Genomic DNA, 72,089 nt, shown 5'->3' with positions numbered 1-72,089 from the left:
AACAAAATTCACAACTTTTAGAATTTTGCTAACGTACATGATACGAAATTACATGTACTTTAAAACATAACATGACAATCATAAATAAACGCTAGAGCAACTAGAGATGGTTGTTTAAATTTGTTATAACGCATACTGGACCTTACATTTGGTCCAGACTGTATTATAGGGTATAAACGTGTAAACAAATATTATGCCTCCCTAGAAATATTTTCAGAACACCAATCCCTACTCATTGTAACTAGTCCGTGTGAGGGAAGTGATAAATTGCCTGACCAGAAAGCTGAAATGCAAAACATTACAATTACACGACAAAACTGCAGTAAACTGCAGCAAGCGCTTTGTTTAGTTTTTTTCCAAATGTTTTAAATGCATAAACATAGAAAGAAGCAGTGCGTCCATACAAGCGAAATTATTAAACTAGTAAGGCAGTATATATTTTTCAACATGCGTTTGTATAACCTTGCCGGTTATTCAATTCTTATTGCATAAGAATAAGGCGATATCAAAACCAATATTTTGTACAAATAGAAAATACAAATAAGAAAGGTTTGGTTGTAAAGTTATTTAAACATGCATAAGACGAAACAAAGAAAACTATTTCGACTTTACGGTTGGATTTTAAATTTACATCTGTTTAAATTGTTTAGTGCTATTTTACTTCTGTTCGGTCCTTTTCCCACAATCGTTCTTATATTTTTTGATTTCTTGATGCGAATTGACCTTGCATTATTCGGACGACAAAAATGAAAGCTTTCAGATTCTAGGATTTAATTATGTTTTAAGGCCATACTCACAGCACAGGCTTCTTTTTGTTGGGCAAATACTTTTACGTTAACGGTAACAAATCATAAACATTTAGAATATTGTTGACCCACATTTTTCAAAAATTAATTATAAACATTTAATGTATATCCTTAAATACAGGAATAATATCATGAATGTAAATGTTTAAATGACTTTATTGATATTAACGAAATAAATCTTAATATGTGTTGTATCAGTATGACGCTTAAATAGCATTAACACAGTGCCTATACCACGTGACTCTTTCGGATCTGTGTTGGGAGAATAAAGCGCGACCCAGTTATTATTTTTAAGGATCTCTTTTTAAATATTTCACCATTTTTAATGGGATAAAGTGGAGAGCCCGCTCATTCGTGAGAGTTTTCTATAGGTTTTATGATCTTTTAAAACAAATAAGTATTTTTTCAGTAAAGTGCAATCGCGCGTTTGAACGGCTAGACAAATGTCGGATCAGTGTGGGGACTTCATATTACAAAAGCGCGGTTGCACTTTACTGAAAAATACTTATGTTTTTTAAAAGATCATGATACCTTTAGAAAACTCTCACGAATGAGCTGGCTCTCCACTGTAATAGACCAAAATCCTGAACAGAAAGCTGCGATGTAAACATTACAAAATACGAGACAAAATTGGAGCAAAACTTTTATCAGCGCTTTATTTAAAATTCCCTCCCAATACTTAACATGAATAAAAATAGATAAAAGAAATGCATCCATTGAAGCGATATTATTAAAGTAGTAAAAAAATAAGTATTGTTTCAAGTCCATTTGAAATATGCGTAAACGTGTGCATGTGTGTTGTCTGTTACTAAACATCACATCATAAATCAAAATGTACATTCATTATATATCGATAATGTAACATCAATTGATTTTTGACAATATAGGCGCATGCGTTCATATACTTCGACAAAATACTGGTTTAGGGAAACCAAATTAAATACATCAATTCAATTTGCAGACTCTAAAACTTTGATCACGTTGCTGAAACACGTGCTTACTCTATAATATTGTCGGTAAAAAAATTGTGTAAGGATATTGTTTTCCTCAAGCAAGTCCGTATGAACAAACCAAGCCTAACATTGTACACTAGGTAAAACTGCAACTTAATTCTGAAAACTCTGCAAAATATATACAAAAAGTTATCCGTCTGAGTATGACTTATCAGATCTAATTATGAACTAGATACTTGGCGATGCTGTCTTCCCGACATCTGTGATTACAAATATGATTGTAATAGAAAGCATTTGTTGAAAAAATAATGCTTGCAAATTAATTTTAGTTTGCATTAGACGAAACATTAAAATAAACAAACAGCTTTGTAATCGGATTTTAATTTGACATATCTTCAAATGTTGAAATGCTTTATGTTTTTGTATTCGGTGTTGTTGCCACAAATAGTTGTTATATATATATGTTTATGTATAAATCAACCCTGAATTATTGAGATCTTTAACAATGACAGCTTTTATATTATTCTGCTTAATGCTGAGTTAAGGGCATATCCATAGTACAGGCTCCGTTTTGCACAAATACGTGTATGCTGTGCTGAAATCCATCATGGTACATAATTATACATTCACGAAAACAGTTAAAAGATAAATAAAGGATATAACAACATTTGGATTTTGTTAACATACATAATCAGAAATTACATGTACTTTAAAACATTATATTTCTTTCCTAAATAAACGCTGGAGCAATAAGAGTTTTACCCTTTTTAATTAACGCATATTGCGAAAACGATATAGGCATGCTGAACATAAAAATAACAGCAGTTGGATTTTTAATTTTGCATCTTTTTATATGGAAATGTGCAATTTAATGTGTACACGTTTTTGAAGCCAAAATTATTGTTTTATATTTATTTCTTTTTATAACATGAACATAAATTATCCCGTCGACAAACAAAAAAGTTTTCGGGTACTTCGACTTAATGCTGATTAAATGGCTAACCCATAGTAAGGCCTCCTTTACGTTGGACTGTACTTGTATGTTATGCTTAAACCCAGCATGGTACGTAAATATACATTCACAAAAACAGTAATACAATATATAAAAGTTATAAAATCTGTTGATTTGTGTTATCGTACATGATCAGAAATAACATGTACTTTAAAATATAACATTTGTATCCTTTATACAGGCTGGAGAAACTAGAGTTGTACTCTTATATAATGATGGCATATTTAAAAAACGTTAAATGCATGCTGAACATAAAACATGGTCCTGAAGGGATTACAGGGTAAACACGACCGCACAAAAGTTATAAAACCCCACGAAAATGTTTTGAAAGACGACACAAATAAAAGCTTTCATGTACTTCCACTTAATGCTGATTTAAGGCCATACCCATAGTTCAGGCTCCTTTTCGTTGGAGAAATACTTGTATGCTATGCTGAACACCATCATGGTACATAATTAAACATGCAAGAAAACGGTAATAAATATAATTAAAGATATCACAACTTTTGAATTTATGTTAACGTATATTATCAAAAATTGCATGTACATTAAATCATAACATGTCTATCCTAAATAAACGCTGAAGCAACTAGACTTTTACTCTTACATAATGAAAGCATGTTGAGAGAAACGCTATAGGCATGCTGAACAAAAAACATGGTCCTGAATGGATTACAGGGTGTACATGTGTAAACATAAAGTATGCAACCCCATAATATGTTTTAAAAGTTATTGATGGGAATGCTGTGCTGCTGGAGCAGCGGAAGTTTTACATTAGTATACTTCAGAAAACACTTTGTTTAAAAATCCCACTAATGCTGGATGTACACAGACATAGACAGAGTGAGTGTGTAAATTACATGCAATCATAATAATTAAACTCTTACGGTAAAATGTATATATTCCTACAAGTTTATTTACTTGCCTTCCATGTACATGTATGTATATTCAGGTGTAACTATTATGCATATCACATAAGAGTAGTTCGATAACAGAATCAGTATTTTGTTTAAATGAGAGTTACAATGCTATGATGAAATTATTTATGGAGAACATGTAAGTAGTGAATGAAGACAATTTACAATATGCGTTGAATATGTTGATGTTTGTTTTCTGTTGGGTGTTTAATAAAATCATAAAATCTACATTTATATAAATCGTTAATTGTCATGTCCAGCTATTATAATTTGACTCCATAAAGAGAATGCGTTCATATTCTTCAACATAATACTGTTTCAGAAGAAAACCAAATAAATGCGTCAGAAATTAGCAGAAGCTAAAATTGTGATCACATTGCTGCTACAAGCCCTTAATATACTAAAATGACAACACAAATGCTTGTTTTCATATGTTGTTTTTCTTCAGTAAGTCAGTATGAATTTATAAAACCAAACATAACATTGCACACTGTATAAAATGCAACTTAATGCTGGGAAAGTATATAAAAGTACATAATAATAAAACTAGATGTCTGAGAATGAATAATCAGATGTGATTATAAAAAAAACTTTGTTTAAGAAAAAGATTAATTTTATGCAAATTTATTTCAGTATTAATATGACGAAACATAAAAAATAATAAACTATTTCATCTTAGCAGTTGGATTTTTAATTTAAAATCTAGTTAAATGGTGATGTTCTATTTCAGGTTGAATGTTTTTATTTCTAAATGCATTGTAATAGACTAATTTATTTATATAAGTTGAACTTAAATCATCCGACGACAAAAATAAAAGCTTTCACGTACTTCGATTTAATGCTGTATTAAGGGCATCCCCATAGTACAGACTCCGTTTCGTTGGACAAACGATGTTGTATGCTATGTTGAAATCCATCATGATGCATAATTATACATTCACGAAAACTGAAATAAAATATGCAAAAGATGTAACAACTATTGGAATTGTGTTAACGTTTATGATCACTTAGATTACATGTACTTTAAAATATTACATCTCTATCCTTAATAAATGCTGGAGCAACTAGAGTTTTACTATAGGGATAATACACGTTTTCAAGAGCATGATCATCTGCGGGCGCTCAAAAAATCCGTTCCTGCCCGAGTGCGCAGCACGAGGGCAGGAACGGATTTTGAGAGCGCCCGCAGGCACGAGGGCAGGAACGGATTTTGAGAGCGCCGGCAGATGATCATGTCCGAGAAATGTGTATTTTCGCTATTATTGCATAAACAAATACACATACCAAAATAATTTTAAATAACATTGAAAACAATATTTTGTTCATTCGACATCGACAAAATAATTCGATTATTTAAATACAGTTCAAGGTTGTGTTTTAGATATGCCTCACTCGGTGATCATCCGAAATGACGAGGCTTTACTTTCGGATAGGCAGCTTTCGATTTAAAATGTGTTTAAACAGTGGATTAATGCAAAGTTGAAATGCAGCAGCGTAAAGTAAGAAATGAGGAATTATTTTGGAATTTACAGCAGGAACGTTGAAGGTACATAAACACTTACATTTTGAGCATAGTCTTTTGAAAGTGTTGAGTAAATAACCTTAACTTCAATGACGTTGCCAATACAATAAAGCTGATGTCAAGAGAGTGCAGATGGTATACAAGTAACTTGAAAAGTGGATTGAAATCGTCATTATCCCTGCATGCATGAGGAAACTGGTGCTTATTCAGTTCCCCAATTATGCTTGGAAAGTCGTCGAAGGCTGGAGAAGGGAAGTAACTGCGCGTGGACCAGATTATGGATATGTAAAACACATAACAGCGCTTGAACGGCACGTGAATCGCATTGTTAAAACACGATTTCTCCCGTTCAAGCCATCTATTTGCCAAGTTTCTGCACCCCGCCAGAGGGCATTATAGATAGAGTTTATGCAATAATATTATATAATGAATGCATATTTAGAAAACGGTATATGCATTCTGATCATAAAACATGGTCCTGAACAGATTACAGGGTATAAACGAATAGAAAAATTATGCAACCACAGAATATGTTCTAAAAAGCGCTTTGTTTAAAATTCCCCCTAATGCTGGAAATACTCACACATAGAAAGTATCCGTTTGTTCATGCAAGCAAAATAATAAACTATTATAATAAAATGTATATATTCCTACATGCATTTTTATTTGACTACCATATATGTGTTCAGGCGTATAGTGTATGCATATTACATAAGAACAGGGCGATAGATTTCGTACAAATGAGAGCAACAATTCTAAGATGTTACTATTTATTGAGAAATAAGTAGTGAATCAAGTCAATTTACACTTTGCGTGAATATGTTTTACGTTTGTTCTATTTTTATATTAAAAATTATCATAAAATTTACATTTATTATATGTCGTTACATTTTATATGACGATATTTAATCTGACACCATAACGAGAATGCGTTCATATACTTCGACATAATACTGTTTGCGTAGAAAACAAAATACATTCTTACGGCAAATAATCAGAAGCTAAAACGTGTTTCATATTGCTGCAAAAATTCCTTAATATAATGAAATGAAAACACAACACTTTGTATTCATACGTTGCTTTTTTATTCTTCCAGCAATTGCACACTGAGGAAAATGCAACTTTATGCTGGAAATGTATATAAAAATACAAAATAATTAAATATCTTTCTAAGAATGAATAAGCCGATCTAAAAATGAACAAGATTGCTGACAATGCTTTTTTCGGACATACGTGTTTACACATGTGAGAAAACATGTGTTTAAGAAACTGATTTATTTTTATGCAAAGTTATTTCAGTATTAATATGACTCAACATAAATATTAATAAACTACTTCAACTAAGCAGTTGGGATTAAATTTAACATCAGTTTAAATGGTGAAGTGCCTTTTTAAGGTGTGAACATTTTTGTTGCCAAGATCAATTTTATAGACTATTTACTTTATATAAATTGAACGTCAATTATCCGACGACAAACATGAAAGCTGTCAGGTACCTCGACTCAATACTGTGTTAAGGGTATACCTGACGTACAGGCTTCTTTATGCTGGACATTTACTTGTATTAAGTGCTCAAATCCACCAAGATACATATTTTAGAAAACGGTAACAAAACACAAAACTTCAGGGTACAAACAAAGTATGCCAAAACAAAATTGGGTACGAAAAAACATTTGGGTACGAACAATACAGGGTATATACATTACAACAAATATGCTTCCCTAGAAAGATTTTCAAAACAACAACCCGTCCACAGGGGCGGCTCCGGAATATCTGGTTTGGGGTGGGGGGGGGGCGGGATATTCAAAGTTTTGCCGGTGGTCCAGGGGGGCCGCTAGAACCTCTGGTGGGTGCAGGGCATAGTGATAGGGGTCCAGGGGAGCGAAGCCCCCCCCCCCCTAAGCTCCACGATTTTAGTGATTTTGAAGGCTTTGACAACCACTTCTCGAACATGTCACGCCTTATATACTTTCATCAAAGTACCTTCTTTTAATGCCAAAAAAGTGCATAGTTTATCGTTTTGGGGGTCCAGGGGGGCAAAGCTCCCCAGAAGCGCCACGATTATAGTGATGTTGAATGCTTTGACATGTTTAAATAGGTGATTAAGATCTAGTTAAGTGTTAAACATCAAATGAATTGACTTTACTTTGGCGATTTTAGGGGATCCGCCTATGGTCCTACATTGCATAGCATCACAAAATATCAGATAAAACTGCGGTCAGTGCTGTATTTAAAATTCCCTTCAAATGCTGGAAATGCATAGAAATAGAAAGATGCAAGCGAAATTATAAAACTTGTATGGCAAAATATATGTATATTGCAACATGCTTATTTATAGCCGTATATGAATATTCAGGCGTACAATTTTTGACAATTGCATACCAATTATGCGATATCAGAACAAATATTTCGTACAAATGAGAATATTGTATGTATCGAACCCGTATTATGTATAATAGTTAATACACAATATGTGTGAGTGCACTGTTATGTTTGTTTGTCTGTTTTTTCTTCTTCTTAAAGTATAATAATAAAGTATACATTTATTTCATATCGTTAAATCTTATATCGAGAGGTCTTATTTTTACGACAGTAAGAGAATGCGTTGTCATATACTTCGATACAATACTGGCGTAAGTGAAAACCAAATACATGCATCAAATAAATTAGCAGACGCGTTTTATTTGTGTTTTTGTTTTGTTCAAACGAAAAGAAAAATTGATACTTGTTATTTCGTTCATTGCATCGTGCCCCAGAAAACTATAACTCTGTTGCTTTGGTTTCTTCTAACCATTGAATAATCCAGCCGTTATTAAATTATTTATAAGCTCTCTTTTATTGCCTTTCAATTTGTATTACAAAAGATTATTCACACTTATGTGTGTTTTATATCGCTGGGCTAAGTGTGAGGTTCGGGATCTCTCAAATAGTTTAAATTCGCAATGCTATGTATTTAATGAACGTTCGAAGCAGATGACCACACTTTTATTCAATGTCGTTTTTTACGTTGTTTCGTTTTGTTTTTGTTTTAACCATTAGCTGGCCATCATTATAGAGACGCTAATCAAAATCCACCAGAGAACTAATTCAGTTATCAAAATTAGAAGTTATATAATATTTGTAATTACACTTACATTGATAAGAATATTAACCATCAAGGTAATTGGCTATTCGAAGCATCACGTGATAGTAAATGTGACGTAAATTAGGCGCAATAAATGCAAGCACTAAACTGTAAGCAAATAACTAAGCAGAAGTAAAAGGCGTACACTGATTCATTCGTGCAAAGCAATGCCGTAACGGTTTAGCACAACACCGACCATAGGTGAGTCGAAATAAATGTAAGATCTTGAATGTTCCACAAATGTCTGAAGTAACCAACAAAAAACACACAATACTTGGATGAATTTAATGCATCGCCGAGGTCGTGATCGAACAGAGCAATTGAATCTCAACAAATAAACGTATATATCTGAGTGCACCCTAATTCCTAACATTTACTTAGTGTATGTGTTCTATTTTTAGATCAGAGAAAAATCAGCACGCGGATAATACATAAATATTATAAATATTAAATATTATATTAAATTGTAAGAAAAGTATCATAAACGCATAATAAAATTATGCTGTTACGTTTACAGACGTGTATCGGCATAATATATTTTTATTTATTATTTATTATCTAAATAGTTATTTTTGCTAAATTTATCAACAGTCTTAGAGAAGTAGAGCGAAAATTAGTATGTTTTCGGTATTAAGTTCCCTTCTCCCAAGTGCATTGAAGAGGTAAAGTGAAATTTCTATATGGGTTTTTTGGCATTAGGTAGAAATAGAATTAAGTCGAAAATGAAAATTTAGAAATTTAACATATAATTGTGCAAAATTTAAAATATTTTTTCATAGTTTTACAATGTTTTTCTCTTAAATTATTTAATTATGAGATTTTTATTAAACATAAACTTAGTTTAAAGAAGTTAAAAAAAATCGCCAAAGTGCTGTGTTTTTGCGCACTTCGCCCTAAGGTGGCGATAGTATTTATATATATATATATATATATATATATATATATATATATACAATTGAGGTTAGAAGCAAAATAAGCATGCGAGATTTGCATTCCACGTACACAGAGATGTCATAACACGTGTTCCATGTCATTTTAGATAGCATTAAAAGCATAGAAATTAAAAAATGTCCCTACTTATTATTTAATCACTTGATTTAAAGGGATTCGAGTCGAAGCTGCAGGTTAAAGTGGCCCTTGCCCCGCTGATTCATGTATTTGTCACCATATTAGAGGTTTCGAATATTATTTGAGGCATTACTGATTATACATTATATCAGAAAGATTGCATCGAATGGTACACATATATTTAAGGGGCATATCGACGGCTAGTATAGCATTTTAATTTCCAAAATATATTTACACATTGAAAAGAACATATAAAATGATTTCTCACTACACAGACATAGATATTAAAAATCTTCTGTAAATTATGTATTTTAATAATAATAAAAAGTTTTCCCCGTGACCCTTTTCGCCGGCGCGAACATGTATATCTTCCCCTGCTTGCTTTATTTCTGATGGGATAATACCTTCATGCAGCTTTGATTTATAACCGTATTTGTTTAGTACGGGATCGAATGCAAACTCTCTGTATTTTAAGGGCTTGTCACCATGGTGCTCTATGCAGTGTTTTATTATCTCACTCAAAGTTTGTTTACGTTACTACTACATGCAAAGGTATTTTGGCCTATTCTTATGCGATTCCTATTCTTCACACGGGCACTCCTCTGGCGATGGGCAGGCAATTTGATCAATTTTTATCACTTTGATAACGCCGTTTTCAATAGTGAGTTGCTGATGTTGTTCATCTATGTTTTGTGGAGTAATATCAGTATATTTTTTTGTCCGACAACCTAATTTGCCGGTTGTTTCATCTAAGGTAAGTTCTCTATTTTTTTATTTTTCAACGTAATGGTTAGTTGTGTTATGGATTGGTATTTCTTTCAGGCATTTAAAGGACTCTGTACAATAATTACATCTGTAGTTTTCCATTATCTTCTGTTTTACCTTAAAAGAAAACAAAATGATGATTGTTTAACAATGTGCTGAAATGCTTTTGTTGTCAGCAATTAAATAAATCTCGAAATATTTTACAAGAGTGTTCATTTTACATAGATCTTTACATAAAGACATCTTGCAGTTTGGTCATTATCCATCGACTTTCTAATGTTAGTTTGGAATTATCCATACACTAGTTAGATCATTATCCAATTTGTATATTCTTGTCCCAAACAAATACGAATATATTGCGTTTTCGAGCAGTTACGCCAATCAAATTTTTTACATACATATATGAAATGTTAATACATAAGTCCAAGCATTAAAACATTAAAAACATTCGATTATAATTGTTTTTGGCCTAAAACTTTCGACAATTTCATTTACTTTTTCCAGATTTTCAAACATATTCCTTATTATTTCGACGTAATTGTTTTTAATTGTTATGGGCTCATTAGCGCATTGTATCTGACAAATAACATTTTATCAAAAAGAAACGTTTATTATGTCACAACTAACCTTAAATAAACATGGAGTCTTTATTTCTGTCGCCATTTTTTTCTTCAGTTTGAATTACCCTACTCAGTTTGGATTATCGACGTACAGGGGGTGATAAAAGATCGCGAAAATGCGCAATTTAAATTAAAACGCAAGTGCCTGAATTTGTGACATTATTGTTTATTCCAAAATCTTTAGCCACTGATTTTAATGATAGAAATTGGAACCATTTTTAAAGATTTAATTATAATGTTTGTTTTTTTTTGTACGAGTGAACGAGTTTGGGTCTCTACGCTTCTGCACATGCGTAAATCATTAAATTGGTTCTATAATACTTCAAATACTATAAAACGAAAGTGAAAATTTAAGCCCCAACTATTATACATTATAAATCACCAATTTGCTATCTCTTTGCATTCGACATTGACAATTGTTTACATGTACGCGCAATGCATTTGCTCTGTTCCGACACGATTCCTGTTATTGAATCCATTTTTGATATTTATGGCGCGATTATCGAACGACGTCTTTTTTAGTAGACAGGAAAACGATAATATAATGGTTTCAACTGACATTAAAGGGGCCGTCCATGCAACGTTTTGATAAATTGACAAAATTAAAAAAAGTTGTTTCAGATTCGCAAATATTCGTTTTAGTTATGATATTTTTGAGGAAATAGTAATACTGACCATTTACCATGCTCTTAAATATCTATTATATGCATCTTTTGATGATTTGAAAACCTGAAAATTATAAAGCGTCGTGCGACGCGAAACGATTGAATAATTTGGAAAGTTCTGTTGTTGTAGTTATATTTTGGGCAACTACGAGGATTGCTTATATAGGTAAAAAATACATCCGCCCTAGGCTTAAGCATAGATGGTCGAGTGTTCTAGGCGGGAGACTTTTTACTCCAGGACTCCAGTGGTCAGTGGTTCGAGCCCTGTTGAGGGTTACTTTTTTCCTTTTTTTAATTGTATTCTTGTTTTTTTTTTACTGGAGATTTTTAGGTCAAATGTTTAAATTCATCAATATAAAGCATTTAATGACATGCTTCAATACATGCCAAATATGTTGGACGGCCCCTTTAATTCTTAAAGCATTTTTTTCTATAAAAAACTTAATTCGAGTCTTTGTCTCCCGTGTGTTTATAATACAAAAATATATGATTGTACCCATAATGATGTGTTACGATATAATGTGTATGGAACATCGCCATATAGGTTGCTATGGCGGAAGTAGTTCGATCTGAAGTCATACTGTTACTCGTGACAAGTCTTCGCCTGGATGTTTAAGTTTAAAATGATTGTACATGGTAGATGGTGTTTAGAAGAGAAACGAGAAAGAGGCTTATTGATATTGGGTAAGTGAGTTATTTGTTGCTGTATTTATTTTTTAATTCTTTGTAAAGACAAATGTCTTATATAAAAGAGCCGGTTTACCTGCTGCACCCTTAAATAAAACGATCAGGGGATGTATTTTAAAGTTATTAGTATACACGCATAAATATAGTTCATCTATACATAAAATAAAACATCTAACATAGAACAATATGAAGGGTAGAGTCAAAGCTTTGAAACTGTCAAAGCAAAGAATTTGGGTGTTAAAAGCAGTTGAGTGGTTGACACTTAGCTCAGCAATATTCACGTAAAAGGGAACGTTCACAAATGGCCATATATAGATAGCATACAAACTTATTCACACAATTTTTGTTTTCGGATTTTCGCCAAGGAACAGTCAATTAATAATTATTTTGGTGACATTAACCGGTTGAAAGTGTTGTAATCAGTGGTGCGAAAGGACATGGAGAAAATTTGTAAAAAGGGCTTTAAACATGCGGTTTATTTATAAAGGGCAAATTATAGTGCGAACAGCCGGATATAAATGGAACATATAATTAACAACACACACGTAAGTAGCATGGTTGTCATATTGATGTATTTCAATAAGTTTACTTAATATATTTTTTATTTTGTTTTATCTTTAAATATCTCCCATTTCGCTTACATACTATGAAAGTTAAGTGTTCATAGTGACACACGCAATCGAGTGGTCATTGTCGGTCCGGGTACTACTTAACAGAACCCCGGGTAGTCTCAAGTACGGAAAATATACTAAAACGTACCCTCGAATAATAGCGCTAACTTGGTCGTTGTCGGCTCATTTATTTTGAAATTCATTATGTTCCTATTTATGTCAATTTGTTGTTAAATGGCCTCTATATTGCAACAGGTTAACCGGTTATCCAAACTAAAACTTTAAAAGGCAGGTTTCGTGCAAAGACTTTCCTAATTCGGTAGCGCGTTTTACAGAGGGGGTAATCACGTGATAGTCAAGATGGCGACGTCCACGCCGAGACATATATTTTTCGTCGTTTTAAATCCTTAATTACTCTTGTTTTATTGTTTAAGGACTCTCACTTTCCAGCCATATCAATTAAAAAGTGATTAGCGTTTATTTCGTATTTAAATTCGCATGGTATCTCGACTTTACTCCCCGCAAATATTCTTAGTGGAGCCCTAATTAGGTCATCCCGCTAAGAAATTTCGCAGCGATTTAAGTCGAGATATAGAGCGAATATTACTATGAAATAAACGTCAGTAACTTTCTTGCTAATATGTCTGGAAAGTGGGAAGAATGTTAATAATAATACAAGTTATTAAAGGGTATAAAACGGCGAAAAATACCCGCCTCGGCATGGACGTCGCCATCTTGATAATCACGTGATTACCCCCTATGTTTAACGACATCGGATTTAGGGCGGGAATAAATCTCGGATACAGTCTGAAATGGACCGGACGCCTTTACGCGCCCTTTTCGTACCCAGGGTACAGTGAAGTATACTTATGAGTACCAGGGGTACTTTTACGTAGTACCCGAGCCGACAATGACCTAACGAGCGATACACGTAATTTAGCTGATAATGCATATGAATCGGAAAATAAAAATATCCACTTACCAAAATACTAATGAGAAATATACTTTTCTTTGTGAGTACACTGAACTAAAATGTACGAACACTCGTTTTGGTGGCATACGCGTATTGTGTAAACTTTTAATAAATATCTGTAGTTTGTATAGACACGTATTCTCCATCGCGGATGGAAATACACATTTCATTACTCTTGACGATCTATTATGATGTCAGTTTTACATTCGATAGTTATCTTTAATTTTTGCCGACTTTTTTCTCTTGTCCACCAGCTTGAAATAATTACGTATGCGACATGTGTTTATATAGCAATTTAAAACCGTAAATATCCGACTAAATATCTCTAAGGCAAATACATAAATAAATCTAAGTTTGCTTTCCTTCTTTTTCAAACATCATACATTCTGAAAACTAAAGCTTAAAACATTGCTGTGAATTTCACACCAATGTTTTAGATGATGCGGCGTCTCATCAGGATCTGCGCTGTTTGCTTAAAGGAATTTCTGTAAGAAATATACTCATATATAAATATATTAGACATCTCTAATTTTGGAAATAAATTGATCCATTTTAGAGAGCTGGGAGAGTCCACTAGGCATAAATGGGTTAAATAAATTGTTACATGATCGTAAGATTTCGACAATACACTTTTTGTTGACCTGTTCCCTCATAATTTTACTTGATTTTCGATACTTAAAACACTACGGCACCTACAATGTGGAATATTTGATTCGCGCGTCATGTTCGGGCATTAATTGTTCCAGATTCTGTATACGTAGAAACGTTTTAGTTTTATTAATGCGCAAATGTGCTTAATTTCAAATGAATATGTTTGTGATGCACGATTATTCGCTTTAAATGATCTAAAAATAAACTCTGAACAAAGTGTACCTTTTCAGTGAAAGGAGTTTACATCTGTTCGTGATCTATGCACGATCCGTTTGGAAGCCTCAATACACCCTCTGTGTTTATAATAACGATATCTTCCAACAATTACAGCGCAGTGTGACTTAGTGTTTACGTAAGCAACATTCAATTGTTCGTGTGAAAAAAGTGCCAACTTTTAAGCCCAGTAAATTGTAAGTGTAGTGTGACCTATTATAAGCAAGATCAAATTATCCAGATACTTCCATGGATATATAAGACTATTGATATCATAAGTGCCAGGCAGGTAAATAAATATAATTATAGCGCTAATAGCTCCGTCAATATGAGTCGTGTTCTGAGAAAACTGGGCATAATGCATGTGGGTCAAGTGTCGACACAAGTGTCTAACGATTTTCTTTTAAAAACTCAACCATGTCAAAACATATAGAAGTCCTCCCGTTTCCAAATGGGTTGTGATTGCATGTTTCTGTAGATTTAAGGATGAATGAATCTTTGCTAGATAGCTCTACATTTCCGTTGTTAAAACGAATGCGTAATATGTTAAACGAAGGTTTGAAGCCTACTCACCTTGCGGTATTGTATATATTAACTTTCTGATTTAGCGCCATATTGAAAGGGGCATTTGTTATTCATTAATCCATATATTAAAGAGATGGCACTCGTTATAAATGGCCGTGTGATGGTGGTATTATAAGTGATAAATAACATTCTTTTAATGGAAATAACCGATGCAATTTTTTTAAATATAACACTGCTTTCTTATCCATCTGACACGAACCATTTGGGATATCGGTAAGTTAAACAAGCATTCCGACACCGAGTGGGTACCCACATCCACCATGTTAATACATATAACGCTAACATAACTAATATCAAATATTTCTAAAAGGACATTTATCAATCATTATAACCGAAATTGCAAAAAACACATAAATGTGGTCATTTTCTAAGGTGGCATAGCGGTGACATTCACTTCTCTTTTTTAAACGCAATTCTCTTTTTTTTTTATCTCGTGGCCTCGACTTAGTTACTCGAGGCCACGACTTCCTAACTCGTGGCCTCGAGTCAGTTTTTTCGTGGCCTCGAGTTACTTAGTCGAGGCCACGAGATAGAAAAAAAGAATGAGAGAAGTTTACCTCTCGAGGGAGCGAGTTAGTCAGCCAATCAAATTTTGCTTAACATGTGCAAATATTCTGTACGCATTCATAGCTGGCCAAAGCAGGCTTTTACTGTGATGATTACTTCCCTTTGTATATAGATCACCATGAATCGACGAGTTAGCGTAGTCGTTCCCTCGAGAGATAGCTATAATTCTCCCCGCTTTTGTTTAAAGCACACTTCTTTTATGTACTGTTTTTTTTTTAAATTGCACTCCTCTTTTATTTAGTTTTTCACTCTTCTTGTTTCTATCTCAAGGCCACGACATAGCTAACTCGTGGCCACGAGTTAGTAAATAATGGCCTCGAGTTAGAAAAAAGAGGAGTGCAATTTAAAACAGAGGAGTGAATGTCACCTACCTCAATGCCACCGTAATTTTCTCACTTAATTTTTCGTTTTTTAACGGGGCTTCTTTTGTGACACATTTGAAGCTGCAAATAGCAGAATTCGCGCGAGCATCTACACCCACTAGTTACCACGTTTTTTGGTTAAGTTAGTAATTAATAACACTTTTATAATTGCTTTGTATGCAAATAGTCAAACAATATTGTTTTCACTTCTTTCTGACACAAAATATTAATTCGGTAAGTTGCGCAAAGCGTGTACTGTAGTATCACTTGTTTTTACGTAAATGATAATACAATACATATATAACATTGCTCATATGACATTAATCAAGGTTTAGAATAAAAAGTCCTACCATTACATAATGTGTCTATCCGTATTAAGTACATGCCCCGAATTCTCGAATATGCCTTACTTTATTGCATTAGTATTAACTTTAGTTATTTTTTTTTCAAATTATTGAAGAAACATGTTAAAGTAAAAATATGTCAAGCTTTAAATCAAAACAAGATGTCAACTGAACTATAAAAAGACAACATTTAATTACACGATTATTGATGTTGATATCGTAACACAACTCAATCAAATATTTCCCTAAATCCAGCTTTTTGAAAACCTACATAAAGAATGTTTGATAAATCGGTTTAAGGTATTTGATTTTAGAGTTAACTAACGTTCGAAAACATATGTGTTCAAAAAGGAATAACTGCTTGTCTACGTTTCAGCCCTTTGGTTTAGTGGTTTTCTGCCAGTCTATTTTATCACATATGAATGCGTTTTAAATCATGATTGCATCAACACGTCGTCATCATGAGAGGTTGGTTATCATATATGACAGCTAAACATCCCCTAAAAGGATGGACCATCCCCAGCAAAGTTGTTTCATCCTCAGAAGAGTCGTACTATCACCGGAAAGGGTGAAACATAGGAGCATTATATCACCGAAAGTAGTGTATCATCACCGAAAGGGGCGTACCAGCACCATAAATGGCACAATATCGGCGGAAAAAGCGTAATAGTAATAGCTCAGAGAGGGATTTGACATAACCGGAAGAGCTTAAAACCCATGAAAGAAGCGTATCATCCTCCTGAAGGGGCGAATAATTATCGGACATTTCCGGGAGTAGCTAAACGCCACCTGAATCGGTGAAATATCATCAGAAAGGGCGTTACGTCCGCGAAAGGGCCATAACATAGTCGGAATCGGCGTAATATGTCCTTAGCAGATATGTAGGTATTAGGTAGGTAGGTAGGTAGGTACAAAGCGACAATAATATATTTAACATATAACATGGACTTAAAAAGTGGATGTACTTATACTGCCACATAATTCTAAATTTTAAGTGAAATTAAAACAATAGAACAAACACTTTTTCCATGACCGGATACACTGCTTTTTTCAAGTTGTATAATAGTCAGGTTCCTTTTATGAATATCGTTCCAGTTTGATACTCCATACATCGTGTAGTTGGTACCAAATGAACAACTTCAATTGAAATAAACCACCACTGCTATTGATGGTACCAGCTAATAAGTTCAAATCATATCCGCTACACCCACCAAACGCGGGTCCATAACTTGTATGTGAATATATACTGAATGTGGCATTTGAAACAGGTATTTTTCTGGAATGTATCTTTATCGGATTACTTCAGTTGGAAAAAAGAATGCCTTGTCATCTCGTGTAGCACCAATGACAGCCACCAAGCTTGCAGAAGTGTAGCCACCAAATACGGATCCCTGCTCATTGTACACCACGGTGGCTGTGGAGCCCTGGTAGTCACGTTTCTCGTTGAACTTCTGTGCTGTACAACCATTCTTGGTCGCACTGTATAGCAGGGTAAACATTTTGTCCCGGACCGATCCGTTGTTCTATTTGCGTCTTATCTGAATCTCTCAACTGACCTGTCATTCTGAGAGCAAAACAAAAACACAATGTAGCGGCGTTGGTGATTTTGTGTCAAAGCATATGCATATATACGCAACAATTTTCCATACAATTTAGTGTAACATTAATCATTATTTGTGTCTAACGTTATAAAACGTGGTTTAAATGAGCATAACTATGGCGGTTTGTTTTAAACTAGACCTAATATGTGTGAAAATATACATATACATATGGAAAACATATATCTTCGGAAAGGAATTCTAACTCCTATCTATTTCATTTTTTGCGATTGCAGTGGACTATATTTAGGAGATTTGTTTAAGTTCTGTTTGCAAATAAATATCAAAATCAAAACGTATTTCAAATATATTCTATGATTAAAAAATAAGTGAATGTTCTACATTCCATAGACTCTCAAACAATGTATGTTTATGCTTTACGGTGGTTTGATGCGCGTTGAAAGATGTATAGGAATGCGGTTATTGAACAAATTATGATCGAGTTTTAATGAAAACAAACGTGCACATATCACTAAAATTATGGGTTTTAGTCTTATATCGCGATACCTTTCATATAAGGTAGTAAATGTAAATACATGGCGCAACAGTTAATATCACTTCTATGTTTCTAAATGAAAAGCGAATATATTTTTCCGTCTATCTTTAGCAGTGTTCTATTTAACTTAATTTGCTTATTGAAATTGGTACAAAAGTCTTACTGTGTTGCCAAACTTATAAAACGCTGATAAAAACAAGTTTAAAATGAAGTTCATGAGATTTGCCACTAGATTTTTGGCGAAATAAGTTTTATTTTTACTAAATTGTTGTGAGGTATGTATGCATAACTCATTTTGTATGGAGAAAACACATGAACCAATTACTGACAAGACAATCGAAAAATTCCTACTGTATTTTATCTTCTGACATTAAGGGTTAAAATGTATCTTGCAACTTATAACAGTAACTTTTAAGTTTATTAATTACCACAACGAGCGTCACATCGTGCAGTAACATCACATACAATTATATTGTCTAATTATCGCTACTGTATCACATACAGTGGCGATTTAGGACAATAATATACTGAATTCACCAGCTGTTATAGCAATTTTACGGATTCGCCGTCAATTGTATACACATGTATACACACTATGTCTTTTTAAAATAGCATATCCTGAAATGTATATACAATAATTCGTGATGTGCTGGCATGAAAACAACAACAACACAATTCTCCAATATTAAAAAACACTGGAACGTTCACAGTTCAAGTTTGAATTCATAAATGAAAAAAGCGACCACCACGCGTTTTGTTGCATGCAATAGCATAGTGGTAACATATATCCTTTGTCTGCGGTGTGTTCGATATACTAGAAACGGTGTATTCGATATACTAGAAGCGGTGTGTTCGATATACTAAACATTTCAAGGGTAATAAATGTGCAGATTAACGCTTGTTATTCTAAATTATTTTGTTAAACAGAAACCTTCGTACCTTCCCGATTGCAGGGAGCATGCGAATACGGGAGCTTACCGGTTTTAAGTGAGGTTAGTTGGAACTTACTTCCAAGATGCCGTCGTTTTTTGTGTTTTTCGTGAAGGAGTAGCAGGTATTTTGCCCCGGATAGCCACTTTGTATTTATTTAAAATGAATACGCCCTTTCGGCTCTATGGTGTTTGTGCTTCACACTGTTTATGTTTCAAGATTGTAGACGTCGGGATGAATTTTTTTTGAAGGAAAAACGTCCACAAGTGTGTTGTCTACTTACATAACGTTTGAGAAATTGGATATACAAATCATGTTCTCTGATAAAACACAGTGTTGACCGACGTGTTCAGTGAAAAATCACAATTATTTCATTTCCCAGATGCCGTTTCCATCTGTGATAATTAATTTATTGCCAAAAAAATTGTTTAACCTCCCTTTTTGAACTTGGATAGTTTTTTTATGCCTTTATAAAGAAAAGTAAAATTTTAGCTTTTGCAAAACTTATACATGGTTCTGTTAAATACTCTTCAATTTCGTAACTATATAATATACAGTCATCCAAATGAACAAAACGATAAATAAACTTTTCAGTTATTCACAACGTAAATCAGCTTTATTACAACATTAGTGGATCCAATCGCCAGATAAAGTGCTAATTTGCATGAACATAAAATGCCTAATAGCTACTTATCTTCAAACTACAGTTTATCTGATGAATATTAAATTTTATTTCGTTCCAAAGAAACATTATATATGTATTTAAAACTTGCTTGCTTAAAATCCGACACACCTTTTAGCGTTAATATATGGATAAGTTTATCGTATGTTTTGGAGAGCCGACAATTGTGTCGATGTGTAAGAAAATAATTATCTGAACATAAAAAGTGGGACATTTGTGATCAAAGCACATACACATTTTACATTAAATACAAACAGTATATGCCATTTTAAAAACAATGATTTGATTAACTTTCATTTTCAAGTAACGTGTCTTCTGCACTTTTATTTTACTTTGTTATTGATCAAAGTTTACAATGTTCATAACGTTAAGACGGTCATACAGATTACATTATATTAAGATTTGAATGTATCGAATCGTATATTGCTATTTTTTTTGTATGATTTTTAAGCATTTGCGATTTAAAAGGTATTCACAAGTCAGTCAGAAAAAAAAGAAAAACGGTATATCCGTAGTGCAAAGAACATATAAACACATTGAACGTGTATTTGTTTTAAATATAAAGAAATATAAAGCAGTGAATCAAAATGCCCGACACAAATGCAGAGTTGCTAAACGTTTATTTGTATTTTCTGAAACTGTATATCATCTGATTCAATCATTTATATTGTGAAAAAGAATGGTTTTATTGTATCGTTACGTTATATTACATGAAGGTTCCTGTATTGTCTTTATTATAGGCTAGCCAACAATACGATAAGTTATTTAGTTTATCGCTTTAATATTTGAATAACCTGTAAGATCCTCCTAAAAACTCCATCTACAAATTTGTAATCAAAGATCAATTCTTGGCTTACTTTGTTAGTCGGTCAATTAAATAACCGATTTGGAGTGTTGATATGTTTTAATCTTCTATTGTCAGTCCTAGTTTGTGTTTTGGTTCAGGAAGTACACATATCGTTAAAAACAGGTAATGGGTAACATGCTCGTTGTATTAAAAAAACATAGTCATGCGTAGTTGCTCGCGATGTTAGGTATAAATCAGATTAGATTGTAGTTAATGCATGGAAGTAATGAAATCAATGATGTAAACCACTATATAGTTTGTTTTATATCTTGAAAACGACAGTCAAGAAGAAACGTTTCGGTAGTTCGATAGAAGCCCAGGAAAAGTATAAAACAAGATATATTGGATTAGCAAATTAAAGCTTCCGAGGGATTCACAAATCCCAGGTGAGAACATAATTTATAATATTTGTAATATGTTATTATTATTATTATTATTATGATTATTATTATTATTATTATCATCATTATTATCATTATTATTATTATTATTGTTATTTTTATTATAAATATAGGAAAAAGAGTAAATTCAAAATTAATAAAAAATAATGCAATTGATGATAACACTTATATTACATATGTTAACGTTTTTAACTAGCGTAAACATGTGTATTGTTGGTCGATGCGACCTATGTTTGGTATTGAAGTATATTTTGAAATGGATTTTGAAATGGATTTCTTTTATTTAAAAAGGCCAACAATAGCACTTGTATGGTATTCAATTGTTAAGGTATGGAAGACGAAAATCATTTTTATCCACATCCGTAAAAACCTACAACATATACATATTATCATACACTATACAATGAAGATAAGTATGAACACGTTTTCCTTATAAAATCAATAGCTTTTATTTTTAATTTGAAAAGCGGCAATACAGCAGCGCTCAGAAATATATATTTTGTATTAAGCATGATCTTTAAGTGAGTTCTATATTTATTTATTTTTGGCTGAAAGTTAAAAAAAGCCATAGAAAAATAAACATTTAATATGGATTGTAAATGTATTAACACGTTATTCTTCATCGATCAGGCCGACAAAAATAAAACAATGTCACACACCAGCGCAGTCACACAAATGCACGCGCGAATCACCTTAAACGACTGTGAGTATTTTTTTAATTCAATTGTTATTGTGATGTTTTAACGTCTTCCATTCTTTGTTCTGACGTAGTTTTATTTCTAGAGGTTTTCTACTTTCCGTAAAAGTGTAATTTGTTAACTGGGTTCCTCGCCGGAGAGCGAATATATTTCCAGGGGGGGGGGGGAGGGGTCTGTTCATTTTTTTGTAATAACTTATACAGATATAATATATTTGCAGAAATGAAAACTATGTTGAGACCAGATTTGTCTTGCGCTTGACAAGACACTTCGTTTTGAGCTATAATTCATGATAAAAATTAAAGTTAAGCAACCGATTTGACAAACTGTATGCTTAACGGAGACGTATTTTCTTTTAAAAAAAGTGCCTCGTGCGTTGTTGTAATGCAAGAAAAAATGTCGGCTGGTCCCATTCCCTGCTCAAATGAAATATATCAGGCACCAAATATTGAAAACGTGTCTGGATAATGATGTTCGCATCTTCGCATGTTTTTCATTGATATCTTTCATTTTTCTATAACTTGGTTATTGGGCTTATTTGTAACTGCACTTGGCTTTTATTGTTATTATTGTCAAAGTTAACTTCAACAATTTAAATGGAATATAATGTGCATTTTAATTCACTGCCGATGACATTATGCTTATAGAGAATACTAAATATATATACGCTTATTTAGTGACACTTAAACTACATAAACCAGAAGCATTGTCGTTTTGAGTTTTCGTTCCGAGAAAGTAAACTTATCTGTTTTAACAATTATCCGATATGATATTTATCCCGTCATTTACCATTTTTTATATTCGAAAGTAAACGCGTGCTCAGTTTACCAAAAAAGTTGAATACTCAGTACGGAGTTTTAAATTGATAATGCGAGCATGATGATGAGAAACAAGATCTATGTTAAGTTTCTGAGGTAAACATACAACTTAAAGATAAAGAATAAAACATTTGCCATTGAAAGTACATATTATGATTGATTCGATTTCTTCTCCACTAATTGGAGATTCTCAACTCGATAAACAATGGGTGCATGTAAATATATATTTTACAAAAATATTGCAATCTGGAATTTTAACGCAATACTAAAACAAAACACACAAAAATAAAAAATAGTACCAAACACAGATATGACAATAAACATCAGAAGAGAAGTTGTTACATACTGGCGAGTTGTATTGTTAATTTTTATAACTGTTACTTTATTATTCAGTCTTCATCGAACCACACGTGCATTTGTAATAACAAGGTAATATGGAGTTATGTTTCACAAGAAACCTTCCCATATTTATTTTATGAACCGAAATGATGCTCGTCAAAATTTAAGTTTTATAATGCAAAGCTTGATCCGACTGCTGCGAACTAACCGGAAAACCGAAGCTAAGTGTATTTTGTATTGTTTACAACAATCGAAGTTTGTTTATACACCATGTTCACGTTATTGTAGAAAGTTATAGGTGCTGTTTACGAGGAAAACTTTACAAACATCCCAGTAATATCTTGGACGAGTTCGAAAATGATGCCAGTTGGTTGAAAAACATGGCCGCCAGGGGGCGGGGCATTTTTCCTTATATGGCTATTGTAAAACCTTGTTAACACTGTAGAGGCCATATTTATTGTCCGATCTTACTGAAATTTTGTAAGAAGATTTTCCCCAATGATATCTTGGACAAGTTATAAAATGGTTCCGGTTGCTTTAAAAACAACGCCACCAGGGGGCGGGGAATTTTTCCTTATATGGCTATATATGGCTTAAGTAAAACCTTGTTAACACTCTACATGCCACAGTTATTGTCAAATCTTCATGAAACTTGTTCAGAAGATTTGTCCCAATGATATCTTGAATGAATTTGAAAATGGTTCCGGTTGGTTGAAAAACATAGCCGCCAAGGGGGCGGGGCATTTTTCCTTATATAGCTATAGCAAAACCTTGTTAACACTCTAGAGGCCACATTTATTGTCCAATCGTCGTGAAATTTGGTCAGAAAATTGGTCTCAATGATAATTTGGATGAGTTTGAAAATATTTACGTTTGCTGGAAAAACATGGCTGACAAGGACGTGGCATTTTTCTTTATATGGCTATATATGGCTATAGTAAAACCTTGTTAACACTCTAGATGACACATTTATTGTCCGATCTTCATGAAACTTAGTCAGAAGTTTTGTCCTTATGATATCTTGGATAAGGCCGAAAATGATGTCAGTTGGTTTAAAAACATGGCCGCCAGGGGGCGGGGCATTTTTCATAATATGGCCATAGTAAAACCTTGTTAACACTCTAGAGGCCACATTAATTGTTCGATCGTTATGAAACTTAGTCAGAAGATTCATCCTAGTTATATCTTGGACGAATTTGACAATGGTTAGTGTTGGTTTAAAAACATGTTCACCAGGGGGCGGGACATTATTCCTTATATGGCTATAGTAAAACATTGTTAACACTCTAGAGGCCACATTTATTGTCCGATCACCATGAAACATAGCCACAAGAATTGTCCCAATTATATCTTGGACGAGTTAAAAATTGTTCCAGTTGGTTGAAAAACATGGCCAACAGGGGGCGGGCCATTTTTCCTTATATGGCTATTGAAAAAAATTGTTAACACTCTTGGAGTCACAATGTTCGTCCAATCTATATGAAACTTGGTCAGAATATTTGTTTAAATGATATTTTGGATGTGTACAAGAATGAATCCGGTCTGTTGAAAAACATGGCCGCCAGGGTGTTCACTGTTCATGAAAGTTGGTTAGAACATTTGTTCTAATGACATCTTGGGCTGCACAGAACAGGTCAGTTCCTTTGAATCTCAGGTGAGCGACTTTGGGTCTTTCAGGCCCTCTTGTTTTGTATGTCTACAGTTGTTTATAGTGAAACATTTTTAGTTCAGTCTGAATGACACTTGCTGAGTACAAATGTTGTGATCATATCTAGATTTAGTTTACTCGATTAGTTTTAATAATATCATCTTCAAACATGGTGACAATCTTTATGAGCATAATATTTTTTGCTCATGGTGAACTTTTGTGATCACATTTTGTCAATTGTCTGTCTTCCGTTGTGGGTCATGAATATTTACCTTGTTAACAATGTTTAGGCCACATGTATTTTCCGATCTTCATGAAACTTTGTCAGAAGATTTGTCCCAATGCTATCTTGGACGAGTTCACAAAATAGTTCAAGTCTGTTAAAAAACATGGCCGCCAGCATTTCCGAGAAAGAAGAAGGGTGATCTGACCCTAGTAATTATAGAGGCATCGCCTTATTAAGTAACCTCGCAAAGTTGTTTGCATGTGTACTCAACCAGCAAATAACAACATGGTGTGAAATAGACAATGTTATATCTGACACGCAGTTTGGGTTTAGAAAAGGCAGGTCAACAATAGATGCAGTTTTCATACTCCATTCAATTATTCAAAAATATGTTAAAATGAATAAACGATTGTATTGTTGTTTGATGGAAACGTTGCTTTGATTCTATATATTTAAATGCATTGTGGGTAAAGTTATACAAGTCCAATTTGGACGGCAACATGTTGCGCATAATACGCACTATGTACCAGTCGGTCAAAGCATGTGTTAGACATTGTTACACATACTCGGAGTATTTTAATATAACAATTGGACTAAGACAGGGGGAGATAACATCACCGATCCTTTTTTTCTCTTTTCGTGGACGATCTTGAAATGTTTTTACAAAATAGACATAATGTTAGAATAAGTATAGAAAACATATGTTAAATTCTACTTCTGTTTGCAGACGATATGGTTGTCATATGTGAAACGCCGTAAGACCAACAACAGTCTATCGACCGTTTATATGAATATTGTAATACCTGGGGTTTGCAAGTTAACATTTCAAAAACCAAAATTATTGTTTCCCGCAAACAAGGAGCTACCAAACGTAATGAGCGGTGGCCAGAGCTCGAACCACTGACCCCTGGAGTCCTCGAGTTAAAACAGTTAAAAGTCTCCCATATGACAACTCGGTCATCCATGCTCATACAATGAGCGTTGTATTTTATACTTTATATAAGCAATCCTCGTAGTTTCACAAAATATAACGGAAACAATATGACGCGTTCAAAGAACTGAGCAATATAGTTAACCCTTGCGATAACCAAGGGTCATGCTTGGAAACTATCTATGTATTTATATATATATTCGATATTCGAGCGGTTAACCGATTAACCGACTGTCGTATTAACACATAAATGAATTAAATCTTCCGAAAAACGTATACGTTTATAAACAATTACATGTTTATGCAAATATACTATGTCTTGTTGATTGTATTGTAACCTAAACTATGTTATCAATTAAATACTGTTTCTTTACAAATTGTGTTGGTCCTTTAAATTGAGAATATACATTTGGAATCCAATACATTGTCATTTCTGAAAGTCATTTTCGACATTGTTTACATGCTTGTCGGTGAACTGTGATGTTTCTCTGTTGTAATATTACCTTCATGTCATTTACACTTAATTATTGTTCTACACCTTGACCAATGAAAGCTAGTGCAGAATTCGAAGTATGTTGTGTTTTATTAACACTCATTATCCTTTAAGAATTACGTGCATTAACAGTTTGCTGATCAATTACAATCGTCTATTAGCGTAAATATATTAATCTCTACTTATTTACATTGACTGTCTTTTGTTTTTGTGCTATGTTTGTATCGTTTGTTTGTATCATGTACATCTTCTGAAAATGGAGGCAATAAATATATATATATATATATATATATAAATATATATATATATATATATATATATATATATATATATATATATATATATATATATATATATATATATATATAACAACATTTTTCAAGTAATGTACACTACGTCTAGTGCGATTTCTGCCGCGGACGTTTTTAGAAAATCGATCTCACGGTGGACCACCGCGATCGCGGTGGTTCGCGTTGATTACAGGTTAATGTATAGTTGTATAATCATGTTACATGTACATGTAATTTGATACCAGACTATTTAAGTGATTTTCTGTTTCTATTAGTACATATATTGAATCCAATATACATTCGAGACTTCGGCAGTAAGTATTCAATTCAGTGATATTTTAATGAAAACAAATCAGCTGTTATGTTGGCGAGAGACTATGTATATACCCGTTTTATTCAGTAACAAGTTCATTATGTCACAAACTTTTAAGAAAAACGTTATCGAAGGAATATTGTGATAAACATTGATTCATTTAATATCACAATATTAAGATTTTCGTTCACGTTTTTTCAAAATATTTATCGAAATCGGCTATCATGTTAGCGAGTTACCAATTGTTTACATGTTTTTATTACGATACATATTTAAAAATATTATGATTGTGATCAATCATTTTTCGGTTGAAGTATAACAATATTATACTTTATATGATTCAAAATTAAACATGTACACTGTTAACGTTGTGAATACGTATTGCAATATCACTGAAATGAATACTTACTGCCAATGTCTCGTATTTACATATGTATTCTAAGCAAAACATGTCACAATAGAAACAGGAAAGCACAAAAAATAGTATGATATGAAATAACATGCAATATCTTTTATTCAAATTGATGGCGAGCTATATAGGTACACGAAAGGTCAAGCATTTTTGAATTGCTAAATAAACAAATCTGTAAATAAAAACAACACATGACATTTCAAGCAGAAACAATTGAAACAAAACATGAAGCATGAAACGCAATCTATTTTCATTCTCGATGTAAGCCAAGTCAAATGTATGAAGAGGGTAAATATAACATAAAAGAGTAGAACACATGAGTATTTTAATATGAGTAGTATAAAAGTAGGGCTTTCGCGGCCATCTTGGACGCCATATTGGACATTCCAACGTTCTGATTGGTTGTAATGGAGTGAGATCGGCCTTCTGATTGGTTGATAGGTTTGGCGGCCATCTTGACGGTTTACAACCGTCGCTTTTTGGTGGTTTGATATATGATGAGTAAGAATGTTGGCGGTTTGACGCCATCTTGACGATTTCACTTCCGTCGGTTTTTAGCGGTTTCGTATGAGTGAGAATGTTGGCGGTTTGGCGGCCATCTTGACGGTTTCCGTCGCTTTGAAATATAATACGTGAGCATTTTAGCGGGCGGTTCGAATAATTGCCGCTATATTGACGATTTCACTTGTGTCGGTTTGAAAAAATGATAAGTGAGCATTTTAGCTGTTTCACTACCATCGGTTTAACATTTCATGAGCGAGCATTTTGGCGGTTTGAATGATTGCCGCTATATTGACGATTTCACTTTTGTTGGTTTGAAATATGATAAGTCTAATTTTACAGACCATATTTTGTAAATCAGTATGTGGCAATAAGGCTTATGTATGGTAAGCCTGTTGTAGCAGACGATAAATTCCATTCTCCTAGCAGAGTTGTCGTTGATGCCTCAACATAACGTGATGAACCGCTGTGTATTGGTACACTTTGCAAAGAGTTTATAAATATGACTTAGTGTTTAACAGCCAGTAAAATGAGATATGCCAGTCTGGTGTTTATCATTGAAATCTGTACATATTGACTGCTTTCAGTGAAAACGGGGCTTAATGCATATCAAATAAGATTAGCCTATGTATATTGATTAGCCTGTGCAATGCGTAGAAGCTTATCAAAGACATTTTACAACAGCGAACACGTTCAGTGCTTATACATCAATTTAACGAAGCATTTTCGAGTGGTTATTCTTTTCGAGCCAGTCCGCTAGTATAAATAAGCACGCGTCTTTTACTCAATAAACTTCACGAGTTGTTTTATTAAACTAGTAATGAATATAATGGCGATTGTGAATAGCAGTTTAAACATGAAAGCATTTTCCCTTTTTACTTCAAACTAAATATTAACCTCCCCCCCTTCTCTGAGATAGCATTTAAAATGTACCTGACTAGTGGTTTACATACTTAAGCGTTACAATCATGGGGTGTAATTTGTAGTTAATTTAACCAAGAGACTTTTAAATCTGTTAGTCAGCGTTTGAAGTATCATTACACTAATCCCCTTTTCACTGAGCGCATTTTTGTCATTTCAAGTACAAAAGAGAAGTGAAGCGGAGTTCATTACAGTATATTATCTAAACAACGATCCATTGAAGCGGACGAGACGAGTTGTCTAACACACATTGCGTGGAGATTATCAAAATAGCATTTGACTGGGGTGTCTGGGCTCCTACAAAATTATTCAATTATAAACAAAGGTCAATATAACCTTTAATTTAGATAGTTGCGGGTTTTTTATGATAAAAGCCCGGAAGACCGATTAGATTTGTCATACATTAAGTTATTATTTTTGTTTTTAATTTCAGGGTAGCAAATGCAATTAGAAGTAGTTAGAAGGATTTATTTTCTAATAACATCACCACAAGACCAGTTGTAAGGATAACTTCACAGGAAATACTTAAATTGCCAAAGTCATTACTTGGCTTAATCTTAATGTCACTAGTAATCAGTTAATACGCGAATCCAACATAACTCCGACAGTAAAGGAATTCACCACACACATAGTCCAAGTCCATTTACTGATACAACTAATGAAAAAAGCGTTTTCCCTCCAAAACTTTATTTATTAAAACAACAAAACATGTAAAACAATTTAGATACATATATAAATATTTAACATTAGTAAAACTTTGAAAAAACATGAATGTAAGAAGTATAGTAAAACAATGCAAAACATAATAATAAAGCATTGCAAATATTAAAACAACACAAACAAAATAACTATTTCTAAATTAAACACACTACTGAAACAATAAAAAAATAAACATTTGTAAATCATAACTGGAAAAAACATCTATAAGCACAGGCTAGTCACTTTCCGCGTTTATGATATTTTTCGTTTAAAGAAAGCCTCTTCTCAGCAAAAGTCCCTGATAATACTGTGTTGATTGCACAAGTTAATCTGGGACAACACTTTACGCAATGCATTAAACCCCCCTTTCACAGAGAACGCCTCATTTTAATTAAATTTACGATTTTTACTAGTAATACATAAAGTTACTCAACACCATATATGTTAATGTATTTATTATAAATTTAATTTGGTTATAGGAATGTTTTATTCATAAAAGTTGACGAATCATACCGATATGCGATCATATAATTGATCATTTATACAATTTTATGAATAGCATAAAATAAGTCATACATATATGCATACCATACGTTTATGCATACTATATAATTGAATTAACACATATAATTTTTCTTACTATCGATGCACACTAATGCCAGTGTACAACGTAGTACCATACCAGGTGTTTTCTATTAGCTAGCAATACACGAAGATCATTCGCTTGTTCTACTTAACGGTTGGTTTATAAATAATGTCTACACAACTTGTTTCGGTAATTTGTTAAAGGTTCCGAATGGGCAACAAATTCGAACTTGGAAATGTTCTTTTGAGACTAGTTTAGTTTCAATATAATGCAGTATCAAAAGGTTATCCTATTTTGTATTACTTAATCCATGTCAGTCACACATTTGCCGTTTTCATAGCAAGGAATTTATATATCGCCAGATAAACCAATGGTTTACATTACACAAAAATAAATAATTAAGATATAACAATTGCTGTAATATCTAATACTCCATTTTATCAAGTTTTTCTATTTATACCTTGAATGCATTAAACCCCGTTTTCACAGAGCGCGGCATGCTTCGCGCTTAATAAAGATCTAAATTGCGCGGAAACAAGATCTACATCTTCAGACAATTGTTTGTTAATTTATTTAACTCAACGCAAATAATAGCATTAAGGGTAATAATCGCTGATTCCCAATTATTTTAGTTCATTGTACTCAAAAGTTTACTATTATTGTAAATGGTCTTACTATTATTTCAAGTGAATTGGGGAAGTGGGTAGTGAATACACCTATTTGTAAAACTGTTTTGAATTAGGTGTGTAAAACATGATTATAAAGTGTATTGATAGAACCAATGGTGTACTTTGTAAAATAACAAAACATGTAAAGTGTCAATCAATTTCAAGCGCTCCTATTAATTCGTCCAAATCTATCAACTATATCTAAATAACCTAAACTTTAAATCCCTGCTTGTAGAAATCATGTGTTGAGTGGTTGAAAAATATCGCGTGTGGTTTAAAACAATGGCGTGGGGGAGGGGTTTCAACTATGTACAATACACCCCCTCTATGAGTAGTTGAGGAAAAGGCTTGTATGAACATCGATATAAATACAACGGTAATTCTCATTTCAATCCCATAAACATGTTTGCTGAAAAACGCAACGCATACGGAGAATTAGTGAAGGCCTCAACGGCCTTAAGCGAAAATAAAGCTTTATCTGTAACTCCCTTTAGGGGGGTTACGTATGTGCAAATTGCTGATAATAAAAAGAGTAAATTTGTTTCTCTGAGCATTCGCGAAGTGGAAGCATTAATGGGATTAGTACCCCACATACAGGCATATAATACCATGTGGCATGGGGTAAGTTATATATATATATATATATATATATATATATATATATATATATATTGGTTCTTTCTTGTATTTGTTTAAAGAAAATAAAATAAATTCATATGACAAGTTTAATATTCAACATGAACATTGCGTTTATTCTAATTTACGGACTCATCATCAACACCAGCACAAGCACCACCAGTGCAATTACCACCATCATCACCAGCGCCACCAGCGCTATTACCACCATCAACGCAAGCGCCAACACCTGTCGAAGCTAGTGCGTCTGCAGAAGCATCGCATTTCGAATTGATTTCGGATGTAAGTGTTTTGCTTTTATCAAATCGAAGGTTTTCTTTTTATCAAATCGAAGGTTTTCTTTATATAAACTTGATATGTATTAACAAATTAATGTGATGCTGTCTGTGCTTACATTTTGTAATACGTAATGGTAAAACATCATTATCCTCATATGCAAAAACATTGACAGATATTGATGGGTTCTGTTTTTCAAATTTAGTAATTTGATCAATGGATATTGGATAATGCATATTTGACATATTTAATTCATTCTCAAATGGCTGATAAGTACTCACCAAAGGACAATTCAAGGGATGTATGGAAGCGAGACAGCATCACATTAATTTGTTGTTGATGCAATCAGAAACTAATACCCACTATGTTCTCATTAAGGACATAAATAGATTTTTAACATATTTTTGAAAAGGAAAAGCCTTATTGTATTTTTGTCAATATTGTCTTCATGGGTTTAAAAATGAAACTTTATTAAAAGATCATATAGAGTATTGTAAGGTTCATGATGCCCAAAAAATTGAATTACCAACAGGAGCTAACAGTTTTCTTGAGTTTAAAGACTATGAAAAAACTTTGCGCATTCCTTATGTCATTTATGCAGATTTTGTAACCCTTAATAAACCTTTAGATGTAGACAATGAATTAAGTTGTACTTTAAAAAAACAGCTGTTGGAACCCTGCTCTTTTGGGTATAAAGTGGTATGCACAGACCCTAATTACACTAAGGATACAGTTGTGTATCGAGGTTTTCATGCTTCTAAAAAACTTTTAGAATGTTTATTGCATGAAGCTGAAGAGATAAATAAGCATTTTAAAAACATTAAACCACTGAACTTGACAGATTATGAAGAAAGAATGTTTCAAATGTCTAAACAATGTTGTTTATACAAAAAAGTATTCATAGATGAAGAGAAAAAGGCACGACATCATAATCATACCACTGGAGCATTTATAGGTGCCACACATATGAACTGTAACTTGCAATGTAAACAGGTTAACTTTGTCCCCGTTATCTTCCATAATTTGAAAAACTTTGATGGTCATTTGTTATGTCAAAGCGTTGGATCATTTAAAAATTACAAATTAAAATGCATTCCACAAACCATGGAAAAGTATATCAGTTTCAGTGTGGGAAAACTAAGATTTATTGATTCTTTTGGATTTTTAAACACATCTTTAGAAGGTCTTGTAGATAATCTATCTCAAGAAAGTGTACAGCCATTTAAACATTTCCATAGTGAAATACATGAACATGCAAATCTATTGTTAAGAAAAGGTGTTTATCCCTATGAGTACATGACCTCATGGGAAAAATTTGATGAATCTCAACTTCCATCAATTGACAAATTTTATTCATCACTAACAAGTGATAACATTTCTCAGGATGATTATAACCATGTCAAACAAGTGTTCAAAGTCCACAATTTAAACAATTTGGGCGAATACCATGATCTTCACCTAAAAACAGATGTTTTGCTCTTAGCTGATGTTTTTGAGAATTTTCGTGACACATCTCAAAATTGTTATGAACTTGACCCATGTCATTTTTATACAAGTCCTGGACTTAGTTGGCAAGCTATGTTGAAAATTACCGGTGTGACATTAGAACTGATGACAGACATAAATCAGGTTCTGTTTATTGAAAAGGGCATTCGTGGAGGTATTAGTCAAATTTCAAATAGATATAAAAAAGCAAACAATTCCTATTTAGATGATTATGACCCTTCTGAACCAACATCTTATCTTGCTTATTTCGATGTGAACAACTTGTATGGTTACAGCATGTCACAAAAGTTACCTGTCGGATTCTTTAATTTTTTATCTCAAGAAGAAATTGATTGTTTTAATGTACAAACAATACCAGAGGATGGATCCAAGGGATATATTTTGGAAGTTGACATTGAATACCCTAAAGAATTACATGATAGTCATAATGACTTTTGTCTTGCTCCAGAACGAAAGTTTACACCCAATGAGAAATTGTCACCTTATGCACAAAAAATATTAACAAAATTAAATCCAAAATCAAAACATCAAAGTTTAAATGTAAATGATCAACTACCACCCAGAGTAAAAGTTCAAAAATTACTTACCACTCTAGAAGACAAGAAAGACTACGTACTCCATTATCGAAACCTGCAACTCTATCTCCAGCTGGGAATGAAAAATTCATAGAATATTAAAATTCCAACAAGATGATTTCATGGCTAAATATGTACAACTCAACACACAGCTGAGACAGCAAGCCAAATCAAGCTTCGAACAGAACTTCTACAAACTCATAAATAATTCAGTATTTGGTAGGAATATTTTAGTTCTTAACTTATAACAATACAATGGTTTGAGTTTAAAAGAAAAAATGTTTTGATTACCTTTTTGTTTTCAGTCAGTAGATATTTTCTTCGATTTTTTCAAAGAATACTATCAGAATAGCAAACAGTTTGGATCCTGATGAGACGCCACGTTCTGTTCTGTTTTAGATTTATCAAAATATACTATGTATGACTTCTATTATAACCATTTGAAACAACTTTATTGTTCAAAAGTGCAGTTACAAATGACTGATATCGATTCGTTTTTGTTTTATTGTGAAACAAATTATTTGTTTAATGACATGTATGCATACTCCCATTTGTTTGATACTTCTGATTTCCCTAAAGATCATTATCTTTTCAGTAATGTAAATAAAAAGGTAATGGGTAAAATGAAAAGTGAAACAATTAACAAAAGTATATCGGAATATTGTGGTTTGCGTTCAAAAATGTATGCATATATTTGTGATAACAAAGAAGACAAAAGAGCGAAAGGAATTTCAAAACATGTTGTTAAAAAAGAATTAAGATTACAACATTATAAAAATGTGTTATTTGAAGAGTCCTCGCTATTATCAAAAATGCATTCATTAAGAAGTCACAATCATGAAATTTTTCTTGAGAAAATCACTCAAACAGGTTTATCCTGTTTTGATGATAAACGATATCTACTAGATAATGGAATCGCTAGTTATGCATATGGTCACTACAAAATGCTACAAACATAATACATGTATTATTTATTTATTAATATTGACATGAAAATTGACATGAAAATTGTTCCTTCTGTCTATTTTCATTGTAGAATCTGTAAATAAACATAGACTTTAAATAATATCAGTTATTGCTATGGCTTTATATAATATCAGTTATTGCCATGACTTTGTTGTAATTTGGTGAATATAATCATCTGCTGTATTTTACTATATCAGCAATAAACTATGTTTCTAAATTTGTTAAAGTAGTTTTTATTATAGCAGAAAAATGTATAAATGTATGTAAACACTTACCGCATATGCATAAAGCATCTCTGCAAATTCAACCTAAATTAGTTATAAAAAACAACACGTTGTATATATATATATATATTATACATATCAAGTTTATATAAAGAAAACCTTCGATTTGATATAAAGAAAACCTTCGATTTGATAAAAGCAAAACACTTACATCCGAAATCAATTAGAAATGCGATGCTTCTGCAGACGCACTAGCTTCGACAGGTGTTGGCGCTTGCGTTGATGGTGGTAATAGCGCTGGTGGTAATAGCGCTGGTGGCGCTGGTGATGATGGTGGTAATTGCACTGCTGGTGCTGGTGTTGATGATGAGTCCTAAAATTAGAATAAACGCAATGTTCATGTTAAATATTTAACTTGTAATATGAATTAATTTTATTTTATTTAAACAAATACAAGAAAGAACCAATATATATATATATATATATAAATATATATATATATATATATATATATATATATAAATATATAGAGAGAGAGAGAGAGAGAGAGAGAGAGAGAGAGAGAGAGAGAGAGAGAGAGAGAGAGAATAATAGGTTAATGTTGATTATAGATCAGGTTTATCATGCGAGGCTTAGAAAACAAAAAGCACGAGCCTTGGCGAGTGCTTTTTCGTTTTCGTGCCGAGCATGATAAACCTGATCTATAATCAACACTGACCTATTATTCTATTTATCCCACTTTTTATTCAGTAAACTTTTTTTACTTAAACAAAATATGTTTTCATGAGTGTTTGTCGTACTTTGATAATGACTGTAGTGTAACCAAGGTCAGTGTATTACTCCGCGTTCCAAAAATAACCGCTGATCAAATAATCATTTTTTTAAATCAGAATATCGTTCTGTAACAAAGTGTCAAGCGTTATAAATTACAATTTTAATCATATTGAATTGCAAATCTTTAAGTTTTAAGATATCAATATGACATTTAGTTGTTATATACAAGGAACAACATTTGTTTACAACGTAGCCTAACACCACACACAATTCACTTTCGATATCAAACTATCGAGTCGATCACGAGGTGCACAATATTTGCTTCTTTGTTTTAATATGTGGTTATTTCGTGACGAAATAACAAAGATTACTTGGATTTAAGCTAATTATATACATTAACATTTTGAATGTTGAAAGTGGCACCAAAGAATTGTGAGGCAAAGTTGTTCGAACTAGAGAAAGACATTTGCTGGTGAAGTGACTGGGTGGGGCGAACATCAAGATCAACTTGTTCGAAGGTTGACAGTGGTTGTCTAGGCTGCATTTCGGCCATAGTTTCGGTGCATGAAGGTGAACAAGAGGAATCTAATGGATTGTTAAATTTACTGGACTGAGCAAGAATGAACACTTTTGCTGCTGTTCAACAGATATGTTGGAATAATTGGTTATGGACTGGACATTTTTGTGCCCTGTTATGGCCATGATTTCAGTGGGTGGAATGTTTGCATTACGAAGTTTTTGGACCAGGAATTTGCGAATTGAGTGGTTCGTTATTCTCTTGTGCTTGAGAAAGCCGGCGTCTTTTGCCATGGCCTTCAGCATCTGACCTAACTTGTTGACACCCAATTGTTGACGCAAGAATCACCGGGATGCAGTGTCATTTGTGCGTATTGCCAGGTAGAAAAGATGCTTTGAAGAAAAATCCTAGTACAGCTTGAAAATTTACACAGGATTTCTTGGTCCAGACGATTGTTTTCTACGGTCAAAGGGGAACAACTCGAACTGACTTCTTCAAAGGGGAGCAACAACAACAGAACCTATTTGCATAGTGTTAAATTTACCTAATACTAGGTTTTAATGACAATAAATGACAAAAAAAAAAACACGTTTTTTGCTACTTTCCTTTGTTTTAAGGTCATTAAGATTGACAAACATTTAAGATTTTTTTATTATTGATGCACTTGGCAAATAGGTGGCGAGGTGCGTGGGAAAAAGTAGTCCCGGTTCGGCAGTTGATGACGTCATTTCGTGCCATTGATTATAGCCTTGCCGTTGATTATAGATGAAATTTAATAAACGGGGCTTTAATCAACCGATTTCGCTGTAAAAGTGGGATAAATATAACTTACCCCATGCCACATGGTATTATATGCCTGTATGTGGGGTACTAATCCCATTAATGCTTCCACTTCGCGATTGCTCAGAGAACAAATTTACTCTTTTTATTATCAGCAATGTGCACATACGTAACCCCCCTAAAGGGAGTTACAGATAAAGCTTTATTTTCGCTTAAGGCCGTTGAGGCCTTCACTACTTCTCCGTATGCGTTGCGTTTTTCAGCAAACATGTTTATGGGATTGAAATGAGAATTACCGTTGTATTTATATCGATGTTCATACAAGCCTTTTCCTCAACTACTCATAGAGGGGTTGTATTGTACATAGTTGAAACTCCTCCCCCACGCCATTGTTTTAAACCACACGCGATATTTTTCAACCACTCAACACATGATTTCTACAAGCAGGGATTTAAAGTTTAGGTTATTTAGATATAGTTGATAGATTTGGACGTATTAATAGGAGCGCTTGAAATTGATTGACACTTTACATGTTTTGTTATTTTACAAAGTACACCATTGATTCTATCAATACACTTTATAATCATGTTTTACACACCTAATTCAAAACAGTTTTACAAATAGGTGTATTCACTACCCACACCCCAATTCACTTGAAATAATAGTAAGACCATTTACAATAATAGTAAACTTTTGAGTACAATGAACTAAAATAATTGGGAATCAGCGATTATTACCCTTAATGCTATTATTTGCGTTGAGTTAAATAAATTAACAAACAATCGTCTGAAGATGTAGATCTTGTTTCCGCGCAATTTAGATCTTTATTAAGCGCGAAGCATGCCGCGCTCTGTGAAAACGGGGTTTAATGCATTCAAGGTATAAATAGACACACTTGATAAAATGGAGTATTAGATATTACAGCAATTGTTATATCTTTATTATTTATTTTTGTGTAATGTAAACCATTGGTTTATCTGACGATATATAAATTCCTTGCTATGAAAACGGCAAATGTGTGACTGACATGGATTAAGTAATACAAAATAGGATAACCTTTTGATACTGCATTATATTGAAAATAAACTAGTCCCAAAAGAACATTTCCAAGTTCGAATTTGTTGCCCATTCGGAACCTTCAACAAATTACCGACCCAAGTTGTGTAGACATTATTTATAAACCAACCGTTAAGTAGAACAAGCGAATGATCTTCGTGTATTGCTAGCTAATAGAAAACACCTGGTATGGTACTACGTTGTACACTGGCATTAGTGTGCATCGATAGTTAGAGAAATTATATGTGTTAATTCAATTATATAGTATGCATAAACGTATGGCATGCATATATGTATGACTTATTTTATGCTATTCATAAAATTGTATAAATGATCAATTATATGATCGCATATCGGTATGATTCGTCAAATTTTATGAATAAAACATTCCTATAATCAAATTAAATTTATAATAAATACATTAAGATATATGGTGTTGAGTAACTTTATGTATTACTTGTAAAAATCGTAAATTTAATTAAAATGAGGCGTTCTCTGTGAAAGGGGGGTTTAATGCATTGCGTAAAGTGTTGTCCCAGATTAACTTGTGCAATCAACACAGTATTATCAGGGACTTTTGCTGAGAAGAGGCTTTCTTTAAACGAAAAATATCATAAACGCGGAAAGTGACTAGCCTGTGCTTATATATGTTTTTTCCAGTTGTGATTTACAAATGTTTATTTTTTCATTGTTTCAGTAGTAATTTAGAAATAGTTATTTTGTTTGTGATGTTTTAATATTTGCAATGCTTTATTATTATGTTTTGCATTGTTTTACTATACTTCTTACATTCATGTTTTTTCAAAGTTTTACTAATGTTAAATATTTATATATGTATCTTAATTGTTTTACATGTTTTGTTGTTTTAATAAATAAAGTTTTGGAGGGAAAACGCTTTTTTCATTAGTTGTATCAGTAAATGGACTTGGACTATGTGTGTGGTGAATTCCTTTACTGTTGGAGTTATGTTGGATTCGCGTATTAACTAATTACTAGTGACATTAAGATTAAGCCAAGTAATGACTTTGGCAATTTAAGTATTTCCTGTGAAGTTATCCTTACAACTGGTCTTGTGGTGATGTTATCAGAAAATAAATCCTTCTTACTACTTCTAATTAAATTTGCTACCCTGAAATTAAAAACAAAAAAAATAACTTAATGTATGACAAATCTAATCGGTCTTCCGGGCTTTTATCATAAAAAACCCGCAACTATCTAAATTAAAGGTTACATTGACCTTTGTTTATAATTGAATAATTCTGTCGGAGCCCAGACACCCCTGTCAAATGCTATTTTGATAATCTCCACGCAATGTGTGTTAGACAACTCGTATCGTCCGCTTCAATGGATCGTTGTTTAGATAATATACTGTAATGAACTCCGCTTCACTTCTCTTTTGTACTTGAAATGACAAAAATGCGCTCAGTGAAAAGGGGATTAGTGTAATGATACTTCAAACGCTGACTAACATATTGAAAAGTCTCTTGGATAAATTAACTACAAATTACACCCCATGATTGTAACGCTTAAGTATGTAAACCACTTGTCAGGTACATTTTAAATGCTATCTCAGAGCGGGGGGGGGGGGGGGGTTAATATTTATTTTGAAGTAAAAAAGGAAAATGCTTTCATGTTTAAACTGCTATTCACAATCGCCATTATATTCATTACTAGTTTAATAAAACAACTCGTGAAGTTTATTGAGTAAAAGACGCGTGCTTATTTATACTAGCGGACTGGCTCGAAAAGAATAACCACTCGAAAATGCTTCGTTAAGTTGATGTATAAGCACTGAACGTGTTCGCTGTTGTAAAATGTCTTTGATAAGCTTCTACGCATTGCACAGGCTAATCAATATACACAGGCTAATCTTATTTGATATGCATTAAGCCCCGGTTTCACTGAAAGCAGTCAATATGTACAGATTTCAATGATAAACACCAGACTGGCCAATCTCATTTTACTGGCTGTTAAACACTAAGTCATGTTTATAAACCCTTTGCAAAGTGTACCAATACACAGCGGTTCATCACGTTATGTTGAGGCATCAACGACAACTTTGCTAGGAGAATGGAATTTATCGTCTGCTACAACAGGCTTACCATACATAAGCCTTCTTGCCACATACTGATTTACAAAATATGGTCTGTAAAATTAGACTTATCATATTTCAAACCAACAAAAGTGAAATCGTCAATATAGCGGTAATCATTCAGACCGCCAAAATGCTCGCTCATGATTGTTAAACCGATGGTAGTGAAACAGCTAAAATGCTCACTTATCATATTTCAAACCGACACAAGTGAAATCGTCAATATAGCGGCAATTATTCGAACCGCCCGCTAAAATGCTCACGTATTATATTTCAAAGCGACGGAAACCGTCAAGATGGCCGCTGTAATTGTCTAAATTAATGTTAAGACTTAAGAATGTACTTGTGAGAATTCGTTCGACGTACATTTTTCTTTTCACCCAGTAGGTCGTAATTTAACTTTTCTTTTATTCGTGATATATAGCAATCTGGTTGAACGCCCATTTAAAACATTCTCTATTTGACACATCAATATTTTATAGCGACCTGTCTATATCCTTAGCGGCGCTTCACCAGTAATGTATAAGCTGATCTAAAGGAAGTGAGGAATTTAAGTGATAAATTAACAGAGTGTTTTGAGTGTTCGGCCATGCGTAGCGTGTACAGCATTCCAAAGACCTAAACATGTATTTTATAGGTCTTTGAGCATTTCGATAACCGCACTATGTTTGCAATTAAGTGAAGTAATAAATACCGGTAACGAGTTAAACCACGATGAGCCTTGCAAAAGTAAGTACATTTGAATGATTTTCTCATAAATTGACAGAGTTAATATTTGATGTATGGATATGACTATGTTGTCTTTTTTGTATGCATATGTTAGGTTTAGTACAGAGACAAAATATTTGTTATTAGAATCATAAAATTATATTTTAAATGCTATGTATAGCCATAAAGAGTAATACGTTTTTGTATATAACATAAAGCAGTATTTTATTTTCAGAGCTTGAAAAATTGTATTATGGATCATAAATTGTGCCAAACTTCGCAATATACAAGGACTGGTCGAACACAAAAGATTTTTTAAATTTCATAACATTTGGATGTACCCGATATTTACGGGGAATGTATTTAGCTCTTTTTGCACGGGCATATTAGACATAAATACATGACTTTATATTTTGTGATTTATTTGAGTGTAACGTTTGACGTTTGGGGGTTTAAATTGACCGTTCCAATGTGACGGCCGAGTTTTATTCACTGATTGTATATCTTTGTGCTATGTCTACTTCATTTTTTGTGTCTCACATTTAAGCCCAAGTCTCACTATTGCTGGTAGAGCCCCGGTCCATCCCGGTTTGCTAACGCCGGTCGATCGGCGAGAACCGGGATGATTCGTAGAAACTTTTTAAGGCGGTGACACTATTTCCCGGTGCCGCCCCGTTTGAAGCTGGTCAACAGCCCGGCAGAGTCCCGGTCAACCCCGGACTGGCTACTGTTTATCCCGGTGAAGCCCCGGCAGAGCCCGGTTGTCGCCGGTAATGCCCCGGTTGAGCACAGGTGAGAGCCGGCAGCGTCCCGGCATCGTCAAGGCAGAGCCCCGGTATACCGTAACTCCGCCGGCACTCACCGGGGCTTTACCAGCATCAGACCCCTGCAGAGCTACGGCAACACCTCGGTTTAACCCCGTTCGTCGCCGGAAATGCCCCGGCGGAGCCCCGGTGAATGCCGTTGGCGTCCCGGCAAAGTGCCGGTTTACTTATGTACCGTAGCTATACCGGGACTCTGCCGGCATTCACCGGGGCTCCACCGGTGCCGTCCCGGTTGTTCCCGGTGCCGTCCCGGTTGTCCCCGGTGCCACGCCGGTCGTTACCGGTCCTTTCCGGTGAGTTCCGGTTCCTCCCGGAGGTATTAACCGTTTTAATACTTCCCCGGTGGAGCCCCGGTTGTCCCTGGTCGTCCCCGGTTCATCCCGGTGGAACCCCGGTTCATCCCGGTTCATCCCGGTAGAGCCCCGGATCATCCCGGTAGATGCCGGATCACGCACCGGGGTTCCGCCGGCATCATAGTGAGACAGGGCCTTTAGGTAGTTAATTCTTTATCATAATAAAGGACAGCACGTTACATTGCGATTTCTCATATAATGTTGTAGATGAATTTTCGATTTCTATTTTAAGAGCCTTGGGAATTCAAGTTGAGTGGTGAATATTGAATTACTCAGCAAAATCTTTATCCGAATTTTTAGTTTCCTGCTAGTAAATACATGAAAGGCAATATTTCTTCTTTGTTCACAAAGATATTATAACTATACTGTCCGCTTGCATACAAGAAACTGATCTGATCAATGTTGATATCATAAATGTATGGTGACAAATATGAACATTGTTTTGAATGCAAAGGTGATAAAACAAAAAACTTTTTAACAGCATACCAATAAATGTGTCGAAGCTTTGTTATTATTGTTATTCTTATTAAGCAATAGTGCAATATTCTTTGTGATTTTTGGTGTGTTATATATTTTGTTTTTGAATTTATTAAAAACATTTGTCAAATGTATAATAACCGGTAAACCTACTGCATTCCTTAGTAATTAAAACGATGTGGGGATTGGTTTCAAAGTTATAAATATACATTTGAATAATGTCAATCTTTAAAAGGACAATGCAAACAATACAACACTAAACACGAAATAATGCTCCAAGTTAGTTTGGGCAGATTGGGACGTTTAATGAAATGAATTAAAACGGTTTAGTGGCCTGTCAAACCAAAGACTTATCAATATGCATGTACAGTGCTCCAGCTAGGATTTGAAAAGGGCAGGGGGGCTTTTTTGTCAAAAGGGCACTTTCGACGCGCAGTATTTTGTCAAAAGGGCACTTTTGACGCGCAGTATTTTGTAAAAAGGGCACGTTCGAGCGCGCGGGTGTTTCTGGAATGCTTCCTATTGCATGTTAATTTATATGTTATAAATAATTGTATTATTCCCATTATTATTAAACCATTCAAATATAATGTCTACAATGAGGATTTAACTAATTACAATGTAATAAGAGATTTATGAATTATCATATGTTAAAAAAAAAAAAAAAAAAACAATTTTTTTTTTTTTTTTTTGGGGGGGGGGCAGGGCGGAGGTTCGGGGGGGGGGGGGGGGGCAGGGCGGAGGTTCGGGAGGGCAGGGCGCGGCGCCCTTCGATTTAGGCCTAGCTGGAGCACTGCATGTATATTGATAAGTCTTTGGTCAAACCTAATTTTTGCCACGTTTAGAAAACTGATGTTAAATGAGAAACGTTACACGTTTTATTGCAAGACAATAACCACCCCTTGTTAATATTGTTTTTGTAAACTCGCAATGTAAAGTGTCAAAAAGAAACTCTTCAATGTCCATATAATGGTCTTCTTGTCTATATTATCGATGACTTACGATCCGAATAACTTAGTGATTGTTACCCTGTTAACAGGACTCATATTTCCCAAGCTGATGATGGCCAGCTAAAACACATACGTGTCATAAATTATGTTTGTACAAAATAATGTACTAATTGATAACATTAAAAGGACTTTCTCAAACATTGCCGAAATGAACATTTTCCCTGTTTTTCCCACATGTTATATTTAAAGAATACTGTAAGGGGAAGATATTACACGTATTTCATAGACTCGTACAAAAATACTATTTCGTTTATGGGCAATAGTCATTTGAAAATGAGGAGATTATAAAACAAATGTTACAAGCCACACGATTTAATAATTTGTTCGTTATATTTTGTGAAAGTCGCATATGAAAAGTATACTATCAAACCATCGTTACGTCATTGTCCGGTAGTCGAGTAGTTTAGACAATAGCCTTTTAATGCCAAGATCACTTAGCCCTGCTTCGCAACCCTTCATTTTTGATATTGTATTGAATTGTATTGTATTGTATTGGCGCTCTTAAACTGCGCTGTTTGCATTTCAAAAAAGGCAAAATCTGTGATCAAGTTCCTCTACGGTAGAAATTTGACAGAATTTGTGTATTCAACATTTATCACAAACATTGACCATGATGGAGTTACGTGTTCAGTTCCAACCGTCTGACCAATGAGTAAGGATACCTTAACCCATTTATGCCTAGAGTCTAGAAAAAAGGCCCTGGCCAACAGCGAATACCCATCTGAGACGCCGCATGATGCGGCGTCTCATCAGGATATGCGCAGTTTGCTTAAATGAATTTCTGTAAGAAATATACTCAATATAGAAATAAATATACTAGACATCCCTAATTTTGGAAATAAATTGATCCGTTTTAGAAAGATGGGAGAGTCCACTAGGCATAAATGGGTTAAATAAATTGTTACATGATCGTAAGCTTTTGACAGTACACTTTTTTGTTGACCTGTTCCCTAATAATGTTATTTGATTTTCGATACTTTAAACACTACGGTACCTACAATGTGGAATATTTGATTTCCGCGTCACATTCGGGCATTATTTTTTCCAGATTCTGTATTCGAGGATACGTTTTAGTTTTATTAACGCACAAATCGGGTATGTGCTTAATTCTTAATTATTATTTTTGTGATGCTCGATTATTCGCTTTAAAATATCTAAAAATAAACTTTGAACAAAGTGTAGCGTTACAGTAGACTCAATAAACCCTCTGTGTTTATGATAATGATTTCTTCCAACAATTACAGCGCATTGTGACTTTGTGTTTAGTTCAGTAACATTCCATTTTTCGTGTGAAAAAGGTGACACAGATAATACCAACTTTTAGACCCAGTAAATTGTAAGTTTAGTGTGACCTATTATTAGCAAGATCACATTATCCAGATCATCATAATGCATCATAAACGTCTGTTGATATCAGAAGTGCCGGGCAGGTAAATAACTATAATTTCAGTTCTAATAGCTCCGTCAATATAAAATAGCTATTGGTGCATTCGATGTTTTGTCAAAAACGTGAATAGTGGTCTCAATTTATATAACGAAGTCTAATTTGAACTGAACTACATGCTTGTATATTGCTTTGAATCATTGTCCTCTTTTATTCTTTCATCGGTTAATAACCGCAAATTTTCAGATAATATTAAATCCGATGTCTCATGAAATTCTATGCATGTGGTTTATGTTATTACTTGAAATGTACCCTGTTGTGGTGCGCAATACGTTGGGCAGACGGGTAGATCACTTAAAACACGTTTTAGGGAACTTTTTTTTTTAAATTAAAAATAACAATAAATTTTATAACTTCATTTACCAGCACTTTAATAAAACAGGTCATAGCGTAACAAATATTTCAATTCAACCTGTGGAGCAACTTTTTTTTAATGATAGTACTTCAAGTCAGTGCCAATTAAAAGCAAGGTGCATGTCAGAATTTGAATGGATTAAACGTTTGCAATCAGCTTACCCACTTGGATTAAATGATAATATTCTAAATGTTTGAACAATTTCTAAAAATAAATCGATTAATTCATTTTCTCTGTTTAGTAAACGTCTAAGAAATAAACGTTCACATGGCATTAGGAAAAATGGTAACTTAAGGCGTAAATTTAAACGTCTGCTTTCTTTAAATGATTGCTACACAGTATTACAAAATGGGGGTAAACATAAATTACTAAGTGCACTTTACTCTCTTTCTGTTTCTTCGTTGGCGCATATTGATAAGGAATGAAAACTTATTTTACTTCAATCTGACCCTCTATATGAATGTGCTTGTATTATTGAATCTTTCACTGACTACTATCTTAAACCTTTTATTGAAAATGTACTTAACAAAACTAGAAATCGTATCAAAATTGAGTTTTGTAACAAAGGTCTTGATTTAATTGACCTTCCTAAAATATTCAATGATAAAAATGTACGTCGGTTGATTCCCCCTTATTTCCGCAATACTGAATCACCAAATATAGTAAACCTGTAAGAAGTATCGTTTTTAATTATAATTCTATTTCCACAGATATAAATGTAATAAGAAATTGTCCTACATTATGTGACTGTACTTGTTCTAAATATATATATGGTCCAGTTGGACATGTTATTACTGGGAGGCGGAAAACTACAACGGGCGAGGCATGGTATGGTATTGCGCAAGGGGGGGTAAGAGGGTTATGTTAAGGGTTAGGGTTAGTGTTATGGGTCGGGTTAGGGTTTTGGTTAGCCTAAACCCAACCCTAACCCTAACCCGACCCCTAACCCTAACCCTTACCCTAACCCTTTTTTGGGGTTATCACGCCTGACCATGCCTCGCCCGTTGTAGTTTTCCGCCTCCCGTTATTACTGGGGACCTTAATTTCATTCAAAATAAAAACCTTAGAAATTTGCTACGCAGAGGCCCTAAGTACAGACTGCATATTCCTGTTGATTTTGATGACTGCATTAAGAATATCGTAACATCCTTACATGATTATTGCACTAAATGGTGATGGAAGGAAAATGCTGAAATTACTGCACTCAATGATTGGAAAACAAAAATATTTAGTATGGCCATGAATAAAATATGTTTTTATGATACACATCCTTTGGCCCTACCACATTCACCTAAATTTAATAATCACAATCTCTGTAAATTGCTTGAAGACTTAAAATCTAAATTCGTCTTAGTTCCTGCTGATAAGGCTGCTTATAATGTTATCATAATATGACGAGTGTTTTATGTTCAAACTATTTCACAAGAACTTTCACAAACTACATCATATTGTGAGTACAATAAGCAACCTTATGAAATTATTACCGACCATATTGCCCAATGCATAAAGTGAAATGTAATAGTCAATATTACTGACAAGAAATTGCCATCACTTTACTGGATACCTAAATTACATAAGACGCCATATAAAAGTCGTTTTATCGCTAATTCCGTGTCTTGTACCACCAAACAATTATCAGTGTATCTTACATCTGCATTGAGTGCTATTAGATATCATATAGCTAAATTTTGTAATAAAGTTTATGAAAATAGTAATATTAACCTATTTTGGTCAATAAAAAACACCTTAGAAGTTATTGATAAAATTGAAAATAAAAAATATAAGGTGTCACAGGTAAGTACTTATGATTTTTCGACACTATATACAACGCTTCCTAACGCTTTAATAAAATCCAAACTTGTTTCTTTGATTGAAAAAACTTTTGCTAGAGAGAAATGTTTGTATCTAGCTTTAAACACTAAAACAGCTTTTTTTACTAATCAGGTATTAGATAATTACATCATTTGGACTGGTCCTGACTTTTGTGCAGCACTTACTTTTCTTTTGGATAACTTGTTTGTTGAATTTAATGGTAAAATATTTAAACAATTTATTGGCGTTCCTATGGGTACTAATTGTGCGCCACTTATAGCTGACCTTTTTTATATTGTTATGAAAGCGAATTTACGTTAGAATTATCTAAAACTAAGCAAGTAGATTTGATTAATTGTTTTAACCTTACTAGTAGGTACATTGATGACATACTTAATTTAGATAATCCATTATTTGAACAATATATTCACAAAATCTACCCAAAAGAACTAGTATTAAATAGATCGTGTATATCCAATACAGACGCTACGTATTTAGACTTACATTTAACTATTGATAATAATTTGATCAAAACTAGTTTATACGACAAACGGGACGATTTTAACTTTGAAATTGTAAATTTTCCGTTTCTAGATGGCAACATCCCTAAAGGACCTTCCTATGGTATTTACATTTCGCAGTTGGTACGTTATGCCAGAGCATGTCCGCAAATTAAAATATGTTAAACCAAATGTTCATATTAAACTTTTCAATTTAATTAACTTGTTTTTATCAAAAGGATACGATGCTTATGTACTTAAAAACACGTGTTTGATGGTTTTCGATTCACTATATCTTTCTTCCCTTAAAATTTGGAATCATTAGTGATATTATAGGCATTTTTCACTGTTGAATAAAATTGTGTCATTGTGCCGTATGAACAAATCTGCATGAATACTACATTATAGGCATTTTTCACTGTTGAATAAAATTGTGTCATTGTGTCGTATGAACAAATCTGCATGTAAACTACATTTGGACTCAAATCGTACATCAAATCATTTCTGTCTTCAGTTGTCAAAACACCTATATACTGTTTGATTCCAATAATGTCGCTTTAATGGAATTACCATTTTTATTCATTTGCTTCTTAATATTAAATCACCTAAACTTGTTTTATTAGTAGCACAGCCCCATTAATATTTTTATTTAGTACTGCCCTTGGAATTTGTTCACGTCATTATGTCACTATGGATTTTTGTGACGTCATACGACCGACTTTCCCAGTTGTAATCTACATGCATAGGTCATTGGGTTTATAACGTTCCATTTTATTTATATTTTCTCTCTGATAGGCGTTTCTTGTTTGATTTAATTATTTTTAATTTGTTTAGCAGTCACATAAACAACCAAGCTATGTAATATGGAATTTTTACACCCATTATTGCTGCTTCTTCCTGTATTTGCGCGATGATTATCTGAGATATTAACTATATGATTCTATATTCTCAAATCTTTTCTATAAAGAAGGAATGTAGTTGACAATTGTTAATAGTTTTATTTGATCGTTCGTTAAAAAGTTGTTATTCTGTTACTCTTGTATCTTCAATGCAATTGAGTAATTAAATAGTAATTAAATTGAATGCGTTTTAATTCCCTTTTATTATTGTTTAGTTTGAGTTACAATGCTATGACGTTACATTTTATTTACACTTAAATGTATTATGAACATTGCTGGGCCAAGTGTGAGGTTGAGCGCTCTATAACCAGGTTTAAAACCCAAATGCTTTGCATTGACCGTTCCAAGGCGGTGACCCCAGCTTTATTCATATTTTGTGTTTATGTTGGTTTGTATTGTGCTGTATTGTGCTGTTTTGTACTGTTTGGGCAATCGGTCACTTGCCTTAAATAAAGGACCAACTAATTGTTTTTAATGAAAATTCAATACTGCTCCAGCAGCTGGAGTTTCACTTCTTTATATTGCGGGGTTTTGTTTCTACCAACTATGCAAGGCGTTAAATACAAAGTTGTTTGTTTTCACTAAGCGGACTGACCCTTATTTGGCATTTGCTCGTCATACAGGCAACAACTAACGATTTGCTTTTAAAAACTCTACCATGTCAAAACATATAGAAGTCCTCCCGTTTCCAAATGGTTTGTGATTGCATGTTTCTGTAGATTTTAGGATGAATTAATCTTTGCTGGATAGCTCTACATTTTCCGTTCTTTAAACGAATGCGTGAAATGTTGAACAAACATATAAAGCCTACTCACCCTGCGGCATTGTATATAAAACTTTCTGATTTAGCGCCATATTGAAAGTAGGATTGGTTATTCATTAATCCATATATAAAGAGATGGAACTCGTGATAAATGGCCGTGTGATGGTGGTATTATAAGTAATAAATAACTTCCTTTTAATCAAAATAACCGATGTCATTATTTGACAAATAGTAAAACACTGCTTTCACATCCATATGACACGAAATGGGATATCGGTAAGTTAAACAAGCATTCCGACGCCGAGTGGGTACCCCAATCCACTATGTTTTTAAATATAAGGCTTACATTAATATTATCAAATATTGCTTAGAGGACATTAATCAATCATTATAATCGAAATTGAAAAGACCACATAACTGTGGTCATTTTCTACGGTGGTATAGAGGTGATATTCACTCCTCATTTTTTAAATTGCACTCCTCTTTTTTTCTATCTCGTGGCCTCGACTTAGTTACTCGAGGCCACGACTTATTAACTCGTGACCACGAGTTACCTATGTCGTGGCCTCGAGTTACTAAGTCGAGGCAACGAGATAGAAAAAAGAGAAGTATAATACTAAATAAAAGAGGAGTGCAATTAAAACTAGAGTGGTGCAGTAAATAAAGGCGGGCTGCAACAAAGAGGAGAGTATTTTAGCTATCACGAAGGAACGAGTTAGTCAGCCAATCAATGTTTGCGTAACATGTGCAAATATTCTGTACGCTGATATATATAGCTGGCCAAAGCGGGCTTTTACTGTGATGACGACTTCCATTTGTATAGAGATCACCATAGATCGACCAAATGGAAAACTTTGATTGGCTTACTAACTCGTGGCCGCTTTTGTTTAAAGAACGCTTCCTTTATTTATTGCACCGCTCTTTTGTTAATAGCACTTCTCTTTTATTTAGTTTTGCACTCTTCTTTTTTTTCTATCTCCAGGCCACGACATATCTAACTCGTGGCCTCGAGTAAGAAAAAGTGGAGTGCAATTTAAAAAAGAGGAGTTAATGTCACCTCTATCTCACCGTAATTTTCTGACTTATATTTTCGTTTTTCGTTAGGATACATTTGAAGTTGCAAATAGCAGACGCTCGCGCGAGCATCTACACCCACTAATTACCACGTATGTTGATTCAGATAGTAATTAATAGCACTTGTATAAATGGTTTGTATGGAAATAGTCAAACACTATTGTTTTCACTTCTTTCTGACATTAAATATTATTTCGGTAAGTTGCGCAGAGCATGCACTGTGGTATCACGTGTTTTTACGTCAATGATAATACAATATATATTTAACATTGCTGATATGACATTAATCAAGGTATAGAATAAAAAGTCCTAAAAAAAATTTGGGTAATTTTCTTACATAAATTAACGTATTTATATGAAATAAAACGATGATTTCGCTTATCCTACATTTAGAGACTACCTCTCGCAATTTTCAATATCACGTTTGTCTTTGAAAATAGAATCAATTAAACGCCTCTACTTGTGATTCTTAATCGACTGTCCGAGGTTGATAAATCTTTGGTAATAATACACATTAAAGCTTCCACTCGCACTTGGGGTAACGAATATCTAATATTTTCTTATTTAATACAACTCTATAAAGTTTTCTACATACATGTAATGGGACACTTTGTATTTCATATCCGGTAAAATGTAACCGAGAATTCTAAGTCGGGAACTATCCATATAATAATGGTCTACCATAATTTTATACTCTGTATTTAACATCGTCATACGGTTTGCTATGACGGGAGTGAATTAATCTGAAGGTATGATCGAATATTATCTCTATGAGGCGGTTTCAGTTAAAATTATTTCAGACTGTTTTTAAATTAGACAGATGCGTTAAAGAGAAAAATTGATAACAGGTGCGTGATTTAATTTTGATGTTATCTGTTTTGTCCGTAATGTATGGTACGGATATATATATTGATATAAAGTAATTCCGATTTAGTTGTATTTGTTAACATTGCAAATATAATTTCAAAGTGGACAAAAAGACACACTTACACAGCGTTATGAACGCTAGGCGATTTCATAATTTGGAGAGCTAATGCTGTTCTGGTGGAAAAGGGTGAACACAACATCCTTTATGTAAAGTATGACATGTCTATTGATGTATAAAATTCCGGATAGTCGAGTGGTAAAGTCTATAGCCTTTTAATATAAAGGTCACCGGGCTTATTAACCTTGGGTATAATTTTAAACGTTGAATAAAAAGCGTGTTAAAATACTATTGTAAAGGGACTTGTTACTTAGAATGACACTAGGATACCAAAAGGCGTAATTGTGTTCATGTTATGTTCTTAAGGCACGCGTTTGATTTGTGATTGTTTCGGTTTGTGATTGTTTCGGTTTGTGATTGTTTCGGTTTGTGATTGTTTCTTAATGAATATTTGTGTTGCGCATAATCATATCTTCGAAGCTCTTACTGCTGCTGCAATTATCAAACAAGATAAGTACTGATGCAAAGCATCAAAGAGCGTCGGGAATTTCAGTGCAATGAAGTTACATGGAACGATGTTTTTCTACTGTTAATATTAATATATTGGCCGATTATTTTAAACAAAATAGAAAAAGATACTGGTATAACCATTATCTATGATTTTGTGTTATAACCCCCCAATAACCATTATGATGTTGTGTTATAACTCCCAAATAACCATTATCTATGATTTTGTGTTGTAAACCCCAAATATTTCATAGTTCATTTTATTAACATTGGTTTCCTTTTTTACTGGCATCCGTGTGCAGTTTTTATTAATGGAACAGAACTGTGTAGGTTTAAAAAAATCTGCTTCATCTCGTAAGCGTAATTTCATATTTTTCTCAACTTCAAGGGGATATGATTCTGAACTTATTCTTACGTTGCTTATTTACGATAGGGGTTGAGTACTCATTGATATGAAAACACTGTAAAAGTTTTAATGTGTTAACGAACCCCCCACCCTCTCACACATATATTTCATGGGAAAAAATAAAAACCAAAAAACTTGTTACAATAAAACAGCATATTTATTTAAACTAAAATGTCTACATCATAACAAAAAGTTAACATAGAACACAAATAAAATAATGTTATTCTACTGGGGCTCGAACTTTGGGCTTCTCACACGTGAAGCGAGCGTGTAACCACTACATTACGGAACCGCTTGAAAAATCATCTTCTAGCTTAGATTAAAATAAGCTATTAATAGTCGGTTTAAATATAAACCCGGAAGTTTAAACGCGGGATAGTGAGCGGGGTTAAATGTCCATACCAAAGGGTCCGCACCACTGGCAAGATACGGGTCAGGCCTGCGGCCTTCTATATGTGGTTCTTAAACAAAAACCTGTAGAAGGACTTGATAGTAATTAGACTGGGGTACTGTGCTGGTGCTCCTCATTGATAAGCGGCTGTTTCATTTATCAAGACTCATTATTACAATTAATAATACGTGTCGCGCTTCGCGCTCTATAGCGCCTTTATTAGTAACTAGGTGGTTGCTAGGATAGATAGCAAAGAAGTTTTGTTTTTATACAAAGTCAGAAAGTTTCACCGGTTCGCGTATTTGCCCAGTCCCTGTGATCTTATATTATTGCCCAGTCCCTGTGATCTAATATTATTGCCCAGTGCCTGTGATCAGTTATTAATTAAAAGAATTAGCTTTGCATTATTGGCAATACATGTTGTAGTAAATGTAATAGACACAAATGCAGTACTTATTTACACTAATTTTCACAAAAATCACCACTATGCAAGATATTCTGACAACAAAAATATATACATTGATCCGTAAAATAACTTCTCCGCGAAAAAGCGAAAAAAACGTATTACATACTAGTCGCCGTACTTCAGTGCGACGCCAATAACAATGTCAGTTATTTTACATCATTGGCTTGTGAGACGCCATTAGAAATCACCGTTGTTCTATGGTTTGACTGGACAAGAGAATTGAAGAGTTAATATCGAATCCTGAAATTGGCTTGACAGCAAAAATGATTGAAAGACAGTGTTGGTGAATGTACATAGATGATCGTTTACCTGGCAAAAAGAGCACTCTTTTTGCAAAAAAAACTATTATAGATCGTCATTTTGTAGCTATTATATTTGTTGTATTGAAGTAAAAAACAAACTAAATTACAACATGTGGGTTAAGTACTGTGTATTTACTGCAATAAACTATTGCTATTTATGTTTGCACAAGAGCTATTACGCAAGCAATTAATTCAATAGGATTCTCAAGTGTCTTTTTAAGAATGGGAATTTCTCCAGGACACAACAAAAATTGCACTACACGCCCCGTTCTCGGTACATAAACTGTTCCAAATATTTGAACAATTTGAATTTCCAGTATCCCAAAAAATTAAACTTTTCGATATATTAGTTGGACCTATACTACATTACTGCGCTGAAATAGGGGGCTCAAACCCGGGCACTGACGTTGAATTTATACATACCAAATTTCTAAGATATATTTTAGGAGTAAAAAAAACGACTACTACAGCAGCGCTCTACGGAGAATTGGGACGAGTGCCATTATCAGTCCACCGTAAATATAGTATGATAAAATATTGGAAAAAAATATAACTTTGCCAGAAAGCAGTCCTGTAAAAAAGATATATTATCTACTTAAAACAGACGATTTGAATAACAAAACATACAACAATAAACAGCTGTGGCCCTCGTCTTTTGCGTAAAAAGCTTAACAACTGTTCCACCCATTATTGAAATCGTGGCCAAATATCGATGCGAGACAGTGTATTACGTGTAATGAAAATATTACACAATGCGGGTCCTTACAATTCCACATAATCAGTATGATGTACATATTGTCCCGTTTCATAATGCTCCCCCCCTCTTCGAGGAATAGAGGGTATATTGTTTTGCCTGATGTCGGTCGGTCTGTCGGTCGATCTGTGGGTAGACCAGTTCGTTTCATTAACTCGTCATCGAATTGACCGATTGGCTTGATACTTCACATGTGCATTGGCCTTGGACAATAAAAACCCTTTTTGAAATTGGGGTTACTAGGTTCAAAGTCAAGGTCACTGTCACAAAAGTTTGAAAATCGTTTCCGATCAATAACTCGTCAACGAATTTACCAATAGGCTTGATACTTCACAGTACATTTGCCTTGGACAGTAGACGACCTCTATTGAAAATGGGATCTCTTGGTTAAAAGTCAAGGTCACTGTCAAAATAAGTGTGAAAATCGTTTCCGATCAATCACTCATCAACGAATTAACCGACTTACTTAATACTTCACATGTGCATTGGCCTTCAACAGTAATGACCCCTGTTGAATTTGGGTCACTGGGTCAAAAGTCAAGGTAACTATCACAATAAGTGTGAAATTCGTTGACGATTAATAACTCGTCAACAAATTGACCGTTTGGCTTGATACTTCACATGTTAATTGGACTTGGGCAGTCAATGACCCCTATTAAAATTGAGGTTACTAGGTCAAAGGTCATGGTTACTGTCACAATAAGTTGGAAAATCGTTTCTGATCAATATCTTGTCAACGAATCAACCGATTGGCTTGAAATTTCCCATGTGCATTGGCCTTGTACAGTAGATGACCCCTATTGAAATTGGGGTCACTAGGTAAAAGGTCAAGTTCACTGTCACAATAAGTGTTGAAATTGTTTCCGATCAATAACTCGTTAACAAATTGAACGATTTGCTTTATCCTTCACATGTGCATTGGATTTGGACAGTAGATGACTCTTATTAAAATTGGGGTCATTTTGTCAAAAGTCATGGTCACTGTCACAATAAGTGGGAAAGTTGTTTCTGATCAATAACTTGTCAACCAATCGACCGATTGGCTTAATACTTCCAATGCGCATTTGCGATAGTCATTACATGATCCATATTAAACATAGGATAACTAGGTCAAAGGTCAATGTCACTCTCACAATAAGTGTAAACATCGTTTCCGATGAATAACTCGTCAACGAATTGAACGATTTGCTTGATATTTCACATGTGCATTTTCCTTGGACAGTAGATTATGGGGTCACTAGTTCAAAGCCCTATGTGAGTCATATGTCTCCGACCGCGGAACTATTTTACTTTAATATGGGGTTTGATGGGTGGTGCTCTTATATGTTAACAAAATTGGCCGATCAAAATAAACACCTTTCAATGTAGTAGTAGAAGTAGTAGTAGTAGTAGTAGTAGTAGAAGTAGTAGTAGTAGTAGTAGTAGTAGTAGTAGTAGTAGTAGTAGTAGTAGTAGTAGTAGTAGTAGAAGTAGTAGTAGTAGTAGTAGTAGAAGTAGTAGTAGTAGTAGTAGTAGTAGTAGTAGTAGTTGTAGTAGAAGTAGTAGTAGTAGTAGTAGAAGTAGTAGTAGTAGTAGTAGTAGTAGCAGTAGTAGTAGTAGTAGTAGTAGTAGAAGTAACAGTAGGAGCAGTAGTAAAAGTGGTAGTAGTAGTAGTAATAGTAGTGGTAGTATTAATAGTAGTACTAGTAGTACAGCTACTACTAGTAGTACTAGTAGTAGTAATAGCAGTAGCAGTTGAGTAGTAGTAGGAGTAGGAGTAGTAGTAGTAGTAGTAGTAGTAGTAGTTGTTGTAGCATTAGTAGTAGTAGTAGTTGTAGCATTAGTAGTAGCAGAAGTAGTAGTAGCAGTAGCTGCACCACCAGCGGCAGTAGTAGTAGTAGTAGTAGTTGTAGTAGAGTAGTGGTAGTAGAAGTAGAAGTAGTAGTAGTAGTAGTAGTTGTAGTAGTAGAGTAGTTGAAGTAGTAGTAGTAGTAGTAGTTGTTGTTGTTGTTGTTGTTGTTAGAAGTATGAGGATGAGGAGGAGGAGGAGGTGGTGGAGGGGCATTTACAGCAGCATAAGTAATGGTATATGTAGTTATAGTGGTGGTATAAGCAGCAGTAGTAGTTGTAGTAGCTATAATCATTACAATGTTATCATGAACACTTCCGAATCTAACTCAAAGTTCTTCGTCACAAACATGATGAAAAGATAGAAACAGATTATTTTTGCAGACACGGAGCTTTTATAAATAGGGATCGTTACAATTTATCAGTCACCAAAAGATTTCGATGCTATAAAGAATAATACGATTATTTTTTACCGTTATTAGAATTGTACTGAACTGCTATGGATTGTATTGAATTATATTAATGGATGTCTTTATTATTTATTGCGTTGACAATTAAACATCTGACACAATTAATTTTGTAATCAATATTAACGATTTTAAATTGCCATTTTTACATTCAACACAGCAAGAATTCAAAAAACGTTGAAGAGCAATCTGGATATTTTTTTTGCAGAGCGAAAAGATTCAAGTTGTCCGGTGTCTCTCTAATTATGCTATCTGGTAGATAAATTTCTACATTCAAGTTTAAATGAATTGAACGAAAATGAAATTAATGTGTTTTTGATACATTTGATTTCAATATTCAACCTGGTTGTGCCATATTTAACAAAATATATATTTTGGTACAAAATGCAAAAAATAGGAGTCCTAAATTGTGGGTTTTACTGCTGACTGTTTTTAGAGTTGTTATTTTAGCTATTTTTTTTTTGATCTTACAAGAATACTAAAAGTAACATACTAAATGTTACGTGTAATAATCACGTTTTCAATGCAATTCTTGTTTACATAACCAGCTCCTGATTGAAGTATTCATAACGGCTCAAGTATGTGCACTGCTTTGACTTAAACATGTTCACTATGTGTCCATTGCATATGTTATATAATTCTAAAAAATATGCAGCAGATGCTTAGACTGCATGCGGTTATTTATCAATCAAATAGGCGTTTTCAGCCCGCGTGTAACACGTTTTTATTTCATTAAAAATAACTTCTACAAATCTTACAAGAACGCACGTAATATATTTGATATGTATGCTAAGGAAACGAATAGAAATGAAAGCTGTTGGTGTATCAATCTAAAATACTTTAAGCCCACATGTAACACATTTGTATTCGAATTGAAAGAACTTCCACAAATCTAACAGGGTAATACGTGCCATTGGTATTAATTTAAAAGAACATGAATTGAAGTAGAAGCTGTGTGTGTTACATGCAGTGATATATTAATATACTGTATGCGCATGTATGTGGAGATGCATGGAAGGGTGTTCAATAATTGCGCTAGTACAAAATAAAGTTAATTAAAACATTTTGTTTTTGAAGTACTACAATGAACTAGCATAATTAGATTGTGGATTATGTTAAAAATAATGATTATCAAATGCCCACAGAGTACCGTAGGCAACCGGCCAACTTTTTTAGCATGTTGGAAAAATCGTTTAGTTCAGTGTTCTCACTGGAAAGACTATAATTATATTATTGGCATTTTCATTTTAGATATGTGTACGCAAATTAGGTTTAATTAGATCATTAGTTCTTAAGGTATCTTGGAAACAAAACGTACCGGACGGTTTGCTATATAGAATTTTTGATATGTGGAAATTTCGTTTTCAGCAGCCCCACCAACGAATTTACATCAAAATAATAGTTTGGGTGGAGGCATAAAGCGGCGACTATATTCTAGCCTTTTCATAAAGAAAACTAAATTGATAAATGTTTAGTTTCATGTCACCCTAACCTGCCAAATTTGCCACGAATCAGTCTTTTTCAAAAGACTTCACTATTTCTTCAATTCAGTATTGTTTAGTCTATGTATGTTTACAAAATTGTTTTGTTGTTGTTTATTTTTAGACATAGGCTTTTGTTTATTCTACGATATGCAAAAGCCTCTGATTATATTGATATTGGATATTAATAATTAAATGATAAACGATGAATATAGAAGTTTTGAAACTACAATTAAATTGTGAATTAGTGTGATGATACACGACACCAAAAGGCGTCTATAGAATGGGATAACAGGTAATGTCTATCAGCAACGATTTATTAAATACGAGTTTGACATAGAATCTGGTTGTTGAGGGCGACATTCCTCTCAGCATGCTTGTAATTTCATCCAAGAACTTTGCCAATCCATCCGCGCTGGAAACATATTCTGACGATACAGGTTGTTCTTAGGAATTATTGATTACGCGCGCCAGATTTGAGTTAAATATCATTCGTCGCGTTCTAATTTAGAAGTATAATTTTTACCTCTTAAATCATTCATCCGTGACAATCGGACGCTTTAGCACGTTTAGTGGATGAATTTAATTTGCAAAAATTCGCGGTTGCGCTTCTGAATATTCATGTGGGCCATATGTTTTTCACATATAAATTCTGTTTTCCAAGTGTAAGAATCCACCTAAAATAATGAAATTGAAATAATTTTGGAATGATATGGCTTTTAACCATTTTAACGCGCAAAAAGATGAAACTATACATACCCAACATGCGAAAGCGTCCGAACGTCAAAGATGAATTATTTTATCGTTACCTTGCCCGGAATTTAGTCAAATGATCACGTGTAAAATTTTTATTTAAAATCTTTACTCGTAAGCGAGATATTCAAGTTTGAAAAGTTTTGCGTAAGAAAGTCGCCAATTGTACCGGCTGTTCATCCCCACTCTCTATTGTTTTATATTTATGACACTATTGTGTATATGACTTATATATATAAACGTCAACTCTAATGAGCATTAACTAATGTTAATAACAACACAACACGTGTTACTGCTGAGACGTTTAATATAGAAGTGCGGCATTAGAAAACAGGGTACAGGGTTAACGTTGGCGGGAGCCGTTGTCTGTTTCACAATATAAATAGTGGTGGCTATAGTCTATTTCATAGTAGAACATTTCATAATAGAACATCTATTATTTATTTATTAATGCAGTACATATTTAATTAAATTATCTATAGATTCGGAATTTGCATGTTGTGCATAATTAACGACTACAACTTCTATAATTGCAAAGCGTGTCAATGGAATATATGATAACAGAAAAATACTAAGTAGTAGTAGAAATAGAAGTAGTAATGGTAGTTGTAGTTGCAGAAGTAGCATCATCCGGTTGCTGTTGTTGTTCATTTTCAACCGTGCAGTTGTGTTTATCGTTTAGGGCTTTATACAGACATTTAGAGTAAATTTTATAACATTCTGTGCAATCGCAGTTTTATACAGGTGTTATTTAAACCCATTAAGTATGTCGCTAAGTCGGCGACTCGAGCCTTAGGACTGCTCATATCAAAGTTCAAATCACTTGGTGGAATGCCATATAATATCTATACCAAACTGTACGACAGTATAGTGTGGCCAACTATAAGTTATGGGGCAGCTATATGGGGAACCCAGGACTATGCCTCCATCAATGCCGTACATCATAGAGCGTGTCGTTTCGACCTCGGAGTGGGAAAATATACACCTAACGCGGGAATAACTGGAGATATGGGTTGGCTTCCCCCATATGCACGGCAGTGGAAGTCGATTCTCACTAACTGTTTCCGGTTTAATAGCATGGGCAATAACCGTATCAACTACAAAGTGTTTAAATGGTCTTACATTAAAAAACACCACACAAAGAACTGGCACCACAAGATATGTATGAAAGAACCGCTGGACATCAGTTATAGCTATTCGACATTTGAACGCAAATATATAACCAATAACTGTATTGATGATCTATTTAATGATTATAAGGCTGTTTGGTTGAATAATATAAACAGAGAACAAGCTGCCCATGGCAGAGGAGGAAATAAACTAAGAACATACAAGCTTTTTAAGCAAACATATAACACTGAGTCTTATGTTAAAAATAATATTATACCTAGGTCTCATAGACGTGCATTTTCTAAATTCCGTTGTGGTGTAGCACCACTTAAAATAGAAACTGGACGATATCAGGGAATTGTACCAAATGAACGTTTTTGTTTTAACTGTATAAACCAAGTGGAAGACGAATATCATGTTCTTATGTCATGTAATCTCTTTGAAGAAATTAGAGAAAAGTTGTTCACTAAGATATTTGAAATAAATCCGGATTTCTCTGAGTATAGTGATGATGACAAATTCTGTTACATATTATCTAATGACGAAATCGTTAAATACAGTGCCAAAGCTTGTCATGATATACTAGTCACCAGACAAAATACCTTGTATAGATAGATAATATTTTTTATATATATGATGCTTATTGTACTAGTGTGTTTTTGTTTTATGTCACATTTTAAACAAATGATTTTTATCATATCATGTTCTACAGTTTTTTTATCATCATTTATGTCATATCAGTTGTATATATATGTATATTTATAAGTGTGTCTCTCAAAACTCATATGGTGTGGTTTTATACATGTCTTTTATTTTTACCATATTTTTATATATGTATCTATAATAACATGTACGAAAGTGAGACGTAAATAAACCATATGTCTGTCTGTCTGCCCATTTAGTCAATGATAATACAAACAAAATCAGAAATCCCTGTGAAAATTGCATTTTCACGGCTGTAAATCGGATAATTATTAGTCGTTTCGCTATGTAACAACGCAGCTGTTTCCTCGTGCCAAGGTTGATTTTTGGGGTTTAGCGGTTTGCCATGGCTATTGAGTGAGTTTCAACTCGGATTGCAAATCGTTTGTTAATTTATTGAGAAAAAGAATTTGGTGAAATTATTTAGTAAATGTATGGTGAAATGAGGAATATTACCATTTAATAATATCAAACGCACATTTGTTTCTTGTTTTTTATATATAGATATTTTAAAACTTACGAAATAACTAGAAACAGTTGCTAAGTGCTACTCGTCTGACTTTTAAATACCGTTAAATATTCATCTGGAAATGACAAATAAAAGCCGACCATTTGTTAACAAAACCGAGTAATATTAAAGCGACCACCAGCAATATTGCTTTTAAGAATAGAACTGACAATACTACTACTACAAAAACAACAACAACTACTACTACTTCTACTACTTCTACTACTTCTACCACCACTACTACTACTACTACTACTACTACTACTACTACTACTACTACTACTACTACTACTACTACTACTACTACTACTACTACTACTACTACTACTGCTACTACTACTACTACTACTACTACAACTACTGCTACTACTACAGTAGAGGGGAAACTAGGCTTCTGGGACAGAACCGTTTCCCTTCCGTTTCCCTTCCGTTTCCCTTCCGTTTTCCTTCCGTGTCCCAGGAAATTCTATATATAAATGTATAATATATTTTTCAAGATATTATATATCCCCCAGGAAATTCTATATATAAATGTATAATATCTTTTTCAAGATATTACATATTTCCAAAAAGTCAAGCTCGGGGCGGCATCCCATTCGCAAACGCGGCGGCTCGAGGACTTTTGACCACTACCATTATTCGTGAATTTTACAAAAAAAAAAAAAAATGAAAATGACTTAAGTATTTTTTTTTTACTATATAAAATGGATGACCAAACGGTACAAGAATTGATTCAACGGCGTATTCAGCAAATTGAAAATCCACCACCACCAAATGAGCATTTAAATAAAGTTTTACAAAAATTTCAACATGATCAAAAAAGAATGAATACTCGAAAAGCTATACGTTTAAAATTTAAGAAAAACAGTTGTCTCTATAAAAATCATCCTGTACTTGATTTTAAAAAGGATTAAGGTCCATTTCCAAACCCTCACTTGGGTATGAAAATGACTATTATAAATCTATTAGGCTTTTATTGTCAACCCATGAATTAAACGATTCGGGATATCCAAGCCACTTGACTAACGACTTGTCCCCGCGTTTTTGAATAACTTTTTCAATTCTATATACTTCTTGACTTGTTTTTTGTAGTTCTTGTTCATAAAACGTACCCTGTATTTCCTCATCATTATAATCAGTGATTTTATACGTTGGCGGATCTGTATATTGAACTTGTGACACTGTAAACACCTCCTCAGTCCATCTAGGTGTATATCCTTTTTCAAATATTCCCTTTTTCTTAGTTATTCTTACCTTATCGCCGACTTCAAATATTGGCTTACCGTACTTTTGTGGGTGTTTGGAGTACAAATTTACCCAAACAACACTTTCATTTTTTTTATCACTAGCATCATCAGGTGTCATTTTGATTGATGAATGCTTTGTGTTGTTATAGTCATTGACCATTTCATCTAAGACATCAACATATTTTTTGGTAGAGTTGGCTGAAAAGTATTTGAACATTTTTTCCTTCATTGTTCTGTTCCATCGCTCTACCACGGAACTTTTCTCTTCGTTTTCTGTGGAATACAACTTGACTCCCAACGCCATAACGTTTTTATTGTAGAACTCCTTTCCTTTATCGACCCACAACTTTTGAGGTTGTCTGTTTTTAAATATTTTGTTAAATGCTTCAGCAACCACAACTCCGGTTTTACTCTTTAATGGAACAATCCATCCATATTTTGAAAATACATCAATAACTGTTAGCAAGTATTTTACACCATTATTAAACTTAGCAAAAGCTTGCATGTCAACTAAATCCGCAGCCCATATGTTATCAATGCCATGGGCAACGACTATTCTTTTTCTAAAACGTTTTACAACGGGTCTATGCAGTTCGACTGCGAGCTGATCAGACCATTTTATTTCTTTAGCCACGACTTTTTTTTCCCATTATAACCCAACCCAAACTTTGCCTTGGTAGATATTATCGGCTTTATTATACTACGCTCAATTCTTTCACGGAGTGTTGGGTCTTTAATAGCATCCATTTGTTCAAGCATAATTTGATCAGCTACGTTTCTACCTGCTGTATCTGGAAAGTGTTGGTAAGCTAAATCATGAAGGTATGCGGCATTATCAACTCGATCAACTGGTTTACTCCAGTCTTTAAATGCGCCAGTTGAAGTTAATCTCTCGTTTAAATTAGTTCCAGGTCCTGCAAAGTTCATTCCTGGAATATGCATTTCACCGGGAAATTTAGCCCACGGAAGCTTGACTTTACTCGTCACCTTATTCAACGTCGAAACCAAGTCTCCGCCAGTTTTAGTATGCATTTTTACAAACTGTGTTTTAACACAACCGCAAACGGAGCACTTTCCGCGATGCATTGGTTTATTGTTCTTACTGACAACATTTTTTACATCAACCGTTTCAGTTTTGCTTTTGCACTTTACACAATACATTTTTTTATGAAAAAATAATTTATATTTAAAAATGGAAGTTATAGATCTTTCGTGGAATGATGATATTTCAAAAAGATGCAACAGTAGACTTTTACCGAGATCAATACGAGGTCTTATTATTGGTAAAAGCGAATGCGGAAAAACTATACTATTGTTAAACCTTTTACTACGACCAGGATGGTTAGACTACAACAACTTGCAAGTTTTTATCAAGACGCTATTTCAGCAGGAGTACAGAATTATTAAGAAAGCGTTTGAAGAAAAGCTGCCTAAAGAAGAGATTCTGAAATTGTTTGCCGCTCAAGACTATATAATAGAGAATGACGTTTCACCAGCTGTTTTAGTTGAATTAATTGCTAAAAGTTTAGATAAGCCAGCTGATATTGAATGTAATTTTTTTGAAACGTCTGATGATGTACCTGATCCTAGAGACATAAATAGCTCTAAAAAGAATTTAATGATTTTTGACGACCTTCTGTGCGAAAAACAAAACAAGTGTGAAGATTATTACACGAGAGGTCGTCACAGCAACGTGGATTGTTTTTATTTGGCTCAAAACTACTTCAGGCTTCCGAGACAAACAATACGTGAAAATGCAAACTTTATGTGTTTGTTTCCACAGGACATAAAAAATATTAATCACATCTACAACGATCACGTTTCAACTGATATGTCAAAAGAAGAATTTAGAAATTTTTGTAAAGTAGCCTGGGACCGTCCTCATGGATTTGCTGTTATAGATCTTACTAGTAAAAAAAATAATGGTAAGTATAGATCAGGATTTGACTATTTTTACATACCTCACTAATAAAAAAAAATATATATAAAATGGAACGAGTACTAGAACAAATGTTGGCGGAAATAAAACAAATTAGAATTAATACCGGTCCGAAAAATTCTTTTTACATTATATTGCATGGTAATAGCTCAAGAATTTGTACTTCTTTAGGACCAACAATTCAACTAGATGTAGACAAAACATATGAAATGGCCTTAGTTAGTTTGGAGACCTACTATTCATTTCCAAATATAGACTCTTCAAACAATAACTTTCGCTATAGCCCTAACAACGGAGATGATTGGTATGATATAAATATTCTCGAAGGTTCATACGAATTGGATGATATAGGCGATTACATTCAACGAAGAATGAAGGAGAATAATCATTACAAATCTGACTCGGACGAGTACGATATAACCCTAGAGCCGAACGACAACACACTCAGAACAGTACTAAATATAGCACCAGATTATAAAATAGACTTTACACCTGCAAACTCTATAAGAACGGTATTGGGTTTTAATGCAGAAATATACTCATCAGGATATAATGAGGCAGAAAATATTGTCAATATATTATGTATTAGTAGCTTGAAAGTAACTAGTGCTATAATTAGCTCATCATATGTTAACAATTCGACTGAAAACGTAATATACAGCTTTTTCCCAGCGGTTGAACCTGGGTATAAAATTATGGAAACACCAGTTAATTTGGTTTATTTACCTGTTAATTTGTCGACAATTTCGTCAATTGAGACAAAACTCACTCACCAGAACGGAAAACTTGTAAATTTGCGTGGTGAAAATCTTTTTATTAAATTTCATATAAAAGAAAAGTAAAAAAGTTTTTTTAAATCATATATAAAATGAGTCGTTTCGTAAATGTACCAGTAAATATTAGCGAAGGTCAGAGAGAAAAAATCAAAAAAGCTATTCAATCAGGAGCTCCCGTGTCTATTCGCCTATCACACGAGGATTTATCTGGAGAACACGTGCTAGCCCTCACTCAAGCACAGATTAACAAAATGACAAAAGCGTACCAAAGTGGTAAAGGAGTGACGATTAAAATGTCAAAAACACAAATAGAACACAACAAAAAAGTTGAAGGGGGATTTATTGGAGCTATTTTGCCGATGTTGGCTACCGCGGGTAAGTTTCTTATGTCTAGCGTTTTACCAGGACTTGCAACCGGTTTGCTAACCGGCGTTGGAGCCGCAGCCGGTAGTAAAGTTGTCGACAAAATTAGTGGATCGGGTGTTTTCTATTTAAAGAAAAACGGAAGCGGTTGTAAAGTAACACAAGCAGGTAAAGGATTGTATTTAGCTCCGTGGAAGAAAGGTAGTTCGTTAGGACAGGGGCTGTATCTTAAATCTGGAAAAGGAATGTACATGAGAGCAGGATCAGGATTGCTACTAGGACCGAATTCACCATTTAGCAGTATTCCAATACTAGGGATGCTTTTATAAAAAATATTCACATATATAAAAATGCAAAGACATAGTATGCCAATTCACAAATTTATCCACAAGCATAAACGACCAACACCAGCGTCAGTTAAATGGCTGCCACACGAGAATCTTGCACATCCTGCAAAACCACTGTATGGTAAATGGAGTATTTCGATGCAGCAATCGCTCACTATTCAACCGAAAGCAGCACTTCCTATTAAATTAAAAATAGGTTTACGGCTATTTCAAGGTGTTTGTTCGGTATCGCTCAAACAAAGTTTAAAGGAAAAGAGATGTAGTTTACAATATGGAATTATTGCTGAATCTGTTGACGACATAATTGTTACAATTCAAAACAACTCCGACGTTGCAGTTGATATTGTTGAAGGTGAATCTTTATTCTTTGTTACACATCTGTCGCTTTAAAAAATATCTTTTCAAATATAAAAATGGAGTACAAAGATTCTAAATGTAACGCATACGATACGTATGCAAGTAACGCTAAATTATATCCATCTTTACCACCAGTTACCGTTCCGTCGGCTCCAGAACCGACTAGCGATGAAGGAACTGCTCAGTCATACAGGCTTCAAAAGATAAACGAAATTCAAAAAGAAATTGCCACAGAAAGAGACAAGCGTGCAAACTTGTCTAAAAAGTATCACAGAGCAGTGAGAGTTATAGCAGGAGTGGATAACGCTCTTGTTGTTTCTTCAATGGTGCTAGGTGCGGCGGGGATAGGAGTATTGAGCACAATCATTGCGGCACCAGTTGCAATAGCAATGGAGGGAGCTGCAATAGGTATAGGACTATTGTCTATCATTGGAGGTCAAACCAATAAAAAGCTATTAATGAAAGCTGAAAAACACGAAAAAATTAAAACACTTGCAGAAGCAAAATTGAACACAATAAGTGATCTTATATCAAAGGCATTGGCAGACGATCAAATTTCCGATAAAGAATACTCACTGATTCTAAGTGAACTAGACAAATTCAATCAGATGAAAGAAGAAATAAGATCTAAAATAAGAGTAGGTATAGACGAGGAAACAAAACAGTCCCTTATTGCGAAAGGATGTGAAGATGCAATTTTGTCGTTTCAAAACATGTTTAGTAAATCGAGAGAAAAACAGACGAACACCTCTCAATCGACGTAATTTTTAACGTATAAAATCACGTTAAAAATCACGTCTAAAATCACGTTAAAAATCACGTCTAAAATCACGTCAAAAATTACGTTTTAAATCACGTTTAAAAACATTATTATTTCTATTTAAAAATGTCGTTTTTCAAGATAACAGATCCGGAAAAAAGGGACTCCATGGTGCATGAGTATCTTATGTTAAGAAATAAAATTCGTCAAGACTCTTTATCTGAAAAGCTAGGAGACATTGATCAACACAGAGAACTAACAAAACTCGCAAAGAGAGTTAAAAGAAGCAACGTCAAGTGCGATACAAGCACTGCCAGCAGCATAAGCAGCTACAACACCAAATGCCATTACTTTCCCTCAATACCCAAGCATACAAGCAGAAGAGGATAAAAAACCGAAAGAAACATTAATAGAACTAGGTTCAATAGCAACTGAATACTTGAGATCGATGGCAGGCAAACAATTAACCGATAAAACATTTGGACTGTATGATAAAGGTGGCGCTTTTTATATTGGAGATTCAGAGGTAAAACTATCTGGAGATGATATAATTGTTGGAGAAACAAAATATAATGGAACCCTAGGACTTTGGGAGCTAATAACATCGAAATATCCTGATTCCGATAAATATACTTCACAAGACATTGACTCCTACAAAACAATTTTACTAAACACCAATGCTATTGTGAATCCTGACACGGGAAAGGTTAAATCAAGTTCTGGAGAAAAGTACAGAAAAATTATTAAACCAATCTATGAAGCATATTTAAAACCTAAAAAGACACACAAAATAAGTTCATTATTCAAGAAGAAAGGAGAAGGAATAGCGTTAATGCCTTCTGATCCAAACAGACTCGTTGAAATGCTTACATTACGAGTTAATAGTTATAATGCAGGTAATACTGGAGTAAAAAATGAAATCATAGACATAGCAGATGAACTGGTGAGACAAGCGGTAATAGACAAAGAATATTATAAAAAATTAATGTTACGTATTTAAAAAATGATTGTTAAACGAAGGTATATAAAAAATACGTTATCGGCGGTTCTGGAATGTTTGATACCGTCTCAAATTTCTTTAAGCGAATGGTAGGATCAACGGCTGCGAAAACTGCTGCAAATGTCGCATCGAAAACAGAAATAGGTAAAACGGCTATCGAAGCCGGAAAGTCGGTTGTAAAAGAAGTTGGTTTAAAAGCTATTGATGTTGGAAAAGATGTAGCTATAGCCAAAGCTAAAGCTTTGATTGATGGATATAATGCACCAAAAAATCGCGAAATAACGCAAGAATCGAGGGACGCGTTAGCGTCTCTCGTAAATAAGGGTTCTAATAAAGCAACAAACATTAACAACTTGATTGCGGGTTCCGGCGTTGGGGTGAAGAGAGGTACTGCAAGGGCAAACGCAATATCAATTCAAGATCTTGTAAAAAGGTTGAACACAGGATCCGGTCTTCGTCTGGCTTAAGAACTTTTTATTTTATTTTCTAATTAAAATAGCAACAATGTCGAGCGAAATATTAAATTTTACGGAAGCTGCACCTATTGACGAATCCATTGAAAAATATGAGTTTAAGGCGTATGAGCCTGTCAATGGTACGAATTTAAACTCGCCGGGTACCATAACTATCGATATCGGGTTGTATGATGTATTTGTTCATCCTGCGGAATCGTACCTACTCCTTGAGGGTAGACTAACTAAAGCTTATGGGGATGCATACGCAGACGCTGATGAAGTATCGTTAACAAACAATGGGCTTATGCATTTGTTTTCTAATATTACGTATAGGCTATCCGATCAACAAGTAGAATCGTTGAATCATCCTGGACAGGCTACGACCATGATTGGAATGCTAAAGTATCCGGATGGTTTTTCAAAAGCGCAAGGACTCAATCAGCTTTGGACTAAAGATACGGCGGCAACAGCTGTAATTGCAGATAACGCGGGCTTTGCAATCAGGCAGGCATACCTTATTCAGAAGCCTAACCCCAAGGGAACATTCTCGTTCGTTGTTCCGCTGAAACACATTTTCGGCTTTTGCGATGACTATGACAAGATTGTGTATGGATTTAAACATACGCTAGCACTTGTTAGAAAAACTGACAACGATGCCATCTTTAGACACAATGACGAAGATGAGGGTAAAGTAAGCCTTGATAAAATGTCATGGTTTATGCCTCATATTTTACCTGCAGATATGGAAAAGTTTCAGTTGTACAAATCCATTCAGGCAAAGGTAACATTACCCGTGGCTTTCAGTTCTAGACATTGTGAAAGTATTACAGTTCCACAATCTACGTCGTTCAACTGGAGACTAAGTGTTAGAACACCAACCGAAAAACCGCGATACATTTTGGTAGGATTCCAAACTAATCGCAGAAATAATCAAACAAGAAATACATCGATATTCGATCATTGCAATCTAAATAACATATATGTGACTGTTAACAATCAACGATACCCTGAGGCTGATTACAACTTATCTTTTCCAAACCAAAAGTTCTCACGAGCTTACTATGAAGCGGCTAGATTTAGCGAAAAGTTTTATGGAATGGATCCGCTGGTAACACAGAGTAACATTACACCGGCGGATTTCAAAGACCTGTTTCCTATTATGGTGTTTGATGTCAGCAAACAAAGTGAGCGGTTAAAATATGCATCGGTAGAGATGCAAATCCAAGCAACATTCCACCAGAATGTGCCAGCGGGAACAGAAGCGTACGCAGTTGTTATTTCCGACCAAATGATAAAATTTACCTCTGACGGATCTAAAATGTATATAGTGATGAAATAATAAAACAATAAATTAGCTTAAGTTTTTTTTTTTATATAAAAAAAATGAAGTACACAAAGAAAGTATTAATTAAAATGCTAGAAAGTATTAACGTTCCTGCTACGACTAATCAAAGTATAATGGAGTTAATGTTGATTGCAAAGGAAAACGGACTAGATTGGAAACGAGAAGATGTTGTTATACCAGAACCTAATGAAAAAAGACCGCGGGGCAGACCTATACAGTTTTCGCCTAAAGTAATTGTTAAGTTAACGAATGTTGAAACTGGAGAGGAAACAACTTATAACTCAAAATACCAAGCAATAAAAGCGCTTGGTTGTAATATAAAAAAGAGAAACAACGGACAAGTGGTAAATGGAATGAGGTATAAGGTCATGTTTTTATAAGCAAAACACATGCTTATAAAAAAAAATTGAAATGATCTAAATATTTTATTTTTATATATATAAAATGAATAACAAAACTGTAAAAGAGTTGAAGAAAGCCGCAAAAGATCAGGGTCTGTGCGGATATGCGAAGCTCACAAAAGCTGAGTTGATAGCGAGGCTGAGCAGACACAACGATGAGGATTCGGGTGATGATGATGTATGGGAAAATGCAAGGGAGGATGCAAGGGATAATGATGTATGGGAAAATGCGAGGGAGGATACAAGGGCTGAACCAGCTAAAAAACCTACTATGATAAATAGGTTATTTAATTGGGCTGTTAAACCTGTAAAGACTGCTGTAAAAAATAGCTATGATTGGGCTGTTAAACCTGTAAAGACAGCTTCAAAAAATAGCTATGATTGGATTATTACACATACACCAGAGCCTTTAAGAAAAGCAATAAGCGAAAAGGCTAATGCGTTTAAAGCAGAAGTCGAATCTATTTATAATAATTACTATAAGAAGCAGCAAAGAAGTGAACGTGATATTAAAATTAGTGAAAGTGCCATAGTAATTAAAGAAAGTAAAACTGCACTTAAACGTTTTGCAAGGCAATATGTTATTGATGGGGTTGAAAAAACTGATGCTCCAACATTTTTAGATATTGTTAAACCTGAAGTTGTAAAGTTTATGAGCAAACATCGTCAAATAAAAATGAATCTAGTGCTAGTGTGTGAAATGGAGCGGCATTCTATGGAACATGAAACTGGTGTAATCGAAAAAATACCCTTTGTTTCAAGAACTGAAATAGTATTGGAGGGAACTGATGTTGCTGAATTATTTACCCAAATGGTAGATAGGATTTTGGAATCGTTTGCAAATTTTCAAATGAAGGGAAGCAATTGGAGGCTAAAGTCCGTCATTAGACTGGAAATTAACACCGGTACGTATAAGCCGTTAAAAGGTAAATCATACATTCCATTGCCGAAAGAGTTGGCTGCTAAAAAGGCAATTATTAACATAAAGAATGAAGATGACGAATGTTTCAAGTGGTGCGTCACGAGAGCATTAAATCCTATTGTAAAACATTCCGAAAGAATAACCGAACAATTAAAGGAACACGCAAAGTCGTTAAATTGGGATGGTATTAAATTTCCAGTTGCAGTGGATGAAAATGTAATAAGTAAATTTGAAAGAAACAACAACTTGAGCATCAATATATTCGGTTATGATTCTAAAGAAAAGGATATTTACCCACTAATAATAAGTAAAAACAAAAGTGAAAAGGCTATTGATTTATTGCTGATTTCAAATGGAAAAACAAAACATTATTGCTGTATTAAAATTTTTAACAAATTAGCTTCGGGACGAACTGAAACCAGTCACAATAAAATGTATTATTGTAAAAGGTGCTTAACATGTCATCGAACAGTTGAGGGTCTTCAAAGACACAATGAATATTGTTCATTACACAGCACACAAAAAATAGTGATGCCAGCAGAGGGAACCACAGAGTATTTCAAGCATTACTGTAGATCAATGAGGGTTCCGTTTGTAATATATGCAGACTTCGAATCGTTTATCGAGCCTATTAGTTCTTGTAATCCGAATCCTGCGACGTCGTTTACACACAAGTTCCAGAAGCATACGCCTAGCGCGTTTTGCTATCACGTGGTATGCTCTGATGGCTCATTGTATAGTCGAGAGCCTGTTGTGTATTCAGCTAAGAATCAAACAGATGATGTCGCGCAATTATTTGTTAACTCTGTTGAACAAACCACTAAGGATATTTACAACACATTTAAATTTTCCAAGGAAATGATATTCACAAAAGATGATCAAGCTGAATACGATGCTGCGACCACATGTCATATATGCGAAGGTGATGAAGGCGAGTTTAGGTTAGAAGGCAACACTGATAGCTATACAAAGGTTCGCGATCATTGTCACTTGACTGGAAAGTTTAGAGGAGCGG

Source organism: Dreissena polymorpha, chromosome 15 (assembly GCF_020536995.1).
Source record: "Dreissena polymorpha isolate Duluth1 chromosome 15, UMN_Dpol_1.0, whole genome shotgun sequence".
Classification (NCBI taxonomy): Eukaryota; Metazoa; Mollusca; class Bivalvia; order Myida; family Dreissenidae; genus Dreissena; species Dreissena polymorpha.
Note: the sequence above shows the minus strand (reverse complement) of the source record.